At 41.0% G+C, this 72,089-nt stretch overlaps 3 protein-coding genes and 1 long non-coding RNA gene across 4 annotated transcripts; all 4 read right to left on the bottom strand.

Moving 5' to 3' along the window:
• Positions 1 to 1,495: 1,495 nt before the first annotated feature.
• LOC135472468 (prostaglandin F2-alpha receptor-like) lies at positions 1,496 to 10,322 on the bottom strand. The gene is made up of 5 exons (XM_064751984.1): positions 10,259 to 10,322; positions 9,041 to 9,276; positions 7,932 to 8,055; positions 3,174 to 3,346; positions 1,496 to 1,774 (listed from the first exon to the last, which is right to left on the bottom strand). The coding sequence occupies exons 1-5, from the start codon at positions 10,320 to 10,322 to the stop codon at positions 1,496 to 1,498; spliced, it is 876 nt and encodes a 291-aa protein (XP_064608054.1).
• Positions 10,323 to 20,069: 9,747 nt separating this feature from the next.
• On the bottom strand, positions 20,070 to 24,561 carry LOC135473903 (uncharacterized). The gene is made up of 3 exons (XM_064753837.1): positions 23,154 to 24,561; positions 21,605 to 21,766; positions 20,070 to 21,219 (listed from the first exon to the last, which is right to left on the bottom strand). Exons 1-3 carry the CDS (start codon positions 24,541 to 24,543, stop codon positions 21,152 to 21,154), a joined length of 1,620 nt encoding a protein of 539 aa, XP_064609907.1. The 5' UTR covers positions 24,544 to 24,561; the 3' UTR covers positions 20,070 to 21,151.
• A 13,421-nt stretch (positions 24,562 to 37,982) lies between these two features.
• Positions 37,983 to 49,906, bottom strand: LOC135473911 (uncharacterized). Its single transcript, XR_010444604.1, has 4 exons — positions 49,705 to 49,906; positions 42,506 to 42,574; positions 40,181 to 40,275; positions 37,983 to 38,264 (listed from the first exon to the last, which is right to left on the bottom strand). It is a non-coding gene; the product is annotated as an uncharacterized LOC135473911 (long non-coding RNA).
• Positions 49,907 to 61,300: 11,394 nt separating this feature from the next.
• LOC135472467 (major facilitator superfamily domain-containing protein 6-like) lies at positions 61,301 to 66,991 on the bottom strand. The gene is made up of 4 exons (XM_064751983.1): positions 66,922 to 66,991; positions 64,886 to 66,355; positions 63,474 to 63,640; positions 61,301 to 62,910 (listed from the first exon to the last, which is right to left on the bottom strand). Exons 1-4 carry the CDS (start codon positions 66,989 to 66,991, stop codon positions 62,896 to 62,898), a joined length of 1,722 nt encoding a protein of 573 aa, XP_064608053.1. The 3' UTR covers positions 61,301 to 62,895.
• Positions 66,992 to 72,089: the final 5,098 nt, after the last annotated feature.

Here is a 72,089-nt window from a genome sequence, read left to right as displayed (position 1 = left end):
TGTAAAGCCATCAGTGTTTCAGACGACCCCACATGTCCATTGCCTGGAAAATATGCAGATGTTAAATGCTGTTGATGGGCTTATTTGGAATGTATCTGGAGTACAATGGACAGCGAATGTGCGCGTAGGTATAACACATGGCCCCATAGTCGTAACGAGGCACATGCTGAGCAATGAAAGGTTAGCCAGTCGTGTGGAGATTGGGTTTCCAATGCTGAATAGCTGGAACTTTCATGAAGACAATATATGGAAGTACGTGTATGGAATTACGAGATTTGAAAGATTTATTTCCAAGACAACCACAAAATAAAGTATGCATCCAGAAAGCACTCTTTGCCGGTACTGACCCGTCAGAACAAGGTATTTGACATACTGGCACAAAGTCCAGATATCTTAATCATAATTTTACTTGGGGCCCGATCTAAACTGATAGCTTCGGAGTGCGTGCTTTTCTACTAGACTTCTAATCGGCATGAATAGTACCAATTTATTTAGATGGAATAAAAGTTTTGAATTTGGTGTCGCCTTACATGCATCATTACTGTACATATCTGACCAAAACAAACTACCTGAAAATCGAGATTATTTCTCATGCAAATGCATGTCTTAATAACTGTCTGTCGAAACTGGACAATGCGTAAAATAAAGCACTCGCGGTCGAACTCTAGTGTCATTATGTAAGTAGCTTATCGCAGTTCGCTTGAGGTGTTTGATTCACCTGGTTTATTCACCTGTTAAGCGGTAATATAACGTTGGGATAAAGTCCTCGGTCTATTATGTAACCGCTTACGAGGTGTATAACCGCAATTAAACACCTCAACCTCAGGCGAAAGACATAATTAAGCGTAGATGACACCAACCTTGGCATGACAGTGATCCTAAAGTAGCCATGTCAGAGTACACTGCGACATGACATGATGGTTTAAAGCATATCATTATACGCACAAAAGAAGCACCATATGGCCACCATTGCGATGAAAGCCAAACGATATGTCTAGGCCACAGATGGTATGATTATTCCTCGTGCGGACACAACTCACTTTGGAACCGGTACCCAATCCCAACTAATAATATGGTCTCATTACCTTTTACACGACTTGATACCAAACAAAACACCACATATCGTTGACGGATATATGAAAAGGTAATATAAAACCAAGAATATGGTTTTAAGGAAAAGGAAGAGAGATATGGTAAAAATATTGCAATTTTTTTTTAATTTTTTGAGGCAGATTTTACATTTCCCAATTTGGGCTCTACCGCAACCAAGTTGTAAGGCATTGACGCCTCCAAAGCAGGCTAATTCATTTTCCCTTTTTTTCAATGTTTTTTGTCACTGCCGGCTTGACACTTTCCAATCCTTGCAAATTTATAAGCGCACATTTCCCTTTCATTTTTACGTAACCTCTACAAGACACTGTAATTGCCGGCCAGATTCGTTTTAATCATTTGAGACTTGTTAGTGGACATTTTGCTTTCGCGGCTCGCGTAACGTCTAGAAGACGCTGTCGTTGCGGACTTGTGGTATGGCCGTCGTTGCAGATTTCTCGACACCAACTTCGCTTTCCACGACCGGCGTAACGATAGCAGAACCGCGTCGTATCAGGGAGCGTAGTGCAGCCATCGCTCTTGTCAAAAGATTTTTACCCACTACTATCCTAAGAACCCAATACAAATGAGAATTGATAGCCGAGTTAGTGATGAAGAACCGCATAGCCAGGAAATCCCACTCTGCAGACAATCCAAAACCCATCTGAACAGAAAGCATGCGAATCTGAAAAACATTAAAAGAAAAGTACCAAGATCAATGTTGTTATGTTTATTTGATTTTTTGGATTGGTGTTTTACGCCGCACTCAAGAACTCACTTATACGAAGGCGACCAGCATTATGGTTGGATAAAACCGGACAGAGCCATCCGCAGGTTGCTGCAGACGTTACCACATACAACCGCTGTTATGCTTATGCTTGGGGTTGTACATCTTAGTTATTAGTTTTTCAGTCCTATTCCGACCAATGCCCCTGTTATGTGATTCACTAGTAACCACAGAAGTTAATTTATTTATTTATTTATTTATTTGATTGGTGTTTTACGCCGTACTCAGGAATATTTCACTTATACGACGGCGGCCAACATTATGGTGGGAGGAAACCGGGCAGAGCCCGGGGGAAACCCACGACCATCCGCAGGTTGCTGGCAGACCTTCCCACTTACGGCCGGAGAGGAAGCCAGCATGAGCTGGACTTGAACTTGGTGAGAGGCTTCTGGGTCATTACGCTGCGCTAGCTCGCTAACCGACTGAGCCACGGAGGCCCCCAGAAGTTAATGAGAGGAAGTGCTTTTAAAATAGTGTTCAATTTGGTACAGCCTGCTACAACTGCGAAAATAAAAAGGGCGCTTTCTTTGTAAATATACGTCGTCCGTGATTATAAAAGTTTCCTGTGTACAATATGTGATTGTCCATGTTCCAACCTTTAATATGATTTTTTACCGTTTAACTTCGACAGTACTTGAACCTGTACAAAGCCATTTTGACCTAATTTACCACCTGCACGGCATATGCCAATTTCACCCGGCCCGCTAACTTCAGTCTGAAAGCCAGCTATATGCGACCTTCCAATTTCATCCCTCTTGCCAACTTCACCTGAACTACAAACTTCATCCCAACTACTAACTGCATCCCAGCAGCTAACTTCACCCTATCTGCCATCCAGGTTTTTCATTCATATGGCAGCAGCCAGGGTTTTCATGCATATGGCAACATCTAGGTTTTTCATTCATATGGCAGCAGCCAGGTCTTTCATTCATATGACAACATCCAGGTTTTTCACTCATATGGCAGCAGCCAGGGTTTTCATGCATATGGCAACATCCAGGTTTTCATTCATATGGCAGCAGCCAGGTCTTTCATTCATATGACAACATAGAGGTTTTTCATTCATATGACAGCAGCCAGGTCTCTCCATCATATGACAGATGCCAGGTTTCAGAATGGAAGGAAGTAAAAATCCTCCTCACGTAAATTCACCCGAGTGACGAAGCGACCGAATCATTGGGTGCTTGGTATGAAACTGAAGTAGTCTTGATTAATAGCTGGTGTAGACTATCCGCATGAGCCTTTAAGCTCGGCCTGCCGGCGAGATAATATGTAAAAGAAGTTGTATTGTACCTACCATTAGGGGAGTAGTACAGATGATAAAGAGAACCGATATGCTAATCATCAGCGCTATGAATTCTGGCTTCACCAAGGAAGATCTTCCCATTCTTTCTCGAGCATAGCGCATGCGCAGAAGCTCTCTGATGACAGCAATATTGCAGACAACCATGACTGAGGTGAGGATGAAGCCTGATTTGAGGAATGAAAGAAAGTCAGAATTTTATGAAGAGGACCTTTGACAGTTCAAAAGAAAGAATGGTTAGAATCATAGACCTCCCTGTATCTGTAATACGTGGTTAATCCATCATACTCAGATTACAAATACCTGTTAATGGTTAAACACAGTAGCAATAAGTTTTCAAATTGCTTTGTGCGAATTATTTGCTTCACATAAGTAACCATAAACCATAGGGTATTACGGACAAAACATCACATCAATGATTTATTAGTTATGTACCATTACAGGAGGGGCATGTAGGCTTGCGCTTGTCCGTGTAGTCTTTCACTAATCATTCCTACATGTACGAACCTACTTTAACACGTGGTTCTTGTTGGTATATACCTTAAATATAATAAATTTAACGAAGAAGATCATCACAGAAGAGTTTTTGGGCCGTTTTGTGTATTTAGAATAAGTTGACCTCTTTCGAATATAAGTTGACCTCTTTTATCTTGTTTTCGAAGTTGATAGCTTTCCTGAATCTTTTCATTTTCATAAAGGTTAATGAAATGAAACCATATCGAGTTTTCCCGTTCCAACAAACGTTTTTCGTTCTGTTGTGAGTTTTGGCATACAATTACTCATACGAGTCCAGCCGGTAGAGGACGTGCTAAAGGAATACTTCCAGTATACCTGTTTTTATTCATTTTGTCTGGCGTTTAACTTCCGTTCTCAAGAAGTTTGTGTTGCTCCAAGGATGGAAGAAAGTATAGTGCCTGACCCCGGGATGACTAAACGATCTTCGACTTAAGTAAAAATTTCAATCATTAAACTTAGCATGATTGCTTCCGCCATTTAGTTGAAATTTGTCCTGTAGTGACTTACCAAGTTAACCAATATTTTGACCCTGTTACATGAGAAATATCAATTTTAAAGTGATTTGAAATTTTGAATTAAGTCTAAGATTGCTTCGTGACACTGACTGAAGATACTGATTTGAGATGAACGACGAGGCAGATGTCCGCGCTATTGTTTCAGATGCAACCTAGCATTCAGTTTCGACACAAAACATGCGTGGAATAAATAATAACGTAACTAAGGCACAACAAAGAGGAATATGAATACAGTGATATGCTCATCAGCAGATGGATACACACATCCTACATTTCAAACATATGTACATGAATTTAGTGTGAAGGCGATGTAGTTTATACCTCCAGTGAATGGGAAACCTCCCATGCCTGAAGTAATAAGGACGGGAGGTCTATTGTTGATTCCTGTCTTTGATGTGAACATTGGACAGAAATCTGGTAACTAAATACTCATGTATTACACGAGAACAATGCTCAACCCGGCTTGTAATGGAGTCGCCATTAAACGGAAAAAGGTATTCCATTAGTACATGTGGTAAGCTGCTAGAATGCTTCTCCTTTGTTCAGGCGTTTGTTCAAATCCAGCCTCCGAGTGGAATCGTAGACATTGTTCCCGGGGCTGTGATGTTGATTAGTGGTTAAGGCTTTTGGTTGGACCGTGGCAAAGTGTCGTTACTAGGCGTCGCGAAACAGAGATTCGTATACCAGCCGTCAACATTTAACCATGGTCCATGTCAATCATCAAATTTTGAAAACATTTTATGACACAAACCACAAAGATAAGGTAAATTTAGGGGTTACTTATATTCTTGGAAAGAGAAGCAATCAACACGATTCAGTAATGACCGAAAGGCCTAAGGATTTAAAAAAAAATAGGACTAAAGCCGATTGATGGAATATGCTTGACACACTATTTCTGCTTGCAGTAATAACTTGTTTCGTTGATTTATTTATTTATTTATTTATTTCATTGGTGTTTTTCACCGTAATCAAGAGTATTTCATTTATACGAGGGCGGCGAGCAATATAGTGGTAGGAAACCGGGAAAAGCCCGGCGAATGCTACGTTGAATGGCATTGTCACACTATACATAAGGCATAACAAATTTTACAAGGCGAAGTATGTACACGCCATGGTCAGGATCCTTCGGCATGTTGATATTCAAGTAAAGATAGTGCAGGATGTAAATATTAAACCCACTGTCGTTAAGTCAGCGTGACAATAAACCTATGTGGTCCAGTTAAGATCAGCTTTGTCGCTGGGTTCGTAAGTTACTTACCAAAATTTGATGGTTTACTCAGTGCACATCGGACGTGCTACTTATTGATGTATATGTTCTGGTGTTGATAGAAGCACTCAAAACATGAAATATTTGCCGGTTTTTAAAACTAGTTAAGCCTTTTATTTTTACAAGTTGTTGAAATTTGTAACACAGTCTGTATGGATTGAACATCTCGATCAAAATCTGTAATTCAACCATTCTCACAAATCAGGGTGTTGGTACTCTGATACACTGGTCACCGTTACATTAACGTCAGAAGCAATAAGGCTTTCTTTATTTCTACTCTTTAAGAAGGTTACCACTCATGGGATGTTACATTATTTATTGAATTACTTAAATTTCTCATTAATAACCTCTACGTGAAATTCGGAGATACCATTTACCAACAGTGCATGGGTATTCCAATGGATACCAATTGTGCGCCTCTTTTGGCAGACCTGTACCTGTTTTCATATGAATACGACTATATGCAGAAATTACTTTAAAGTAATATCGTTAAAGCTCGATCCTTTTCATTTACCAAGCGGTATATTGATGATCTACTAGCGTTAAATAATCCCATATTGCTGAAGCGTTGAAGGAAATCTATCCGCCTCTATTGGATTTAAAGGAGACAACAGATAGTCCTGATGGTACATCTTATTTGGATCTATATTTATACAAAGACGAACAAGGTCTCCTTTCATGCCGCCTTTACGACAAAAGGGACAATTTCAATTTTGATATTGTAAACTATCCTTATTTAGATAGCAATATACCAAAGGGTCCTGCATATGGCGTATAGGTGTCTTGCCTTGTAGCATTTGTCAGATCTTGCGTTAATTGTGATGACTTTAATCTGCGTCACAAGTTGCTAGTTCAAAAACTAGTTTGTCAAGGATACTACATCAAACGCCTTCACTCTAAGTTTCTCAAATTTTACAATGAGTACAACACTCTCGTTGGCAGGTATGGACAGAGCGTTCAGAATCTCTGGCGATGTGCATTGTGATCAACCACATAGACGGCGCTGTTATCCCTATGTACATATCTATCACGTACATGGTATTTAACAATATAGATGGAGCTGGTCGCCCAGTGTAACCGTCTATCTTGTATGTCATGTGTAATATCATAGATGGCGCCTCTTGTAGCATGAGATCTTTACATATTAACGGGAAAGACGTAATCGTCCGTTACTTTTGTATCACAATCCGATCGGTTAGGGTCTGTAACGCTCGTCATTTTCAAACTGTATCTAATACCGTTTAACCTGGGGCTAGGGGCCGGAATGGCAGCCATGCTCATTACATCAGCATTATGCCTTTATGAACAGTTGCAATCAAAGCGCGACTGAGATACTTGTTTAATTGTTATTTGACATGGAACTCATTCACGGACTACGAATTTGAACTTTGATATGGAATTCATGCCTGGAATATTCATTGTCTGCCCGGCATCATTGAAAACTGATGACCGCTTCTCTCTTGTGTGTTACCGGCTTTATTTCCTATTTGTATAATTTCTTTGTCTTTGGAAGCTAGTGCTAAACGTTGTTTTGGATTTGGAAATGGATCTTGCGATTATCGACTTGGAACGCCTTTTACGGACTACGAATGGTATATGAATGTTGGACTTGACGCTTATATTTTAGAATCCGGGTAATCAGAATGCAAGGATTGTAAAACATTATTAGTGATTTTGAACTCCAGTCACAAGCACCATTAAAAAGGCTACAGCGTAGAGAATAAAACCAGGACAGCGAAGACAGTGTGACATACAATACACGCGATAAATCGTCACACAGGTAACGATGATCCAGTCACATTATGATAATGTGATTCTTGTCACATTTTCACAGTTAACGTTGACTACTAACTGTTCATATAAGTGCTGCGATGGTAGCAATGTAGGCTATCTCTTACACCATGGTTTAATCAAAATTAGTGGGGGATGCGGTGATTTTAATACATGATTATTAGATGTCAAAGACCTAGAATTGCTCCTATTGCTGTATAATCGTGACATAAGAGAGACAGCTAGCCGAGAGAAGAACTATAAGGAGCGAGTGACATATGTCTAAGATAGAAGCGTTGATTTTAGGTATATATCAAAGATTACCTTTGAGCTTTCGTGTTTTGCTAAACATTAATAGCGATACCAAGGCCGAAATAATGAGCTCTAAGCAGAACAGTTTGCTTTTTCAACGACCTCGAAGAATCTAACTACAAAGATGGCCATGCTTTTATGAAGCATCTTTCGTAGAAAGATATGTATGTTCATTATTTTAGATCAGCAGATAAATGAAAGGAAACTAAAAAAATAAGCAGGCCATGCTGGGTAGACTTCTGAAAACAATATCCAAAACTACATGCGTCATTTTTGATTATATTTTATCATATTTTTGTTTTGTTTCGACTGAATGAAATCCTGACAAATGGTGGCCTTTAATGAGGATTGCAGAAGTTACTTTGCTGTTACCTTCTGTGACATAGTAGTAGACATATGCACGGCCCAGCGGTGAAGGATCGTCCCAGGTAAACCAGCAGAAAGATCTGTACCCGTACTTGTTGATTCCAAAAAAGGGCAAAGCCGCAATGATGTTCTGAAAAAAAATATCAAAAGCAGGGAAGTTGGTAGAGGCTCTGTATTGTATCCGATGAGGTCTATTTAATAGCCTTATCATATAGAATTGCGTACTTTAGCATATATTCTTGTACTACCGCCTAGCCGCTTACAGTTTTTCGTTGAAAAGTCTGATTCCACCACAACCATAAGCAAAAGCTCCCATACAAGAAGGCACGTGTCAGATATTTATGGTTTCAATTAAGGGCAGAAAGAAATTGTCAGAACTTCAAACACGAAACAACCCTCAGCATGCACCACGCCCCCTAGACAGCCCTTTCTCTCTTCAATTCTGCACTCTTTACCTTTTATTTCATAGCTGTTTTACGTAAAGCACAAAACTGTTTCAGATTACGTACGGCGCGCAGTTCCACAGAAGATGGAACTCTGTCCTAATACAAGAATACTTTTGCACCTCTTCAAGCATTTAATATACATGTGCATTCAGACAGAGGTGATATCCATTCATTCATTATTTGATTACTCAAGTATACTCAAGTATATAACAGTACTAAAGTATTTTTATCCTATATGATCGGTAAGTTTTATGAATGGCGGAAACTGGAGTAGGGGCAAGTAACATGCTCTTTAGCGCCTAGACTACGGCCCGTTCCCCAAGTACCACCCAGACGAAACACTACAGACATGACCACGTTTGCTCAGTGTCTTTGTCTTTAGTGCAGTGCATTAGATGTTTACTGCTACGAGAAAATCCTTGTGTTACCTTAAAATAATACTGGTGAATACCAAACTGTCATATGTATGTCATATTCTTTATGGCTGGTGGGGGGGGGGCCATATTTATGTGACGCTATTAGTCCAAAAATTCAAACACACCTGCGATTAAAATGTTTTGCTCTTGGAAGTTTAAAATGCGTACCCTGCATCTTTACTCCAGAAAAATGTACCAGCAACAATCAGACATAAATTGCTCGATAAATGCGGGTGCTGATCTTTAATCTTACCGAGTAAACGAAGACCACCGCCATTGCCACCAGTGTGGACATTGTTGTCCACATCCGAGGATGGCGAAAAGGGGAGACGATTGCCACAGCTCTTTCCAACGCCATGAGTACGACAATAGCATGAGATGACTTGAGGAAGAAGGTCTGCATATAGCCCAGATACAAACATGTAGCCAAGCCCCCCGCAGCGCAGTAGCCCGCCCAGTAATTTACCACTTGAGGTATGCAGTTCATGACTGTTGGAAACAGAAACAGTAGAAAGTTCTCATGGTGATGTAACCGGGAAATGAACAATTTGACCGCATTATTCCGAGGCTTCCTACGGAAAACGTGAAGACTGTAATGCCTTGTATATAACCCGACAAACACTTTGCAAACAATCACATTAAATGGATATAAACCTACAGAATATCTTTTATATAGTTTCATAATGCTAATATTAACAATATTCAGTGCTGTGCAGTACTATATTAAATATTGTCCCTATATACATGTAGAGAAACCTCCTTGACCCAAGTACGTAGCACGATAGCGTCATGCAATAACTCAGGAGCCTGTTCCTCATGCGGTCGCTGTGAGTTCAAGTCCAGCTCACGTTCAAGGTTCCTCTCCTGCCGTACGTGGAAATGTCTTGCAGCAGCCGGTTTCCCCTTACCATAGTGCCGGCCGCCGTCGAAAACGCGGAAATATTTTTGAGTACGGCGTAAAATACCAATCAAACTCCAGACTTTACGCCCCAGCCGAAACACCGAGAGCTGTATTGGAAGACGCAAGAAAGCAATCTTTGTTGCTAACGTCGAAAAACAAATATATCTATTAGGTGATACTAGGTGCACTAGACGATTTGCAACCCAGTTGGCATCCTTCACAATTCTAAACTCGCCCTTCACTTTATAATAAAAGCAATGTCATAACGTAAGTGTGCGTGATTATTACAGTCTTCTTTATGATCTTACCAGCGTATCAGCATACATCGTTGGGTATATCAAGAAATAATAGGAGATAGACAAATCTGAAGGCGAACATAACGTACATACACACGACAGGTTCAACGATCTGTCTAGAGTGAGTGAGTGCTTGGGGTTTTACGTCGTACTCAACAATTTTTCAGTCATATGACGACGAAGGAATCCTTAGGGTGTATGTAATGTACCTCTTTGTCGCAGGACGGATTTCCACCGCTCTTTTATCTAGTGCTGCATCACTGAGACGACTTACCGAAGGCAAGTAAGTTGCCCCCACACGAGCGATTATACTGATACGGGTCAACTAGTCGTTGCATTATCCCCTTCATGCTGAACGTCAAGCGAGGAAGTTACAACATCCTCTTTTCAAGTCTTAGGTATGATTCGACCAAGGGTTGATCCTGGATCTACCGCTCCCGAAGCTGACGGTCTACCAACTGTGCTATCCAGGTCGATTTGTCTGGAGCTACAAAGTAAACTTCAGTCGTGTACTTCTCTTTTGCTTCTATGCGACTTACGCAAACAGTATGGTCATATTATGCGGTCAACAGTTGTGAACCGTTTTCTTACTCAAAGTTGTTTAGACAGTGGCTTTTACAATGGGATTGCCATGATACTGGAGTGAAGTGGTAGATTAATGTCACCTTACATGCAGAACTTAGTACCGAAGGTAGCGTGGCAAGGTCGAAGGCCGAACCGACCAAGGAGAGGCCCATAGGTATAGTGTAATTTTAATTTATTTCCCCGTCATGTTCATGAGACACGGTAAATATTGCCGCCGAACCTCCGCTTTTATCATGGCCGACATGTGAAAAGCATGATTGGGAAAATGCCAAAAAGTGACAACCGCTTCTGATTCTAAAATTTGTCTGCGCTGAACGCAGTTGATTTCCACTGCCTGCTGACACATAATCACCAATAACAGTTTTGGGAGGTGTTGGAAGGTGAAGTTCAGCCTTGAGGTATCCTATCAATCTCGCGCAAATCAGCGATCGGCTGATGCTGCCAGGGAAACAGACTACTCATGTAGTCGGGTTCCCCCACAGGCACACGGCAACCTTAGTGCTGAGTACTTGTAGGCCCCAGCACTATATTCGCAATATACTATATAGTAGTACTCAGTGCATATCAGCCTCATGTTACAGTGTGCCTGTGAGTTCCCTGGTGTATTCTGCGCACTTTTTATGTGATGTCAGGTACATCACAAGCCTATCTGACCGACGATTGGTCATTTATATATAGTTCCCTATTTCTTCTAAAATTTGGGACACCTGGTCTGCTCATTTCAGCCAATATATGTGTAATGCTAGCAGGAATGCTGAGTTTCTTTTTTCTACCATGATTCGACCATCTAATGAACAACGTACTAATATCTTTATTTTTCCAAAGGTCTGGTAAAAAATATAATATTCTATTTTTAACACTGTTACGGTATTGAAAACAGCAACAGAAAACAGACTCAGTTACCCAATATTACAATGTAAACAATGCTTTATATATAGAATGAGACGTACAGTTTTACAGACAGTTAAACAACAACAACAACAACAACATACACATCAGTATTACCGGTCTTTACAAGTTTCCAGTTCACCTTTGCATCCCAAGGAATGTATTCCAGGAAATCCAACGTAAACACCATGGGATAAACACACAATTCACACAAGTCACAAATTGTCCTAGACAGGTACTTCGCCAGGTTAGAGAACACAAACACAGTACACAGGTTACACAGAACTGGAACAGTCAAGCCTTTGAATGACGTCACACCCGCAGAGCACAACACAGGGTAAATACAGGCATGGAGGTATAATCCACTTCAGATCAGTCACAGCTCCCGCAGAAGCTCACAAACGAGCCGTTCAGAGACGTAGAGTAATGTCACCTTGTGGCAGAACGAACGTCCTTTGCAAAACTGAAAACTTCAGTTTAGAGTCCTTGACGACCTTGTTGGTCAGGTGAGGTCAGCGTGTTAAACAAACTACACAGTCAACACTGTATAATCATAATAAAGATCCGAACACCAATAAACGTGACTTCCGCAGAAATTCACATAAACCAGACATCAGTGGTACACAAACGGTGCCGGCATAAAAATCTGTCCTCCCAAATGAAACTGGCATCACCAGCTCATATCACAATAATGGACTCGATAAGAGAGCGTCTCACACTCTCCTGGCTCCCAGTGGATGCAGCAAAAATACCTCCCCTCTGCACAGAAAACACGGCTTATATACGTGCCAGGTGGATTCAACTATTTTTAAACACAGAGTTTAACAGCCAATGAACAGCCAGTTAAATAAACAGAGCCTTGAACAAGGTGCTTTCGGCCAGGTCCGCGCTGTACATATATAACAGGGCCTGTTATGCTTTCACAAAGGTCCGCAGACTAACAGTACATGAAGACGTTAAATAGTCATACATAACAACACTACTAATATCTGTCTCAAATTTTAGAAGAATTAGAGTAACACGTTCCCAAAGGGTGAAGCCCATCAAGCTATGACAGGAATGTCGTGGTGTCCCAAAGTTAGGATTTGACGTCGCAATGTTCAACGCCACCGTGGTGTCACAAAGCTTTGAACACTTAGAACAGAAACAGGTACATAAATTTCCGTCGGAAACAATGACGCTATTTATTTATTTGATTGAAGTTTTAAGCCGTTCTTTTTTCTTTTATTTCACTTATATGACTGCGGCCAGCATTATGGTGGGAAGAAACCCACGAATGTGCGCAGGAAACAGTCACGCTAGGTAAGTGATGATATCTGGTGCGGTGAATTTGTAGTGTGCCTACCCCTACATTGACACAGAGCCCCATTAGGCCTTCCGTTTTCGATTGTAGTTCTGTGTATTTTAGGGTGTAAAGTCTTTTTTTGCTGCCAGCCTGCCGTTTTTGGTGTACAGGTGCATGCTTGGTATCAAAATGATGGAAATTGTCTACGCTATGTGCAGGTATGAGTTTTAATGATGAAAGTTGGAAATTCTGGGCGAGAGGACACAAGGAGACAGGTAATGATGGGGCTGCGAGTGACGTCCCCTTGCCGTTGCTAGGCACCCCTGCCAGCTGCCGGCATAGAAATGTCCAGATTTTGACGGTCAACCTATGTCAAGATTTTTATGGCTTCTTTCTCACAGGCTGGGCCAGGTACGCAACAAAGCTTATTGGCCACGGAATGTTTGAGACTGAGCTACAGCGCTAAACGCTAATCTAGTCGCTCATTTCCTAAACTAATGCGGGTCTGTGGCCACATGTGCAGCGATTAGCGCCACCTAACGTCAGGGGGAGGGAACTTCAACCACTGAAGTATATATGGAAGGAAGATACGTTTTTAGTATTCTGAAAAACAGCAGGAAACTGTGTGCACACACAGCGTGTATATATGCCATATTACAAATGTGGACGGTTAAAGCGCTAGCGCAGCGTAATGACCCAGGAGTCTCTCACCAATGCGGTCGCTGTGAGTTCAAGTCCAGTTCATGCTGGCGGCCGTACGTGAGAAGGTCTGCCAGCAACCTGCGGATGGTCGTGGGTTTCTCCCGGGCTCTGCCCGGTTTCCACCCACCATAATGCTGGCCGCCGTCGTATAAGTGAAATATTCTTGAGTACGGCGTAAAACACCAATCAAAAAAAAAAAAAATCAAATGTGGACGGCATTCCTGTTCGATGGCAGATGGACTTCCATTTCGATGCATCACACGATGGTACACTGCAATTACTGCTGCCTTTGCAAAAGTCTACGTAACCAGTGGTGTACATGTTATACAAACAAACATTAGCAGGAACCTAATGAACCAGATGCGTGTATTGACAACAGGTAAACCTCCTTAATTAATCCTCCTAATCCGAGGGGACTACGCATGCGCACCAATGTCGATAAGCAGTACTTTTGAGAAATATATAAATGTAGCCTTCACAAAAATCAAGCTTCGTAAGAAACCGCTCAAGGGTTCCTAAATTGCCACATGTACACATTCAGTTAAGTATTTCCTGGATCTTACTTTTATTAGCAGTTAGTTGTGCGGAAATGTGATTTTATGGAACTCAGACATGACCACTTTTGGATATTTTTGAAAAGGGTCCATATATTTCAAATGGGCAATTTTCTCAATTTTCAATTATCGTTTTAAAAAAGGGCTCTGGAGCCCTTAAATCGTTAGCACCAGGAATATCGCACAAACTAATGTTAACTGGAAAACATAATTCTTTCATTCATGTAGGCTTACTAAGCCCGCCGGGAAGAAGCGAGAAATTAGAAATATTCCCAATAGCTGAATAAATATCACTGTCCTGTACAAACTATATCTTCTGATGCAATCGTGGAATAGATGTAAATAAAATGATGACTTAGGCGCAAAAATATGATTTAACTATATCTGCACCGTGAGGCGCGGTACCATACATTGATAGTCAAAGGCTGCGTGGGCACGGGAGATATCATTCAGACAAGGAGGGCATAGCGGGTATGTCCGGCCGGCTGGCTAGGCTTGCTGGGCGAGTTTTTCCTCCTTTCATATACACCTGTATGATCAGGCAAAATAATGTATTCAATTAACACGCCTTTCACATCTACACTTACGACAACTTTAAGGCCCTGTCACACCTACACTTGCCACAAGTTTAAGGCCCTGTCACATCTACACTTGTGACAAGTTTAAGGCTCTATCACACATACACTTACGACAAGTTTAAGGCTAGTCACACCTACACTTACGACAAGTTTAAGGTCAGTCACATCAACACTTGTGACAAGTTTAAGGCCTTGTCATATCTACATTCGCCGCTCGTTTTACGACCTTATTTAATAATCTGTTAAGGGCTAAGTCGAACCTACATTTACAACTAAGTTAAGTCCTAATCGTGCTTACACTTGCGACTGGTTTAAGTCCTAGTGTCTCCTGCTCTTACAATAAGCTTAAGGTCTATTCACATCTACACGACTGGTTTAAGGCCCAAATATTATACGTCAAACAAATCTTCATTTCTGGTAGCAGCTTCTGAATGCCAGACAAGTACTTAAGAAATAATGGCTGTGGCCTGGTCCAAAAACAATATACACTTCCTTTTTACTGCAGGCATGTGGTAACGTTGCAGCAAATCTCTGGTTCAAAATAATTACAGGTATGGCGTTTTGTACTCTAAATCAGCTTATCATGCGAATTGACTCGTACCTCGCTAAATCGTAGTTTGGATTTATAAGCGCATAGATACATCGCATATTGGATGTCGAAATGTGGCATACGTATAGATCGAGTTTGGAAATTGTAACCAAATTATCATCAGAAAGTGTTATGAAATCTGATGTGATTTCCGACATGTAGTCATGGAAAAATAGGAACACAATACTACATACCTCCAAATCCCAGGTCTGTAGAGCACAGGCCTGTCATTAAAATTCTAGGGATGGAATTTTGTTTTGATACCCAGGTGGTACGGCAAATGACACCAATGATGATTGCATTGGGCACAATGATGGATACGGCGTATAAGGTCCCAGTTACTGCCTTTCCTGGGATAACTATATGGGCAGAGCTTCCGTTTGTTGAGCAGTTGTCCATGGTCATGAATGGTTGATGGCCCAGGTTAGTGGCTGACTAGCATTATATACAAGCCCTAGATAATTGCTCACCTCATTAGCTGTTAACATTCATGGGTGGTCAATGGAGTGAGAAATCCTTACCTAACATATCCGTACTCTCCCTGCCTAGGGCGATTGGTATCACTCGTTTCCTGCCTAAACACAGGGCAGATATTACCCTTCCTCCTCTGTGTGCAGTGAGCAAGATCTAAGCATATGCTCACAGGAGATATACTGTCGATATATGTACCTATGTATGTATACAAAAACATATGTGAACATGAGATACATTATCTCTTAAAGAAGTAGCCACATTCTTTCGGCATGTTGCGTTGTTCTGGTGTGCAGTCACCAAAATGGTAAATATTATATTACCAAGCTGAAAAGCTCCCTGCTTTGACTTATACAAAACTGTAAACGACTACTAGCGTGGCGTTGATTTCGTGATACTCTATGTAGATGGTATGCAGGGGGTTTATATTTCATTTGTTTAACTGCTTATTTAGTGACATGCTATGTAAATAAAATCCCAAATCACTGCGACATTTAAGAACCAAAATGTTCGAGGTATTTTGACTAAGTGTATGAGAACTCACCATTGTATTACTTATCATCCTATAACATCTTAATTTAAAATAGAATCCTGTGGCATTCTGGGGCGCCAGGGCAAATTGATTATAATTGCTCGTGACAAGTTAACCGACTACATATATATTACAATGGTTGACGTCCGAGCTCAAAGTGACTTCTGGTTCAAAGATTACTGCGTGCACCGGAGATGACCATGTTGTAATGTACACCTGTCTTTAATTAAATGAATAGTAAACTCATTATGTAGCTGGGGCCCCACTATCAAGATTTTATAAATACCATCCAGTAGCACATGCCCATCAGTGAAGAAAACAAGAACAGTTTTTTTTGAGTGGGGGGGGGGGGCGTGTAAGAAGAGCATTCGGCGTTTTCTTTCTCTGTTCAGCACTCACTTGGAATTATCTCGTTCAAACGTGAAAGGCGTTAAAATAATGAACGTTTTCAAACATATGTTGGTACCTTCAATTTGAAATGGTTGCAGTTTTCTGCTCAAACACTCCCTGCACTCCCTGCGATTTATACACTAATAATATTGTAATCTATATCACTAAAATAACTTGATTTAACATTAGAATAGCCTGTATGTCCATTTCCAAGGTTAAATCTGTCATAATCATTAGCGATCGAAGTTTTCCATTTGCGATTTTTATTTATAGATTATTTCAGAATGCAGCCGTCGAAACAGACACTCGTTCAATAGTAGCACGTCCAAATGGAATATTTATTTATTTGATTGGTGTTATGTGCACGACTGCCGTCAGCTTCTAAATTTAGCTTTCCACTGTTTACATATGCTGAGTTCAGGGCCTGCTGTCTGCCTCTGCCTTAGAATGTTCCAGAATACCCGTTAGTTCGGGGCCCGTTTGTTTACAACAAGTGTTCAAGAATTTTCTTGTTCTAGAAAATTTATGCCTGTATGGTTTTCCGCATTGTGGAATATATGTGTCCGTTTGGACATAAGTTGTCCACCGTTGTACATAAGTAAGTAAGTACTTAAGTATTTGTATAGATACTGCTATCCTTTCTTTTTAAACTTTAGTACTTTAGTATTTGTAAAAGTCTGTTATCTGTTCTTGTTAAACCTAATAAATTGTTGTAAAATAAAATCTGCTGGTTTTGGTTACATTTTTGTGCGGCTAAACTGTCGTGTATTTCGAACAAGCCATCTCTTTATAATACAGACAGTTTGGGTCGTAACATTGGTGTTTTACGTCGTACTTGTGAATATTTCCCTTATATGACTTCGGTACACATTAAAAGTGTAGGTACATAAAAGTGATGTATTCCAGGTGACCATTACTGTTCCTATTCAAATTTCCTACAAATAATGTGCACCTGTGTTACAAATCTTGTGTACATTTTGTACACAATTGCTTTTAGAAAGTGGTTCATAAGATGTGGCTAATTAAAATATCCATCTTAACTGCGTTTTGATTGCAACTGTTGCAAAATGTATATCCAACGTGTCAACGTCGTTCAACACCATGAATACATTTCCCACGCCTCTGAACAGAATTCTGGCAGGAATGGCCCTTTTTTGGTAACTCATTGCTCAGTCCTAAAAAACTTAGAAGCATGATGTCCAGAGTAGGGCTCCTCTCAGTCACCTCCTTTGTTACACGACAGCAGGTATGAAGTAACACGTATGAATTTCATTTTGAAGTGTAAAACTACAAGAAGTGGGGCATCGCTCATTTAGGAACTCACTATGTAGGTTATGTCACGTTGCTGATAACTATTTGTAGGCAAACCATTGACATGACATCAGAGATTATGGGTGGCCAAAATGTACGTCAATTCATCTCTAATCGAGGTTCTGAGCTTGGGTTGACGGATTTAACCATTCTCAGAGGACCCTTCTAACCATAGCATCCTCTTAAAAACGCACCATTAAAGTGGGAGAGTGACCCCAAGGAGGCTATTCGGTAGGGCCTTATAAGTAGACAATAGACCGAATTTACATTGCCATGTGCTAGATAATGCTAGACTTCCCAGTGTATGTTTTGGCAGTGAAAAGTCGCAAGTTGCAATCTTCCTTGAAACGTTACAGTCAACAATCAGACTGTGACAACACATGCGTGTGTAAATATCTCATACCCTTACAACCTATCCAAGCCTCTGTGTTAGATGTCACCGTAAACTATGACATTCTGCCAAGGTCAAAACCTTAATCTGTTTATTTTCAAAGAATCAAATGGTGTTTTGGTTAAATGCTTGTGGGAAGATAACATTAAACTAAAGGAAAGAATTATTTCTGAAAGTATATATTTTACTGAAAGGCAGTAAATTGCGCTTTTCTTGGTTAAAACCCAAAATTTGTTTTGATTATCGTGTATGGATTTTTGGATGAAAATATCTGGTATATTCTCATTAAATACCCTAATGCCGAATAGGATGTAAATGTGTTAGATGCTCGTAGTGAACGTCGTCTCTGTACTGACCCACCCCAGTAGAGGCTTACATTATATCACCCTGGTTTATTATATCCTTCGACAAGGTGTGGCCTTTCGTCTTGCGTTTTTCACGTACTTAATCTCCATTGCTGTGAACTATGTTTCGCCGATTCGTTGTGTGTATACAGGATTAATGAAAGATGTGATAAAAATCATTGACATCCTCTTTATCTAAAGCCCTCAGTGATGTGCGGGTTTTGGTGGCAATAGGTGGTTTACAGTACTCCATGCTTGTTTCCGATCCATCTCAGTTTTCGGTGTTAAAACACCATTTTTTGTTAACAGTTATTTATGGCATGGGTTTCAATACACTTTGGAATCAACTTATGCTTGTAGAGATATATTTATTTGAGGAGTGCACGGTTTGCATCTTGGTGAGAACAAGGTGAACTGAACTGAACTGTTAGACCATCTTCAATCACTGAATGACCAAGTGTCAGCTCACACATTGGGTTATAACCAAATGAAAAAAGTTTTATTTGATGGGTACCATTAGATTTAGGTTCATGGTAGTGAAAGTATGTAAGTAGCCATCGCAAATACATTTGCTGGACAGCTGATCCTACTGTACTGCTCTGCGCTCCACTCTTTCACAGACATAGTTGTAAAAGTAAATTTAATAAAGCGGGCCTATTTGGATCGGTTTTCTCCGACAGTTCTTATGCAAACAGCTTTGTACATCGCGGAGAAATGTTATCCACAGATAGGAGGTATTTGAGGTAACCGGATAGTTTAGAATGAAGAGTGTATTCGGGATACGTTTATTTGAGGAGTGATTGTACCTTGAGCAGTAAGGGTCTCGTACCTTACATGAGCAGATCCAGGTTCAAGTTTAGGTCAGCTCGGAACTAGTAACAAAACAAAACCAGCCGGTACTGGCAGCACAACAAAACATGTCGGCAATGGTAACACAACAAAACCAGTCGGTACTAGTAACGCAAAATCAGTCAAAAGAATGTCAACCTGTGTGTACTCTTAATCCGGCTCTATGCCGTAACAGTAAGCGTGTACAGTGGTAAATAGCTTGACAATTTTTAGAACGTTCCTAAGATGATAAAAAAGATCATATATTTGTAAAAAATAGTCATTTGCACCGTCAATTTGTTAACCCAAATCACCGAAATAATAACTCAATTAACTTCTTTAACAGAGTTTTATCCCTGAAGATAAAAACATCAGTACTGGTTGATATACTCCTAACTGTATTGATGACAACATTATGATTAATTCTAGACTAGTGACGTATAATAAATTGAAATTAACATCAGAGAATTTCTTTTTACATAATTCTACTTAAGCCATTGCGCGAAGGATTTTTTTTATTGTTGTTTTACGCCGCACTCAAGAATATTTCACTTATACGACGGCGGCCAGCGTCTTAATTATATTACAGATTATTTTAAATAGCTGACCACCACCAAAAATATCACTGGTTAGTTAGTTACTATCCCAGGTTATTGTATAGAGAATTAAAACCCACCAAAGTTCATAATTGTGAACTATGTTCTGTGCTTGGATTTCTCATCTTTATGTAAAATAACCATTAAATTTCATGTTATCTGATTAGATGTAAGCTACAACGACATTGAAACATTTATCTGAACAGGTATTAGCAGTGCACCAGCCTGTGATGCAGCCAGTAATCTGTATATAAATATCAGATGAATATCAGCACGGGCTATTCAGCATTTGGAGAACTACTTTTCGCATCCGATATTATAAAAAGTAAACACTGAATTATATGTCCCTTTGTCGTAAACTATATCTTTTTTGCGTTCTTGTGAACATACAAACTTTAGAAACTTTATTCCATTTTAAATATATCACGTCATTATCATGTTAATATCAAACATCTGTTGCTGTTTGAGCCTTTTTGACTGGAATGTGAAGAGTCTGATAACCAGATGTTAACCGGTTCCTTTTTCTGTAGATGTATTCAAATGCCATGAATGTACTTCATTCAAGGGGTTGAGAACACCTCTGTGTTAACACTGTCTGTTTACTGTGTCATAATAAGAAGTGTTCTTTACGATATCTTTCTATGTTATGTAGGGCAAAATGTGAACAGTCTTAATAGAAACCTAGGAATGAGGGAACCGTTTATATGAGGTGATCTCTCAAGCCAGCCCTCTAGTATGATAACGAATGTTAACCAATTTTAATGCGTCAGAACCGTTTATATGAGGTGCATTACACGCATTAATGAAATTCGGATTTGAGACCTGTAGCTGCGAAATTGTCAACCCGTCCTGTGTATTCATTCATTCAATGCATATTAAATCGCCAGCCCGTCTTATTAATTAAATGGCTATTTGTGGTAATGATAGTTTTGTATTCGCTGTTCTCGTGTTACTCGCGATGATGCAACCTTTTATATTATGGATCTTAATTGTTGCAAATAATTGTTCTGCTAATCTCCACCCGCTCGTATGCTATTATCACCCACAGATAATTGGCACGGCATCAAAAGGCAAGGCGTCCAATCAAGCTGAATCAACTCCAACTAATCACAATTCATTACATTTAACCATTCACGTTTTCTTTCTTGTCCTTCAGTGGCACAGCAGAATCCATTTCTTCCACATGGACCTCTGCAAAAGAAACAAAAGATCTAAAATCAATACACAATGGACAAGACTAATAGCAAATGCAGTTGATTCAGAAAATGGTCGTCGCTGGCTCATAAGGTAACAATCTACTACTGAGGTAAAACAGACAAGAATAAGAAGCATAGGTACAATAACATTTATTTTCTTAATGATTCGTTTTACTTAATAATGTTACGAAGAGGTGTAAATATTCCAACGTCATTATTTGTACATTTATAGTATACTACAGTTCAGTAAAAATCCTTGGTAGTTAGCATGATGTGTTTTCTCATGATGCTTATGGAGGCATAGCTGTGATTAAATAATTCAAGCTACTAAAGAGGAACAAAAATGGAAATCTATGAAAAATTCATTTCCCATCTCTCACCTTCGTTTATTGTACTTATTGGCCGGCGGTTGAATACCCAGGTTTGTAATGAGCAATAGGAGATCAGCACAACCGCAGAAGCGATACTGTAATATCGGAATGTCCACACTGGACCGACGTTGTCAAACAGGCAACCCGTGAGCAACACTCCAGAACCACCGCCTAGATGAAAAACAGAAGGTTACATTTTACTTTAGTGATATCAAATTTGTATCGAATGAAAAGGGGTAAAGACAAACGTACAAGTTAAATTTTAGTGGTGAAATGCAAATTTCAGTTTAAAATATATTCTTCAAAAATGTATGAGCAGTTAAGCCTGATGTTGACCTTGTCATGGACTAAAATCTTATTGATTATGTAACAGAACAAGGCTGGTATTAAGATTTAAGCCTGGCATAATGTTTAGTACACTTTTGAGCAACTGGCTGCAGGGTCGACTGTAAGAGTTTTAAATTGCGACGACGTCGCGTGTTGGGGCCTCCATGGCCGAGTGGATTATCATGTCAACGCAGCGTAAAGACCTAGATGGCTCTCACCAATGCGGTCGCTGTGAGCCCAGCTCATTCTGGCTTCCTCTGGGGATCTGCCGGTAACCGGATGACCGTGGGTTTCCACCGGAGACTGCCCGGTTTACTCCCACCATAATGGTGACCGCCGTGAAATAATCTTGTGTACGGCGTAAAGCACCAATCAAAGAAGGAAAGAATTCTTAGGTCACGTGTTCGAATGCAGGTATTGTTTTTTAGTCAGGTGGATTGCCAGGTATCTGTTGCAGGGCGTTAGTTTAGTCTGATGACTCTAATTTCATCTACCCAGTGTGTCCGCCGTCATATAAGGGGAAATTTTAGGCAAACAATCAATGAAATATACAACCAATACAATATGTATGTTTTATACATGCCTTGTGATACTGATCCTATGCTTGGGGATCAAGAGGTAAGTTATATCTAGCCTTGCATATAATCTTGATCTGTTGCAAATTTGGTTCAATCCAGTTTTTATAATATGATACATGATGGTGTTATTTGTACTTTCTTCCTTATATCTAGTGCAATTGCCTGATCCTGCCCAGTTTCCTCCCACCATTATGTCCGATATCGTATATACGCGAAGTATTCTTGAGTACGGCGTAAAACACCAACAAAATAAAAAGAGTCATAAATAAATCATGCCTAATGTTACGAGCTTCCCCCCTTATAGATATATGCGCGATATAGTCCTCCGTGTTACCCTCAACAAGAAAGAATATGTTGCCTCCATTGTTTATCAGCCTGTTTGCCATGGTTATTCCTGTTTTATTAATTGTTTGTTTCATTGTTTGTTTGTGCCCAAACTGTTTGCTACCGCGCTTTGGCGAACAGCTAATTTTTACGAAACTTTGAGGAAACTTGAGTTAGTAACAAGGAAAGGAGAAATTATTAAAAGAGGCGTTCATTTCCGGTTAAAAATAAAGAAAGGCAGTTAAACGGCTTCACTAACTTAATACTTTTTGTAGATTAGTTTCCGGTTTACTTTTATTAAGCGTCATACAAAGTATCTGATACCTTACCTATACTGATCATTATACCGCTGAGCACGCTCTGGAATGTAAAGAGTATGGACGCTGGCGCTATAACAGAGGCGTGGTGTGACATGGCGGCCCACATCAAACAGAACGTCAGTCCGTGTAGCGGCTCGATGGGAAGAACGTACCACGGATTGTTCAGGAAAGAGTAGGCTCCCATACGTACGACATTCGCCAAAATGCTCAGGTATATCGCCTTTATCTCTCCGATTTTCTTAATGATGAATCCACTGAGCACAAGACAAACCAACTCCCCTGCTGTTCGTGACACAACAGCCAGGCCCATAGTAAGCTGGGAGCTGCCTAACTCCTTCAGATACCAGAAGAGAAACATCTCCACACTGAGATGAAGAGCTCCCAAAAAGGCGCATATGAAGAAAAACACCAGAACATCTGCAGATTTGATGACTTTGCACAATATTTTGTGTACTTGTTGTGTCCTGTTTTTGCTTGGAATTTTCAAAGTACCAAAAACAATCGTCGTGATAAGCAAGATGCCACTTCCGATGTAAACGGGAATACTGAAGTCGATCTCGCTTTCAGCTCCACTGCTAACATCCAACAGAAAAGCTGCGGGCAAAGCAGCGACAGAGTAACCAATACTTCCACATACTCGCTGGAGCCCATACGAGGATTTTGTTTTCAATAACAGTCCGTAAGCTACGGCGTCCAAAGCGCTTATTATCACAAACTCCGATAGACTGGATACAAAAAACAGCAGAAAACAAAGCCAAAATGTGACACTAAATGTATGTTCGTGATAAGTGCTCTCAGCGATAATTCCAGCATTGCTGCATATCATGGATGTGAAATTTGAACATACGTCCATCCCCGGATCATTCAAATGGGTTTTGTTCACGCGGTAGACAAATCCGTTTGCCATATATTCATCGCAACTAATGCTTTCATTACTGCCTGGAAGAGTGCTAATATTTCGCAGAAGGGAAATGTCTAATGAATGAAGAAATGATTGAGATTCAAAAACAAGTAGGTCATTGTCCGTTTGTTGAGAAATGACTGGACATAAATCAGTTGTACTACCGTAATCCCCAGACAAGTGTTGTTTTTTTAGTCCCTTACATAAAAGCTGATCAAGTGATGGAACTGTACTGTCTTGACCGTTAGTGCTACGTGACGCGCACACCTTCGTACACTCTATGACGTGGATGCCATCGACGGGACAAGGAGCTGACAGAAATTGTACAGTAGAACTGTTAATGCTCACCAAGGTGGCGGTAGCCGAGGGGTTCGCGGGAACTTGCAGAAAACATATTCGAGAACCAAGAAATAGTAGGAAAGCAGCGATGAAGACAGCTTTTCTAATGTTGAAACGCTCTGACACGGCCACGAGCAGTGGACGCAGTGGAAAAACCATAAATGGAAGGAACCCTCCGATGATGCCAGCTTCTGTTGCGTGAAGCCCCAGGTTTTTCAGAAAGATGGATAAAAATGGCGTGATGACACCAGATCCTAAGGAAAGAAAATTATTTTATTATTTAAAATAAATACCAGTGTTAATCGTTTATGTTTTCTATCCAAAGTCACATACATTCAGTTGTTAAGATGACAAGGCTAGACAGAACTACAACGACCGTCTTGTTTAGCATAAACAAGTTCAGTCGGATAAGGTAACATTTCTTAAAGTTATGGCAGATGGTCTCAGTCAATGGTTTATATTCAATTCTGAAAGCATTGTAATCGTCCTCATCGCTAACATCGTGAGCGAAATTCAACTTGTCGCAGAGGCGGACTTAGAAACGCATTGTTACGTCCGTTATACAAACTGATTTCATATGAATTTCTCCAGTGTGGATAATCTTGGAATTGAGACTTGAATATGAAGTCAGCAAAGAGGTTGGTCACGGTTCATTAACATATTTGTGATAGAGAGAATATTGTTACTGAGCTGTATATACATAAACAATGTGAATATATTGTATAGATTTTTTTTTTTTTTTGATTGGTGTTTTACGCCGTACTCAAGAATATTTCACTTATACGACGGCGGCCAGCATTATGGTGGGTGGAAACCGGGCAGAGCCCGGGGGAAACCCACGACCATCCGCAGGTTGCTGGCAGACCTTCCCACGTACGGCCGGAGAGGAAAGCAGCATGAGCTGGTCTTGAACTCACAGCGACCGCATTGGTGAGAGGCTTCTGGGTCATTACGCTGCGCTAGCGCGCTAACCGACTGAGCCACGGAGGCCCCTATTGTATAGAGATGAGTGTTTTGATTTCATATATTTATATTAGGCCCCTACATATTAGGTTTCCAGTTTATCAGGAGGAAGGGATACTCTATATTGTCTTTGTACCACATACACATACTTGAGATTACACTAGAAGGATATATTCTATAATATGTTTGTGTCTATAAAACCACTGTATTGTATCGTATGTATGCCCAAATCGACGGCTATCAAGTGATCAACAAAGACATTTAAAATAATTCAGTCGGAACACATGGCGCCGTCAGAGTTTCACACAGTCACAGGTGTTGTAAGTTATCGTTAGAATTAAAATTGTTTGTCTTTGATAATGATACGAAATCCTACATGTTTTTTAATAACTGTGTTACGGCAATATAAGTAAAACGTACAGCATAGAGAAAAAAAACCAGAGCAACGACAACAGCGTGACAGCTGGCAGATTGTTCAGACAGGTGTATACAATGGTACTTCTGTATATTTTTTTTACGTTTTCTCAATGCTTTACACACGTAATCGGTCACATATTAAATGACCGTATAACACCAGGTACTTACCGAAGAAGAAAAGGAAGAAAGTAATCTTGAGTTTAAGCAGGCTTCGGTCTACAGTCATGCACCCCATCTTCTTGAGTGGATGGTCCGGGGGTCCCGCTCTGGCAAGTATCAACCAGGTAAGGTACGTATTGTTTATTTCAGATACAGTGCCCCTGCCGTTGAGAGCACCGACTCTCACGCTGTGACAGTGAATTTCCCCCGGTAAGACTGTGTCACAGCTGCTCGACCTCAATCTGTCTTTACCCACGTGGATGACCTCAAGGTGAAGGCTTTCCCATTACTGGAACACCCAGTTGTATTTACTTTACCGGCATTGCCCTTTTATCGCACAGCGAAAAGAGCGTATTTGTGTAGTCTATGTTTGCGGTATGTACAGTACATATCTCAAGCATCCGAGCAACCTTTCTGCAGTGACAACCATCGAATCTTGAGCAGTGATTGGAATTGATACAGCTGAAATGTGTAAAAAAAAAACACAAAAAAAAACGTTACACCAACGTATGTGCGCGCTATCGGAGCATTGGTGGCAACAGTCGTATAACTGAAGAATTCTTGGTTATGACATTACAGGGTGCATCTTTCATCCTTCTTAATATGCAATTGAGGATGTGTAATATCATATCACAGTACTAGTCAAAAGCTCAACTTCTTCTTGGGAGATTGAGGTGGGCTGAAAAAGGCTCTAAATTACAGAGTTTCTTTTCATGCCTTGGGGTTCCGTCTGTAGAGTAGCTTGCAATGATGACGTCAACTATGATAGCTGTAAACACATTTCTATCGGGAAACAGACCTTACAGGTGTTTTAGCGTCTCCGCAAAGTTTTCTTCTGTTTGGGTATGTAAACCCGACTGGACCATCGTTATTGTGCAGCATAATACTTCGTTCATAAAATATTGGTTAAATTATGTTGCTTTACACTAAAAATTTAGTGTTGTCTGTTCGCACTCTTTAGCTGCATGATACGAAATGATCACATTTCCAGTAATTCGGACAGGCAAATTAAAAAAACTGTTTGCTGCAGATAACGATAGGGCTCGTGGCGAGTGAAAAAGCTGACGGGCTGGTGAAATTCGAACGCTACTAGTCTTCTTTAGCTGGGAAAAAAATGGGTCGGGGTACATGTCGTTATAAACGAGTGTATCTGTTCTGGTAAATTTTTAAGGTTGTTGCTATTTTGTTCAACTTGTATTTATTCTGAGAAGATTAACGGCGTTTCGTTTAACGGCGTTCGATGCTACAGTACGTACACCAGTGTTCACCAGCAGGTGTCCCTCGCCCTGCCGGAGACTGGCCTCGTACCTTGTCAAGCAACTATATGTGTAGTGATCGTTAAGCTACTGAAAAGGTACGAGACTGTCTAGTTATCAATTTGCGGCGTGCTGCTGCTGAAACTGTGCTGTGCCACACTGGTGACCATACTTTGGTCGTCAAAACAGCGCGATTTGCAAAGTTTAAATTAGATTACTTGTGGCGTTTTATTTATTTATAAGAGGATGAAGGGGTAGGTATATAGGAGCACAGGTGTCAGTATGACAGTGTGACAGGAAAGATTGCACACGATCATTTCTAAAAGGAGTGGAAGGAAGACCGTCGTTGTGTACAAGTATGACGCTGAGAAACATGTTATGCAGTGTCGGTGTTTGGCATTCCTCGAGTTTCACCTAGAAAGCTGAATATGAACTACCACAAAAACATTAATATTGTCAAAATCGTCATTTGTTGCTAATTTCAATAACATTCAATTAGAATTATATACCTTAGTCTTAAGCCAGGTCACGTAGGTCACTAACTAATAGAGCTTTCCACGGTAAGTCACTTAATACGCCACGCAGGAGCTACCTCCTTTGCCATTTCGACTTCACTCACCTCCGTTTACTTTCTTTTAACGTGGGGATTGTTATATTCTGTGCGGCCAAAGGCTGTCATTACAGCTCAAACCTATTAAAAAGGAAAGAGAAATATTGTACAAAATAAAAAGTGTAAATGCCACCCTCTTATATTGTGTTTCTTATTCGTGTCGATAAAACAACAACAACTGGACGTCATCATTATTTTCGTGCAGAAATCTTTTTCAAATCAGACAAAATATAGTTAATTTTTTGTTAGTGTTTGGAAAACCTTGCTGCTCTTGTTTTGCACCGGTACGTGTTTTATTAATCCATGTCGTGCTTCTGTTAATATGTTACAGCACATCCATCAGTCCAACATGGCCATGTCTGTCTGTCTGTCCTTCCATGAACTTTTTGGCCAAATCATGACATGCATGGCATATCTACATGTACAGAATCGCTGCACTTCGAGCTAAAAAGTTCTTTAATTTTGACTTTTTATACGCCTGACTTGAGGTGGGTCGTACAAATAGTATCGTGATTTTGTCTGTCCATAACAGGCAACAAATCGACTTGTGCACGTGGAGTTTTAAGTCTTGGTAGATACATGGATATAGAGGTGATGATGATTGCATTACATTTGTTCATTTTTACCAGAATGTCATGTTAACCAGAATGCCATTTTCCATATGTCAGCACAGACAGGTGTTATTCTTGAGTACGGCGTAAAACACCATTCAAATAAATAAATAAATAAAGCTACCACTTCATTTGTTTTGTGTGTGCAGTTTTAATTGTTGGTGGCTATAACATGGATGTAAAGATATCAGTGAAGCTGCACAAGATAAAAGAGTAGTGGAAATCCGTTCTGCAACACAGAGGCACATTACGTACACTTTGAGGACTCTTTCGTTGTTATATGACTAAAAACTTGTTAAGTACGATGTTAAACCATAAGCACTCACCAAGTCACATTGCTTTAAAATTTACAGTTACGCTCCTACTTGTGATATATTGGTTTTTATGTTAATACTGTAGCATAAGAACTGCTTCAGTGAGTATGAATTTAGGGTGTTTCTATGTATTTTGATCATCTATATCAAGCTTCATGACATTATTTGTTATTTGTTCTGCTATGTCAAGGGTATCTTGAGATTCCAAAATCTTTGTTTTCACAGCGATTCATAAAGATTGAATTGGGACATGTGGCTTCACCATGATAACCAATTCTGGACAAACCCAAACTGAGTGAGCAAGGGCCAAGACTCGAACATCTGACCTTACTGGTTAGGGGCTAGTGATTCTAAGTAGGATTGCATAAGCTAAATACTACGAGCAAGATAAACAGTACGGCTTGTGGTATGATTTAGGTGATGATATATTTTCATTATCAGTACTGAGGTGTCTCTGACTGGTACTGTAATACAAGGAACTGCCCTCCTGACTAACTTTAACACAACCAAAATGCATACTACACACAGAATAGAGACGTCGACTGCATATATCGTACCGTATATGCAGTGAATTATTTCACGCGACCCAACAGTTGTCGAAGAGTACCGTCATAGCCTTCAGCAGGGTTATTCCAACCACAGGGAGGATAGGTTGATACCGCATTCAGCTTAAACCTATGGAAACAAACTATATGACGTCATGAACATGAAGTCGTGCTATTTATATGTAGGTCAACATGTTTAACTTGAGGGCGGATTACTTACACTCGCTGACAGGTGTATGTACACTTAGCATGTAGGAAGTATAAACAACGAAAAGCAACACCAAAATTCTACGTACGCATGTTAATTTATTTATATTAATTTCCATCGAAATTTTGACGATCATGCCCCGTTAAAAACGTCCAATCGTCATCTTATGTGGCAAATAAAACGCCATTTCCAGCGCCCACATGAAAACCCGACCTCTTTTCCGAAGTTTGTATGGCACACTGGGCGCGCAAATGTCTGATGTCAGCGTCAAGAGAAGTGTCGGAAAATATCAACCCTGCAGGCCTTCACCCTGATCTTCATCATGTCAGTGACGGCACAAAGTAGTTGAGCTAAGCGAGAATCCGTAGCTGGTAACATCCCCCGAACGGCACCGGCGTACGTCTTGACAATTTACTGAGTGCATTGAGTACTGCTCACTGACGCAGCTTCTTGCGTAGCGCTTGTTAGCTAAATATCCCGTTCATGGCTGCCGTCTGTCGATGTTTTCTTGGTTTTATTTTCACATCTCAACACTCCCGACCGAAATCTTCTCGCGAAGATTTACTTTAGGAATGTCTGGAACTCATGCAACAATCAGCGTGGGTATAGTACGGTATACTTAATAAATTAAACGAGCCTTACCTGGAAGTTGAAGCTTGATTGGAATTCTACCGAATGGAAGTCAGGAACGGAGAGATCATGTGAGAGCGCATACTAGGTCAAATAGTCAGACTTCAAAGGTGAATGGCCACGACTGTATAAGTAAGGGCGGGTAATGAAAATAAAAAAATCCAGGGTGGGCACATGAATTTATTAATTCTACCTCACGGAAGTGACGTCACTACGAGACCACGTGAGACTTTAAAGCGGCGTGGTCATGGACACCAAGAAACATAAACACAAAACAATGTTTGAAATCTGTTCTCAAAATTTAATGAAATAACCTTGAATTTGCAAACTCCAAATAAATAAAAGTGAGCATTTAGTACATGGATGTTGTCTCCTAATATTTCTCTTATGTTGCATCATTTTGAATAATAGGAAACATTAAGCGTGGAATTTGTCATCCCTAGAGACCCACAACGTGGGAATTAGAATAATTGTTTCTCTTGTAAAATATCATGTAAGTACTCTTATTTATCCACCCGCCACATTTCATGATTTGGTCAATGGGTGTGACTCTACAAGCAGCGATCGAGGTAGAGACAGACCTGATACTGTGACTGGAATATCGACTAGCATCAATGTCAGCTAAGGACAACACAGTTTTAAGATACCTGGAAATAGTGTCTCTGCTAAGGGGCTTATGAGGTTTTTGAAAAGAAATAGACTGTATGTCATCCTCTTTTCTGATTGATTCTGTCTTTGATATGTAGTGATTAAGACAAAGCTACTGGTTCAGAATATTTCTCGAGCATGATGGGCAACTGGTGTTTCCCGGGTCTGGTTGTTTTAAGTTTCTCGGAAAACATAACAGCACAAGTGGTTAGCGTGAAATGTAAAAATGAAAGCCTTGACGTTTGCAGAGATTGCATCCTTTGTCCTGCAGGTAATGCTATTAACATCACTGTCTTTAGAGTAAGTTCTTTCAATGGTAAGCCTCCACTGGAGAGAAGCTTTAGATATTTCAGAACAATATCTGTATCCCATGTATCTGTATAGCGAGGTAAACTTGGGCGGCGTTCAAATAGTCCTTTCATAAAACGCTTAACCAAAGGACGTAAAGAGTGGCTGCCTTCAACAGAAACAGTCGCCGAAAGCGCTGAACGAATAGCATTCATAGCACTATTATCCAAGACCCGATGCGTGACACTCTGCCATCCTACAGTCGGATTATAGAAACTTACATCCCATTTTTCACAAAAAAGCACCTCACCTCCGCAGATACACATCATACTGTTCAAGCGAACCAGGTCTCCATGAATCCATCAGAATATCACAAATCACCCTGGACAGTCCTTGCTAAGAGAATGCCTGCCGGATATAACTCCTGCCATAAGTCTTAGTCTGTGCTGAAGAGACTCTCTGGGTGACCAGGTAGCAGAAGAGTTGTCTTCCCCTTCGAGAGCTGCAGTGGTGGTCGGATCAACATTCGCTTCAAAACAGGATCCGAAACACGAGTGGGCCAATTCGGGGTAGATGATGACGGCAAGGCGTTGGTCTTTGTTCATTTTCTGTAGCACTGCTGGGATAACGCTGAAAGAAGGAAACATGTACAGCACACTAAACTCTGACCATTTTAGTGAGAAGGCATTCACAGAACGAGCCTCTGGGTCTGGTCTATAGGATACATATGGCCTCATTTGATAGTTTAACCTGGAGGCAAACAAATCTATTTCAGGGGTAATTTTAAAGTAGCTCTGGATATCACCAAAAAACTGTGGGTTAAGTTGCCACTCAGCATCATTTCCGAAATTTCTGGGCTGATTATCAGCATCATTATTCAAAATAAAATAAAAGCCCATAAAGCATTGCACGAAATGTTGAAACAACTAAATCAATGACTTTGGCAATATCCCTAATGCTTGGGAAATTACATGATAATAGATCTTGACATGCTTCTTTAACCTTAAGTGCCTTAGCTGAACTTAGGGACACAGTAATATCTTTGGAATTCAAAATGAAACCTAAATATGGTATTGACTGAGATGGTGCAAAAAACGATTTGTCGGGGTGAATAACGAAACCCAACCGATCAAGCATAGAAACCGTGTCAATGACATTTGCTTCACATTCCGTGAAAGAATGCCCTATCAGTAAACTGTAATCAATATAGTATGAAGAGATATGACCTTTCTTTCTCAACTCTGCATACACAGTTTTCTCTGCCATGGACAAGATTTACCTTCATTCATTTATTCATTTAATTGGTGTTTTACGCCGTACACAAGAATATTGCACTTATACGACGGCGGCCAGCATTATGGTGAGAGGAAACCGGGCAGAACCCGGGGGAAACCCACGACCATTTGCAGGTTGCTGTCAGACCTTCCCATATACGGCTGGACTCCGTGGACAAGAGCTCAATCCATTGACAAAACATGTAAATTGATAAATAGTACCTCTCCAGTGGAATTTCAAATATATTTGGTCAGTGGGTGCGATTGGAACCGAGTAATAGGCATCTTTTAAATCCACACTGGACATGTAACAATTTTTCACCATTAGTTTGAGAGCTACATTAAGAGAATCCATTTTGAACTTATAATACTCAACTGACTTGTTTAATGATTTGAGATTCAAAATAGTTCTGTGGGTGCCATCTTTTTTTCTCTCGAACGAAAATATATTCCCCTGGCTCATGACAGGCAGGTCTGATAACCCCTTTGTTCAGAAGTTTACTTATTTCTTCATCAATAATCTAACATTCCCATTGTTCAAATGCAATCTCTTTTGGAACTGATACTGACATGGTTGCTGCTCAAAATCAATTTTTGCACCATCAATATGCGACAAAATATCCTTATCAGAGGTTATTTTAGTCCATTCATTGAACGAGGTTTTAAGGCATCCTGCTTTGAAATGAGCCATGTAATATTCAAAATAGACAGTTAAATCTTTTAGTGTACGATCGTTTAACCGTTTTATGTGGCCAATACTCTGTATGACACAACTATCACTTACCTGTGTATATGACTGGTGCATGACTGTCGGGCGTATGTGGTCGCCCCTCCCCCTCTTTGGACAGGTGGCATTTCATCGGCCGTTTTCTGAGAAGTTGTCTCGTGACGCTTATTTGCCCATCAGAGAGGATTGCTTTAACTTTTTTATGTTTTCGGGAGATCAATTCCAAAAAGGTACTTAGTGACCGGAATCGATGCAAGGCAAAGCGGTTCATGTTCTTTTTTGAGTACAATTCTCATGGGATCCCTCCGCCGCATGTTCATTTCAAAATTGGCATGTCCAAGGAGAGCTATAGCGTCAATGCCAAGCCGTCTGATTGCAACATCATCACTTCGCTTAGATTTTGCCTAGCGCTGTAGGATGTTTACCACTGCCTCCGAAGCTTTAGCAATGGCCCTCTGAACATTGGCAAAACGCTGGTCTCTGCCATTCTGCCCCCCGTCTTAATTTTCTGAAAATCTCAGGATTGTTCATGGGCACAGTCATTTTTTCACAGTTGACTGGCTTATCTTGTTTTTCTTTAACCTTTTCAAGCGGCAGAGCTGTGGAAAACCGACCATTCACAAACGTTCGTATCACAAACAAGTTTAGGGTCTATGTCCGGGCCACATGGCTCATTCTCAGCCAGCTCTCTGTCGAGTAGAAACAACTGCCGGAGTCCGATTCGTTTTCTGGGGTATCCTTGTGATGGCCATTGTGAGTGAAGATATTGTCCGAATCAACGTAAGAATCGTTATCAGACTCACTCAGATCATGCGTATCCACGTGATTCGCCATTTTGGCGCGTTTGGGTTGTTTGGTCGGCCTGAGCGGCGACTGGTAGTCCATTGTTCCCCGATTACATCGGCCTTTAAATCGGTCTCCCGAGTTGGTAACCGTGTGGTTGTGACGTTTGTTTTGATGAACTTCGTCACGAAGTCATTCCTGCCAGAGTTTATAACATCCAACAAAGGGTCGTTAATCCCAGCATACATGAAAGACAGAGAGGCCGCGCCTGGTGTCCAGGCGAGAAGCAGTCGTCTGCTACTCACTCTCACCGACGTCTGCCAGCAAAGCTTCGTCGTCTTTCGAGTCCATGATCATTGGAGACAACTTCGTGCAAAGCAGCGAAGCGTGCTTAAAACTGTATTTTCTACAGAGCCTGCAGGAAAATTCACACACACGCAAATGTACTAGCTGAGTCAACCAGTAACACGCCCATAAGATTCGAAAAGCAAGCTTGAACTGACGATTTGACCTAGCATGCGCTCTCACATGGTCTCGTAGTTACGTCACTTCCGTGAGGTAGAATCATTGGTTTTCTACATGTGGGCTCTATAGCTCTGAAAAGTGGACTCTTCCATGGAGCGATCGACGCAAGAGAAGTGTAATAAAAATGAATGGTTGAATAGGTATCAGTTTGACAAACGAAAGGGAGTGACATGGATTGAGACTGTGACAACTGCAATAAAAGAGGAAGAGTCCATTGTTTTTGCAGTTATCACAGCGTATACGCAGTGAATGAATGCATTATTTCTTAAATATTTATTTTGATTGGTGTTTTACGCCGCACTCAAGAATATTTCAATTATACGACGACGGCCAGCATTATGGTGGTAGGAAACCGAAGGAAACACACGACCATCTGCAGTTTGCTGCAGACCTTCCAACGTACGGCCGGGGAAGAAGCCAGCATTAGCTGGACTTAAATAGGCAAATATAGTGTACGACTACTGCTACAACTATAAGGACATTAATTACTGATCTATTATCTAGATTTAGACCGTATATACATTACCTGAAATGGTAAACAAATAATTTGTAAAATACTGTATATATTTGCGTTTTTATCTGTAGTGCTGCATTTCCCCATCCTTTGTATGTAGGCCTATTTTAAGTTCTGTCTGTACAACCAGGGAAGATTCTTATGCCTTTAATTGCCTGTTCCATCAATCCAGCACACTATGAAACGGTGATTATTTACTTGGGAACAGACATGGATTAAAGTACTGTAAGAATAAAGTAAGAGTCATCATGATATATGGTACGAATGAAATAAATCTAATGAACACATAGGTTCTATACTTTGAAATCAGCATTTGTTGCAGTCAATGGATTCATACCAGTCACACCCATATTAACTTACCGCTTCCTCTAGATGGCCTTACGTATGGAACTTGTGTAACTGATTCTGATTTATATGTTTAAAATCAACAGTGGTTACATTGTCCTTGTCTGTAGCTTTCAGGAAAGTATGATATCCTTTGCACGGAAATATTCATTTTAGGACACGGAGAGAATACGTGTACAATGAACAAAATTGATTTATTTATTTATTTGTTTTGTGTTTTACGCCGCACTCAAAATATTTCCTCAGTTGGTTAGTACGCTAGCACAGCGTAATGACCCAGGGGCTTCTCACCAATACGGTCGGTGTGAGTTCAAATCCAGCTCATGCTGACTTCCTCTCCAGCAGTACGTGAGAAGGTCTGCCTGCAAGCTGCGGATGGTCGTGGGTTTCCCTCGGGCTCTGCCTGGTTTCCTCCCACCATAATGATGGCCGCCCTCGTATAAGTGCAATATCCTTGAGTACGGCGAAAAACACCAAATAAATAAATAAATAAATAAATGAATAAATCAAAATATTTCACTCATATGACGGCGGCTAACATTATGGTTTTAGGGAACCGGGCAGAGCGCGGGGGAAACCCACGACCATCCGCAGGTTGTGGGAAGACCTTCTCACGTACGGCTGGAGAGGAAGTTAGCATGAGCTGGATTTCTTCACAAGGACTACATTGGGTGAGGCTCCTGTGTCATTGCACCGCGCTGGAACGTTAACCACCTCGGCCACAACTTGCTGCAAAACCATTAAGACTTATAGGCATTATAGGCGATAGTTGTGAGAGAATTAGCTTCCGGCTATACCTACAGTGAATCATGGCTGGCTGACACCTTTTAAAGTAATCTACTTCAGCCAAACTATTATTCTAATTGTACGTGACAATACATAAAGAAACCGTGTTTGTTGTGCAAGGGTTTAACCCATGACGACATCTAGAACATGTCGTTTTGTGATACATTGTGCAGGCAGATGTTTCTACACATGTGAAATGGCCGATAACTGTTTTAAGGACAGTAGCTCTCATAACTGCTGTAAACCACGTAATTATTTACCTTGGCACTTTTGCAAATTTTGGTTATTGCTCACAAACACAATGAGGCTAAAACTTTCAGATGCTCCATATTACTGAGATAAAAATTTGCCTATTGTCTTAGGTGTCAAATGACTTCTGAACTTTTCTTTACAGGAAATTCAAAAGTTTAATACACAAATAAAAACATAACATTTAATGGCGATTAATTACCAGATATACACTGAGGGAAATGATTTGGTGTCCGTAATCATTTGGTGCATCGGAAGCAAGCGAGAGTCATTTGAGTTCCGGATACCTTCCACTTTGTTTACGCAACACAAACCTTGGATAATTACATGCCACAGTTTCCATTACATTTCTGGAAGCTTGTTTGAAACAAAATAAACCTCGCTAAATTTTCGTAATATTTTCGAAACGGTTTTTCTGAATATGTAAGTTTGCATGCCTTATTGGGAACATTTTGTAAACCGTGGACAGGTGCATTCAACAGCCTCCAATTTCGTTACTGCAATACACAATCTGAAAGCACACACACACACACACACACACAAGCACGACGCACACACACATGCAGTCGAGTGAATCAAGGGAGATAAGTCCTCCAGCACAAGTGACAATGGACCTAAACTAAGTCCCAAAAAGGGTTTTAATGCCTTGACTGCTCATAATTCGTGAAGGTGAGATTGAAGATCTCGTCGGACAAACGAGAGATCAAAACTGTTTAGGGTTGTGAGGAGCGTCACAGGCACATTTATATTTATAAAAATGAGAGATAAACCCTAATATGGGGCGAATGCAGCTGACTTCCGTTCTCTCGCCTGAGATTATTCGAGTTGTTGTGGAATAAGGCTGAACTCACATGCACGATATATCATCACACGTTTTGCACATGAGAGACCCGACGGTTTGCGATTTTAGAGTACCTTCTGAATCAACTGTGGTGGAGGTTAGTAATTTCAGAGCGCCTTCTGAATCAACCGTGGTGGAGGTGTGCAATATCGGAGTGCCTTCTGATTGATTTGTTTCATTGTTTTTAACGCCATACGCAAAAATATTTCATTTATACTGATAATAAATTTGAAGTGCCCGGAGTGAGCCACTGATTTTTGCAAAGTTACGTTAGGTAAACAGATATGCACGTCATACTGATGGATGACAGTGCAAATCGTGACACGAACGCCGTCGACCTCTTCCTGTCACCCATGTTCCGTGAACGATGAGAGCAAGATAATCTACAAATTCCCTGTACAAGGCTGGATTGAACCCACACATGGCGTGCCTCGTAGCTGAGGTCTCACACGCGAGCAATGTCTGATTGCATGGATTTTCCCGTTAGACAAATGATGTTAATAATACGGAGCCGTAAAAGGGACATAGCGGTTTTCTAAAAGGTATAACTAAAAAGGTATATAAAGTAGGAAAATAGGACTGAATCAGGCAAAGTGAAGCAGTCAACAGTTTCAGTATGTTCTAGGCGACTAAGTGAAATCAGTTTTCAAATCGTGTACCATGCTAGAATATAAATTGTCGATAATAAAATATGTATCTTTGTTGCATCTTACATTTCATTGCATCTGTTATCCATATATACCCATTGTGCCGATCTAATTTAATACGATGAATACACGCTGCCCCTAGCCCCAGGTTAAGCGGAAATAGACACAATTATGAAACATTGCCAGATATTCTGGGCGCTCTGTTCATATTTACTTACAAGAGAATTATACTGATTGTAAAACTTAAGAAACTAAGAGTGAAGGCTTCTGATGGATTAATTTAATTTATTTGTTTATTTCATAGCTGTTTTAACTCCATAATCTTTATTTTTTAGGGTGGTGGGCAGATTTAAGGGTGAGAAAACTAGGGATAAACCACCGACCTTAGGCAAGTTACCACAAGATATTAGTTTGAAGTTAGTTCATAGTTAGTTCACGGTTTACGATTTTCACACAGGCCGCCAGTATAGCCATCAAGGCAGGTGCATTTGTTTGGAGAATTGCAGGTTCCTCCGTTGAAACAATTCGGTCTGCAAATGGCTGGAAAATAAAACGAGTCTGCAACTTTAAGAGTATAATGACGGATAAGACTTGAGTAAAATTCCACATTTACATTAGAGACAGTTAAAATGTTTGAATCTTGTTCTAGATGCGTAGTCCCCATCCCACATCCTCCGCTGTGAAGTAAAGCTCTGTACGGGCTTAGATCAACATCGACGAGATTAGCATCGTCATCAACATTAACATCGACATCAACATTAACGTCGACAAGATTAGCATAGAGAAGATTACCACAGACACCAAGATTAACATGGGTAAGATTAACTACAACAAAATTAACATCGATAAGAATAAACGCCAACATCAGATTGACATCGGCACGATTAACGTCGACAAGATTAACGTCGACATCATGATTAACATCGAAAAGATTAACGTGGACAATATTAACATAGACAAGATTAATGTAGAGAACATTTACGTTGATATCAAGATAATCATTGACAGGATTAATGTCGACAAGATTTACGGGGTGTCTGAGCAATTTCTCTCGCATTTCTATTCTGGATAAAAAGGCTATGAAGTCTGTTTATTTCTTGTGCACGTGGCAAAGTTAAATTGATCACAGCAATGGAAAGAAAAGACGTTGTCGACAATTCAAAAATGCGTTATTAGTAAAGGAAAGAGGTGTCATTTGTACCTCTGAAAATGGGTGAGACAAGTTATCAGTAAATTAAGGGTTGCCTATTAAAACATTTTTCACCATTCACATGACAGAGTAGGACTGTGTTTACCTTTGATGACAAAAGAGTATGACAAAAGAGTTCCAACTGGAAACTGCCCTATTCGAGCTCCTTTATAAATTGTATAATGCGAGAAATGGGAAATGGTCACACTTAAACGGTGAGGCCCCAGTCATCGTCATCGGCAATGGCACGTTTTTTAACGCTGAAGCAATTGTTGCGTCAAGTGCATTTATTATTCATTTATTATTACGCGTCTTCTCTCTATGTTACCATGGATCTTACGCCAGGTGCATGACGCGACTGCTTCGTAAAACGGGCATGCGATGCCATCACGTGAGGAGCGATGGCCGTAAGGTCAGAGCGCCCTTCATATCACAGGGAGGGCAAGATTATAATCCCGATTGCTGCCATGTCAAAGACTTAAACAAACTGAAAACCATTGTACATGTACGGCCCAAGCTTACCTCTCAGCATATATGTATACTGGTCGGATTGGTGTTGTTTGTGTAGGACGTGATGTTCTCAACATGACGTTCGATTCAGTCTACACCATAAAGGTTTTTTTACGCCGTACTGACGAGTATTTCACTTCTACGATGGCGGCGAGCATTATGGTGGGAGGAATACAGAACAGAACCATCCGCAGGTTCCTGCAGGCCATCTCACGAACGACCGGAGCTAAAGCCAGGTTGAGCGGGACTTGAACTCAGAGCGATCGCATTGGTGAGAGGCTCCTGGGTCACAACGCTGCGCTAGCAGGCTATAAAAAGGTTGGCATGTAAGGCCACACCGTGCTGATCTCACCAGAGATGTTAAAAACTGTGTCTACTTAACAGACGGCGTATTCACTTCATGCACCACCATGAAATTGCATGCATTCTAGAAACAGTTCTCGTATATTTTACTATGTGGATCCTCGAAATTACCCCACATAAATGAATAAATATTTAGCTTGTTGCCTTTGTTAAACTGACTGATTTATTTGATCGTATTTATATTTGTAGTATAGAATTCAACTAGCGATGCCATTGGTACAGGATTCCTCATAGAAGACGCATGTAATTGTTAGTAAAGAGATCAAAATCAACAGCAAGTAAATACCACTATAATGTAAATAAGAAGAAATAAGAGATACCTGTTGAATAACAGCGACAAGCAGCTAACAACATCATTCTAAATAATTATTATTATTATTTTTGTTTTACTTACGCGTATCGCAGTGATTGCCTCTTTGACTCCATCCAAAACAGCATTCTTGTTGAACGTAGTACTGACTCACGCTTATCGTTCGATACCACATGCACCTTTAAAAAAAAAATCATCAATTCTATAGCAAAGAACACAAATTTAACAAATCTTTGCTGTAATTCCAATATGCAGTTTGAATTCCTTGTATTTGCTAGAATTTGTAATAAAACAATAAATCCAATAAAGTCCTGTCCACCCTTCCCCATAGGCCTACTACCCTTCTGTCAACCCTTCCCCATACTCTCCTGTCCACCCTCTTGTCCTAGCTTTCCTATACTGTCCTCCTGTCTACCCTTCCCCTTACTGTCCTCCTGTCCAACCTTCCCCATTCTGAACTCCTGGTCACCGTTTTCCAAACTGCCCTCCAATGCCCATACTGCCCTCCTGTCCATTTTTCCCCATACTGCTCTCCTGTCCACCCTTCTCCATACTGTCCTTCTGTCCACCATTGCCCATACTGCCCTCCTGTCAACTTTTCCCATACTCTCCTGTCCACCCTCTTGTCCTAGCTTTCCTATACTGTCCTCCTGACTACCCTTCCCTTACTGTCCTCATGTCCAACCTTCCCCATTCTGAACTCCTGGTCACCGTTTTCCAAACTGCCCTCCAATGCCCATACTGCCCTCCTGTTCACCTTTCCCCATACTGCTCTCCTGTTCCCCCTTCCCCATTCTGCCCTCCTGTCCATCCTTCCCATACTGCTCTTTTGTCCACCCTTCTCCATACTGTCCTTCTGTCCACCATTGCCCATACTGTCCTGCTCTCCACCAATGCCCATACTGCCCTCCTGTCAACTTTTCCCATACTGCCCTATTGTCCACCTTTCCCCATACTGCCCTCCTGTTCACCCTTCCCCATACTGCCCTCCTGTCCACCCTTTCCCATACTGCCCTCTTGTCCGCCCTTCCCCATACCGCCCTCTTGTCCACCCTTACCCATACTGCCCTCCTGTCCACCTTTCCCCATACTGCCCTCCTGTCCACCCTTCCCCATACTGCCCTCCTGTCCACCCTTCCCCATACTGCCCTCCTGTCCACCCTTTCCCATACTGCCCTCTTGTCCGCCCTTCCCCATACCGCCCTCTTGTCCACCCTTACCCATACTGCCCTCCTGTCCACCTTTCCCCATACTGCCCTCCTGTCCACCCTTCCCATACTGCCCTCCTGTCCACCCTTCTCCATACTGTCCTTCTGTCCACCATTGCGAATACGCCCCTCCTCTCCACCATTGCCCATACTGCCCTCTTGTCCACCCTTCCCCATACTGCCCTCCTGTCCACTCTTACCCATAATGCCCTTATGTCCATCATTGTCCATACTGCCCTCATGTCCACCCATCCCCATACTGTCCTTTAGTCCTAGATTTCCCATGCTGTCCTCCTGTCTACCCTTCCCCATACTGTCCTCGTGTCCACCCTCCCAAAACTGCCCTCCTGGTCACCTTTTCCCATGCTGTCCGCTTACCCTAGCTTCCCCATACTGTCCTCTTGACCTCGCTTCCCCATACTGTCCTCTTCTCCACCCATCCCCATACTACCCTCCTGTCCACCCTTCCCCACACTGCCCTCCTGGCCACCGTCCCCCATACTGTCCTCCTCTTTACCCTTGCCTATACTGCCCTCCTGTTCACCCATCCCCACACTACCTCCTGTCCACCCTTCCCCATACCGTCCTCCTGTCCAGCCTCTTCCATATTGTCCTCCTCTCCACCCATTCCCACACTACCCTCCTCTCCACCCTTTCCCATGCTGTCCTCCTGTTAACCCATCCCCATACTGCCCTCCTGGCCACCCATTCCCACACTACCCTCCTCTCCACCCTTTCCCATACTGTCCTCCTGTCCACCCTTTCCCATACTTCCCTCCTGTCCACCTATCCCCATACTGTCCTTCAGTCCACCCTTCCTCATACTGTCCTCCTGTTAACCTTCCCCCATACTGTCCTCCCGTCCACCCATCCCCATACTGCCCTCCTGGGCACCCTCCCCCATACTACCCTCATGTCTACCCTTCCCCATACTGTTCACTTGTCCTAGCTTTCCCAAACTGTCCTTCAATGCACCCTTCCATCTCATCCGCATACTGCCTTCCTGTCCACTCTTTCCAATACTGCCCTTCTCTCCACCCTTCCTCATACTGCCCTGTAGTCATCTCTATCCCATACTGCCCTTCCTTCGACCTCCCCAAGCTGGCACTGTTCATCTTTCGGCCTTATTTTCTGTTTTGACTGCACACGGCATACAGAATCACGTTGGCTTTGTACATGTATTTTGCTGGGACTGCCTCACCTAGACCACCATCGGTACATACAGATCCGCCTCTGTACGCGTCTATCTGCTACCCGTGTACAAACGTTCCTGTAACCATAGAAAACCACACATACTTAACTCGGTGATAGGATAGCTTGACAGATGGACTGACAAATTAACTTATTTAGGGATTCGTGGACTGACTGATTGATTGGCTTACAGACTGACTAAATGCTTCTCTTTTAATTGGACAACATAGGACACGTCTATACATCGAGCTTTTGCAGGAAAAATTCGTTGCATGGTTACTCACTGACTGGACACGGAAATACATGGAGTGAGCTTGGGTTTTAAGTCGTACTTTTTCTCTTTTTAATGTCTCATGTGTGACCCGACTCAGGATCGGAAATATATGGTTCTAGTGACGTCTCACCAATTATAAGAGTTATTGACACGATATGCTTCAGGATCCTATCACCGAGTAAGAATGTAACTTGTAGTGATTAGTTACTGAAGATTGATTGACTGATTGATTGGTTTTTTAGACTGAATTGTTAATTAATAATTGATCGATTGAGCTGTCAGTATATGAATATTAAATAATTTCCCAGCTGGGTGATTTATTGATTTATACTTAGTATTTAGGACCGTTAATCTTACTCAGTTTCTTAGGTGATAGGTTTAATGCTGATAACAATATTGAGTAACACTTTCCAGTAAGACGACAGAATGTATGAACTTCGAATAGCAAGACATGAGCGAAGCGTTCGGATTTCCTGGAGACTATAACAATATCGCCTCGTGGCCTGATGCAGAGATGAGAATATACTATAATAAAACCAACATATAACTTTGGAAGACCTATGCTTCACTCGCTTTCTCATATGGCGTGGTTTAATAACCCACAGCTCGAGAACTCGAGAACGCCACAATAGCTGAAACGCGTGAGATTATAATGTTTTCTTGTTTTCTCTTGTCTCTTATTCTCAAAATGTACCTTGCATTGACACTACTTTGGGGGCCTTAAAATCCAGATATTTCTTCAGACTACTTTGCTTAGCGTATAGTGTCTGGCAGTGCACAAGCCGTCATAACGCTCACAAACTATTACGCGCACACGGATTTCCTTCTAAATATAGCATATTTCAAAATAGTTGACCACCGCAGAAGACAGGAACATTGGGCAAAAAAAAATAAATAAATAAATAAATAAATAAATAAATGAAAGAAAATAAGCAAAGAAAATAAAATAAAACAAAGACTCGAAAAACGGTGAAAATATTATTTATACAACATCAAGTAAGTATAGCTGGGTTTTCAAAGCACAGATGCTATCTGAATGCAAGAACTGTAACCTTTATATAAACATCATCTCAGAGCTGACAAGTGGCATTTTGAAATTGAGTATAGCAGCTGTAAAGTGCGCTAAAAAAATCAGGTCAACCACCAGTTTCAGAAGTGAAGAAGTGATTTAATTACATGTGGATGACTTCTTTAAATTCTTTAAAGCCTCTGTGAGTTCTTGAAAGAATTTGTCAACAAAGTTAATGGGAAGATGATCCGTGGCAGAAACTGAGGTGGAAATTGTGTGTGAAATTCTGTAAAACAAACAGATCATTCTGCACTGTAGAAGATGATGGGACAGCTGCGTTAATTTCTGTGTATGTACTGGGTTGGGGAGGAAGAGTTACGCTCGGAGCGGAAAGCTGGTGCATTTGAAATGATGTGGCTCATCTTTTCCTGCATACCATGAGAAGTAACAGCGTAATTATTTATACTTGCAGCATTTTTGTGGCCAATGAGTTGCATAATAGTCGTGGGAGCTACGCCAGCATGAAGGAGACGGGTACATGCTGTTTTGCGCGCACTGTGGTTTGTCAAACGGCCATGTAAGTCCGATCGTTTTACCATGGTTTTCTTAATTGATTTTAGGGTGTGCTCTCCCATTGGTTAGCATTTGTACCATACATTACAGCAAGCTTTTCTTTTGTTATTGATGCCGAGGTAAAATGGACTGTTGGCTGTGCACATTTTTGGTGGCTTGTGGTCCTTGTAGACTTTGTACGCATCTACCCGGTAGTCATATAGGTGGACATCGACAGCTATCAGCATTTTGACGCCAAAAATCACGAAGCAGACGACACAAAAAATGACGAATGTATTTGCATATAACCTTTTAGCCCATAATGTTGCTTGTAGACAGTGTAGAAAAAATTTTATTAGTTTTTCTGGGTCTTAATTTTAGGGAGAATAAATCGCATGTTCGTGTAAGTAGGTCAGCACTGCAAGGAAATCCCCGTCAAGGACCGCAGGGCTTTCCCAGGGAAAGGTCACTCAGTGCGAAAGTAGTTCCGCGCGTGCAAAATGTTCAGAGGATGGTGATACGAAAAAATATCAGGGGGCTCTGTATCAGGCGGGCAGTAGCATAGGTTTATGACAAAGGCATTAAGCAACCTACTCACGTGTCTGCGGGATGATTTGATTTGATCGCTGTTTTAAAAGAAATGAAAAAAAAACAAAAACAGTTTACCTTTAGTTATTTAGGACAAGAGATATAGGCCTAAACTGGTTAAAGCCGCCTTAACCAACTTTTTACTAAGGCGCTTTACTGATAACAGGAAATTTTAAGGGCAGCGTATGGGATACACCTTGACCTCGGTAAAGTTGGTGCAAGATTCCAACACAACATTCAACACCATATTCGCCAGAATGCAGCTGGTGCAGCTGCAAATATGGAGCTGAATTTTGTGATGCAATATTGTGTCAATTTTACTTTGCCAAAGAACATTTAGCTGGTCACAGACACATCTCGTGCACGAATGTGCTACTTAGTTAACAGTCCGTCCAAAGTGACACAAATTTCAATCTTACTGAAAACATAAGATATATTTTCACATTTCGAACGAGTTTAATGCCCAAAATACCTTTTTGAAATGTTGTGTTCTTTTACATATAACCGGCCTTGGGGGTACATTTCTATGGTCAGTTAACTGGCAGTCAAAATCCTAAAGGCTCTGAAGTAAATATGGATCAAATCAGCAACTGGCGACAGTGTCAAAGGGCATTTCGTTTACAACATAACTCAGACATCACATGCATATAAAGGTCCAGAGTTGTGGTCAGGAAATCAGGAGTCACAACAGATGCAACGCAAGTCGGAGAGGACAGCATCCTTGTTTACTCTTACTCTTAGACTGCCGCCAACATGCCTAGGTATCGAAAATGTCCTCAAAAACTCATTTTACGAGGAAGATACCTGACTGAAAGGTATAATTTTATAGACAGAAAACATACAATACAAGTCACCGACGCTCTGGAAAGGCGATAAAACGACAGTATGTTGATCAATGGTAATGTTCAACGCAATCTCAAACCGTCTCGAGCTTGTTATGGTGTCAAAAATGTCTTCATTAAAGTGCAATAGACTTATTTTATAACTAACCATATAGTACAATTTTAAGGTTAGAAAACATACAGTGTAAGGCGCAGACGCCCTAAAAAGGGGATTAAAAGACAGTATGCTGTTCATTCATAAAATCGTAAAAAACGATGAACTATGTGGTAAATGCATGGTTCGTGCCCTTTGCAAATCATCCGATTTATAAAAATACGTACGTGATTGCATGAACCAACACGATACTACTACTAAGTTTCGAACTTTTCGAAATTTTTAAATTATATTTATTTATTATGATGGGATTTCCCTGAAGAAAAGGCCTTCCAGTTTGCTTTTGACACTACTTTTGTGGTCCTAAAAAGCAAAAACCATAAATCACATCAGTCAGTTTTATCACAGGCACGTAATATAGCAATTGTGCTTTAGACTCAAATACAGCACGTGTCGGGTCACACCTAATACCCTGAAAGAGAAAGTTGTAGCTTCCTCCCTTGGCGTTCAGCATCACAGGGATATTGCAACGGCTGGTTGACCTGTGTGAGTATAATGGCTCGTGTGGAGCGGCTTACTTGGCTTCTGTAAGTCGTCTCAGTGAAACAGCACCACATAAAAGAGCGGTGGAAAATTGTCCTGCAACAAGGAGGCACATTACACGTTCATGCACTCTACGGACATCTTCATCGTCTATGACTGAAAAATGCTGAAGTACGACGTTAAACCTTAAGCACTCACTCAGTAGTTTTGGATGTTGGGCTGAACGGGGACTTCCGCCTGAGTGAAACGCAGACAGAGAAAAAGGGCAAACATTTATAATGTTTCTAATTTAAAGCTTTGCAGCTTCATAGAAGTCTGTAGAGGAAGTCGTATTTACGTGTACAACACAGTCAGACTGAAGAAGTTATTTTTGTCAAAATTCCAGTATTCGCTAATCAAATCAAATTTCCCTATTTAGTGCAAGAATGGATCAAACTTCAGTAAATGTCAGACTATTTACAGAGCGAAATTCATTCTAAGTTTGAAGAAGTTATCAAGTTATGCGGCGTCTAGTTTTATTTCATTAAGTTAAGGAACTTTGGTTCAGGTAGAGATTTTGAATGGTAAGAAAAGATTGAATTTAAACATCCAGGCGCATGACATGGACAAACCGTCGAGTTACCTGGAAACTATAACAATGGGACGACATAAAATTATAGAAATATAAAAGTATGGTATTATGAGATATATACAGAGCAAATACGTATCGCGAGTTTAATGCTTTTTATTGCCACATAAACTATTCATATATTAATATAGAATAATGTATAGTTCATTTATTCTGTTGTTGTGTCCTTCAATATATGGAATACCACACAGTGTTTCCGTTAATCGAACGTTTTCGTTTCAATGATGTAAGGCGTTACAGTTACGTGCACTGGTATACATGACTTTGGGATATACCTTTTTTACCTGCTGTCAATTACATTATCATATACGTGTAGCTAATAACATGCCATGGTAATATGTATACACGTGTTGCTAATAACAGGCCGTTGCAATGTTCATACACGGGTAGCTAATAACATGCCGTTACAGTGTTCACACACGTGTAGCTAATAACCTGCCGTTACAATATGTCTTTTTGTGTAGTGAATTTTCTGCCGTTTTAATGTATGTATGCGGATGCAGTTAATTACATTCCGTTGCTATACCTGTTGGTAATTTCATGTCGTTACAATATGTCTTTACGTGCAGTCGATTACAATATCACATACCTGTGGCTGGTAGTATGTCGTTGAAATATGCATGTACGTGTAGCTACTTGAAGTAATTATTTACACCTATATAAGCATGTTGCATGTACGTGTGGCATATTGCATGCCGTTGCTTAAAAGCTGTTTTTATTCACCGTTACACAAGTTAGTGGGGGTACGTAATATTCAACCTTCTGCTGGAGAGGAAAAACTGAAAATTAAAATTATACAAAAAGTCTGGGAAGTAAGACCATGGATGACTCTTTGTTGATCGCCTAGACTTAAGATTGACACGATGTTATTGCTGTATTATACAGGGAAGTGGACATATTACTCAGGTGTGTCTGGTCAAATCATGTGAGCATGCGTGTAAGTTACATATACCTATACAGAGACTATCTCTGCGATCTACAGATGTATGTATACCGAAGTTCGTGGATTGTATTTCGATTTGCGCATGCGCGTCACCGACGTGCTTTGATTTTCCAGGACTTGTCCCACTGAAAAGGCTTTTTGTGCATTGTGCTCTGCTTTTTTGGTATGTTTGCACGGCGTATGACCTTATACATGCGATGTTTAAACCTACATATCAACACGGCTTATATTACAAAATAGAAATTCTGTGATGCATACAGTCTGTGGTGAGAGTGAAAACCCTAGTCTACGATTGATATGTACAGATCTCTGTCCCTCAACGGGGATACTTATTTCTTTAAATTTTGTGAAGAGTGTCGAAGGGTATTCAAATATTTAAATTCTATGGTGGGCATTATGGACCATTCCGACAGTATCGAGGAACTCTGACGTCATATCAGCTCTATGGTGGGGTTTATGAGCCATACTGACAGTATCTAGGATCTCTGACGTCACATCAGCTCTATGGTGGTGTTTATGAGCCATACTGACAGTATCTAGGAACTCTGATGTCATATCACATCTATGGTGGGGTTTATGAGCCATAGTGACAGTATCTAGGACCTCTGACGTCTCATCACCTTTTTTTGTCCTTATGTTGACCAGAAGGACAGAATTTTTGAAAACATTATTTCAGTAGTCTTTCACTCTTGGGTAGAAAGACTTATTCCGATATTCATTGTCGGGATTAGAGTTAGAAAATCTTCCTCTGACTTCAGAGTTCCTATACATAAAGCCCACCTTAGAATTCAAACGGTTGAACTCTTTTACCTCTCTTCAACAATATATAAAAAATAAATGAAAGTATATTTATGCTTAGTTTCAAGTGGTCTATCAAGTGATGCCTACTTCGATTTTACAGGTCTTTTCCTTTAACGCCATACTGAAGAATTGTTAATTTATATACGATATAGGTCACCTTAATGAGTGGAGGAAACCAAAGTTGCTAGAGTAAACTACCGCCTTTCGGCAAGTTACTGATGAATTTTCTCACATGTGACAAATACAGATTTATACAAGTTCTTAGTCTATATCAAAGAAAGTAAAGCGCGACACACACTGGATCCAACCTAACTCAACTCAACTCGACCCTCGACAGTCGAGTTGAGTCAAATTGAGCTGGGCCTTAAGTTCTCGTGTATGCTGAAGCCTTGTTTTCTGACAGTCATGGATACTTTATCAAAATGGCGGCGGCAGAATGTCCATGGCCTCTATAAGGTACCCATACATATATACCTACCGCTTACTCAAAACCTGAACATTATATTTTAGTAAAATTTTAACTCGATCAAAACTGTTTGTAATAAGCGCTAATTTTAACGAGTAACAAAGAAGGTAAACAAAACGGTTGGGGGTTTATGCAAAAAATAAAAAATACGTGCAGAAATATATACCTTACAATTTCCCTCCCCTTTCTCCCCCGGTCCCCTCTATAGACTACACACTCAACCCGATCGCTGCGTCGGGTCTTAAGCGCTCATATATGCGAAATATTGACGCGACTCAACTGGAGTTGTAGTCCAGTCAGTGTATGCTGGTTTAAACCAAAGTCGTATTGGCATCAGTGATTGGCACCAACTGCGAACGACCAGTTCAGTTGATTTTAACTTGATCAAACACATTTGGGATAACTTGGAGTTATTTCAGCGTAGAAAAAATATAACGGAAAATTAGACAATCACAAACTGCATACTTACGGCCCACTCAAAGCTAGAACATCGCCAAGATTGTAACTGACGAACAGCACTGCAGCTAGCGTAGGTAGAATTGTTAAGCTCATTTTTACGACAGATATCAAAATCTGTATTCGTAAATTTTAGCGCACAAAACTTCGGTAAGATGTCTAAACTATCGTCCACTTCTTATACTGTGGTCTACGAGGAACGATGCATAATAGATATGAATTTAAGTCCCAAGCAGTTTCGTGTAGCGTGCACACCCCCGAGATGTGTCGTACGGGGCTAACTTTATGCAGCGAATGTGAACAAGTCAAAGCTGATTCAGAACTTATGTACTTTAAAAATGCAAATAATACCAACCATTATACAGTGGGGTTTTTTTTTTTGTTTGTTTGTTTGTTTTTTGCTTGTTTCGATTTACCTAATATTGTTTCCGTATAACTACGGCAGTATGATCCAAGGGGGTGTTCTCGTCTCTTGTAACAGCGAATTCTCCAACACGGAAGTTGCACCTTTAACCATGTCAATTATTCTCTTTTGTGTGCTACGTAAATATATAAGCTAACGTTTTCCACGAGCTAAATGGGTCATCTTTTGTGGCAATATCGCCTGTATAACAACCGAAGAAAGCACTCTACCAAGGTAAAGCGTCTGCGCATGCCAAAATCTCTCCTCTTTGTCGTGATTTTTTTTGTCGTGGCATGAGCCCCACACGCTAAAAAGTTAACGTGTACCTACTGAGGAAATTTCCCCAGTTTCCATACTGTCACGGTGATGTATCATAGTTTGGGGGAATGATTGAGCTGTAACATGACTGTTTAATCTCTATACATCTGATGCTATGTGGGAAGCTACAAATCTGTTTTAATAGAGTTCAGCACCGTACTCAGCGAAGTACACATGAATTTGTCAGTTAAGCGATGGTGGTCAGGTTTAACAGTGGAAGAAAGCGATAAACCACCACTCTTCACCGAAACTGCTTACAAATCCTCTGACTTCAGGCTGCAGCACGGGCCCCTGTGGCTGAGGTGGGTAGCAAACCAGCGCGGCGCAAAAATCAAGGACCCTGGCTTCCTGTCCACCCGCATGTGGGAAGGTCTTCCAGCAACCTGAGGATGTCCGTGTGTTTCTTCCTCTCACCATAATGCTGGCCGCCGTCGAATAAGTGAAGCATTCTCGAAGCACGGCGTAAAACACCAATCAAATAAATAAATATGAAATTAAAGCTGGATATTTAGAGCTGATTAGAGCTGGACAACTTCATTGGTCATGGGGGGCCTCCGTGGCTCAGTCGGTTAAAGCGCTAGCGCAGCGTAATGACCCAGGAGTCTCTCACCAATGCGGTCGCTGTGAGTTCAAGTCCAGCCCATGCTGGCTTCCTCTCCGGCCGTACGTGGGAAGGTTTGTCAGCAACCTGCGGATGGTCGTGGGTTTCCCCCGGGCTCTGCCCGGTTTCCACACACCATAATGCTGGCCGCCGTCGTATAAGTGAAATATTCTTGAGTACGGCGTAAAACAACAATCAAAAAAAACAAAAATCATTGGTCATGATCGATTGGATGCCCCGATTACAACGCTCTAAACTAAGTGAGCCAACAAGGGTCGCTATGTGGACTACATGAAGATGGAAACAAAAGACACGATTGGCCTGCAAGCAATGTCATACACTGAGAACGCTTTGTGTTCTTGGGCAGCGGAGCAACTATACAGAAGTATTCCAAGAACTTCAACTTAAACAAAAAAGGAAGGTTAGTGTATGGTAAGCGTTATGATGGAACACCGGACTGACTTTATCTGTCGTGAGGCTGCTGCTCCAGTTGGCTGAATTATTAAAGTTATAAGATAGAAAGTATGGGGTTAACACCACGGCTGAATGTAATGTAAATGTAAATGTAAGTAACTCTACTTTACCCCTATAAATAAAGATTGCTCAAAAATAAAAGTCATGGGAAGTTTCAGTAAAATTCTTATGTGACGTTGAATCAGACGGATATGATCAAATGATAGAATGTCGTCACGATTCGTGACTACACGCCAGCGAGAGATCACACCATGCATGTGTTCTTGGATCATGTAACTCCTGGCGTAAGTGGAAAGTGGAAATGGCAGAAAACTTTTGTTTCCATATCATGCGGTTTTATCATAAGACTGAATATTTTTCGTTTTTGTTTTTTTTTTTTGTCCCTTTCCGTTTTTGTTTTTAATGCCCCGGGCATTATTTGTACATCTTCTCCGATCACAGCCAGATATATATGGTGAAATAAATTCGATTTGTTAGGTATGGAAGTCATATCATTTTACATGTACAGAACATGCAGATCTGTATCCAGTTTCACAAAGATGTCGTACATGTACAATAATGGCACATATTGGACAGTAGTACGGTAATAGTACAAAATATCGTATGACATATGTACGATAAAAAATATGTTGCTCGCTGCATTGCAAAACTGGGCTGTGGACCATGTACACGCAGACGCCGCACTCCAATGAGGAGTGTTGAGACCGAAGTCTTTTGACGCTTACGGTACGAAAAGCCCTCCTCTCTTATGCGACTTCCCAAAATCGTTAAGCAACTGGTATAATTGGACTTTAGCGATAAGAGTTCGAATTCGAAACTCCCCAGTTGGAACTAGAATGAACTTTCTTACGGACGTCGTTCATGTTGCGCAATGATACTACCTCCGCCTATTAAGATATATATGTTTTTGCCGGCATTTCTTACTCTGTCTGTCTGTCTGTCTGCCTGTCTGAAGAAAAGTTTGTACACAGCTTGGCCAGACCACCCACTGCTCAGATAAATGTTTAGGGGTGTTCTGCATTCTGTGCAAGGTCTTTTTTGAAACAATTCTTCAGCATTTTTAAAAATACAGAAATTCAGAGTATTGTACCTTTGTATCTAGTGTTGCAGTAGCATTTTTAACTGTGGGGTAGATACACTCACAAAATACCTCCTGGTTTCTGAATATTGTCCACAAGGTCATAAACCGAGGCCATCATAATTTTGCAAATCGTTCTAAATAAATTTTCTTATATTTGCTGTTATAATCAATACAACGTCATTTCCTGTGACGACATGTATTTTTGAGATCCCCCCGCTCTCACTGCTTGTGAGGATTTGATTTGTTGCAATGACCGCCATCATATAAGTGACAAAAAAGATCTTCAGTGTTGCCTTAAACAACGATCAGATAAAAAAGAAAAATGTAGTTACAGTTTATTCGTGAAACAACTAACGTACTTGTACACATTATTCTATCAACTTATACTACGTGTTATTTCTCCTTTTAGGACCTTCGGTTACATGTTCGCTGAGGATGTGACCGGTGAGGTTCGAATCTGGCTCGTGCTGGGTCGGCCGCGGCTTTCAGTCAGGATGTTGCCATATATTTGACATTGTCTGATGAAAGGCAGTGTATTACTAAGTGAATTTCAGCTTCCTCGACCAATAAGCCCTACAGTTGTCGGTAAAAATGTTAGAAGGACATCGATCAAATGAATAAATAAAATGTGACTAAGTACACTGAGTAAACTTACGTGTCAGTAGTATATGACTTTCCAGTGAGCCCGAGCAGCAAATGTCGGGAATGCGATTCTCGAAATAACAATGAATGTGGACTCTAACTGGAAATTGAACAATTCGAGCGATTCCAAAATCGTCTACATTCCATTAATTATCACTAGTTTCTGTGCATGATTTCTATTAAATGTGATTACAACACAGCATTTTGAGTAATTTTGACCAATGGCGTCTAACAAAGGCTAACAACTCGTTTACTCTTCTTCCGGTGTTCGGCTAGTTTCACAGGAAAGTGAAAAGTCTAAAAATGCTCCTTCTCGCACGAAGCGTGAAGCAAAGCCTTAAATAAATTTGCATTATTCTCGTTTGGTAAAAGCATGATAAATAGCGACAGAATAAATTACACAGAACGCAAGGGAGTATATATTCAACAAAGGGGAGCGTATGGTGTTTGATCATCAGAGGGCTTATGCTTTTTCGCAGTTGAAGCAATGGCCTAGACGGTTGACATGCCGTACTCAAGAATATTTCACTTGTACGAAGGCGGCTAGTATTATGGTGGGGAAATACCGGGCGACATCTGGTATGAAAACACCCACGAAGAGCTGTATGCTTATCCAGAACATTGCACGATTCATTTGGTTTCTGGTCGTCTCTTGTCAATGACGGATATACACAGGGTAGTACGCTAAATATATCTCTGGTTTTTCACAAACAAATAAAAAAAACAGCGGGAGTTTTCTGGTATGTAAGCTTGTAGTCCCATCAACAGCGAGAGCGTGGAAATCTGTAAATTCTCTACCCGAGGCCGGAATTACATATGTAATATTCCTAGTCTAGAAACTTCCTCATCTCGATCTCAGGATACCCAAACATCCCAGCCTCTCTCGCCAAAACCTAATTTAACTCGGCCTCGAGATTCTTGAAATGTCGATTTGGCTTATATAAGTACCGTAAAATAATTGATTTATCTGACTGATATTTTATGCTGTACTCAAGAATATCTATTTATACATATATCCCAGCATTATGATTGGAAGAAATCGGATAGAACACATGGGAAACTGACGACCATCCGCAGGTTGCTAGAAGACCTTTCCACGTACGGCCTATATACATACAATATGACTTTGTGGGAGCCCGGTCTAGTGCCTTAAAGGGATGCAGGATCGATTCTGATTGGCTGGTATGAACGCCAACGCCACTGGACGTCTGCTTCAGCGGTCATATGTATGGGTGGAGAGAACCAGTATGGCCTCGCCAGTCAGATGTTTAAAGCCCTGGCACGCTGTAAGTATCAGGTCCTCGACCAATGAGGTCGTGTGTTCCATCTCTCTGTTTCAGCTGCGACCTAAGGTCAAATTTTTCATGTACCCAGGTCAGGTTGTTGAACTCCGAGAACTCTGGTTTCCGCATACTATAAATGGAACCTTTGTACACGTCTTATAAGTCAAAACATCCTGAGCGCGGCGTTAAACACCGACCAATCGTTCAATCGCTAGGTATTATAAGACATACGCAGATAGCACACGCGAAAATGACCATGCCTTTCACTTAACAAGTTCGAAGGAAAAGTAAGCACATAATGGCAACAACGGTAACCATCAGCTGACTTTGTCCATGGGCAGGAACTCCAGCAGCCCGCAATATTTAGCACAACTAGCTCTCAGGCATGGTGCATTTCTAAAACCTGACGTAACTGCTGCAGTGCAGTACTTCCCACCTGTGCTTTACTGTATTTATTTAAAGCGGTGTTTCACGCCATGCTCGAGACTTTTTCGCTAAAACGATGGCAGTCAGTGTTATGGGTAAGGGAAACTGGAGTTCCCAGAATAAATAACGACCTTTGGCAAGTCAGTGAGGTCGTCGTATATGTGAAATGTACTTGAGTGCGGCGTAAAACACTAGTCAGATAAATGAATACATAATTATTGCTGAAGCAAAGTAGTCTTACACCTGGAAAAACGGCCATTTCGAGCATCACTCAGGCCTCACGAACAGTGAGAAGGGGGTTGGCGACACGAACAGTGAAAAGGGGGTGAACGAACAGTGAGAAGGGGGTGGGCGACACGAACAGTAAGAAGGGGGTTGGCGACACGAACAGTAAGAAGGGGGTGGGCGACACGAACAGTGAGAAGGGGGTGAACGACACGAACAGTGAGAAGGGGGTTGGCGACACGAACAGTAAGAAGGGGGTGGGCGACACGAACAGTGAGAAGGGGGTGAACGACACGAACAGTGAAAAGGGGGTTGGGCGACACAAACAGTGAGGGGGGCGACACGAACAGTGAGTGGGGTGGGGGTGGGGATACGAACAGTAGGAAGGGGGTGGGCGACACAAACAGTAAGTAGGTCGTGGGCGATACGAACAGTGAGAAGAGGGCGGGCGATATAAATTTTATTATAAAGTCCAAGGCACACTCAGTGTGTTCAAACACCTTAATCATTCGACCTTTTTGTACAGAATTCTTAAAATTCGTGATGCGGCAGGAAATGATGTCGGACAACACAAAATCTATCTCAGCCTTTGTTTGTGATAATAAGTTATCTTTGATTATCTCTTTGAAGTATGCATAATATGATTCGTACCAATACTTGCTATGATTTTATTGAAAAAAAGCCGATTAAATAGTTCCGCGTGAGGACACCAAGCAGTGATGAGGCTAAGCCTAAACAAGCCCACGTTTTTCGGACAGACTCCAAGGATCAAGCTTGCCTAGTGGTGATAGCGGGAGTGGAGAGCGGCACATGCGCTGTAAGGAGTATGAGCTATAGTCAACCGCCTACTGTCTACAGAAAGATTTGGAATAGATGCTTGAACATCGTGGATTCCTTGATCTAAAAATCCATTTATTTTGCGATAAAGCATGGCAGAATAAAACACTTCAGGGTAATTTGTCCGTACTTACTGGTATAACACGTGTGTGTACGTGTGGGTGAGTGTGAGAGCGTAATGTTATCCTCAGTATAAGGGAGATAACCTAGTTCGAGTTCGGGCGTGCACTTCTGGATAAACTGGGCAGTGAAGAGGACCCACGTCACACAGACAAGGACAACATAAGGACAAAGATCAGAACAGTTGCTTGGCTGTTACAAAAACTGAAGGAAAATAGGGCTGAGTCGGGCAGAGCGCGGTAAAAACCTATGATCATCCGCACGTGCAAAAAAGCCACACATGTCCGATTCAGACAGGGATTTCAAATTTCAAGAGCATGTTTATTTCGCACTAGATTTTTGTTCTGGAATTGAAAACTATTTCATCCTGTTTGAATAGTTGCTCAGTAGCTTGTGGTCAAACCCCCCAAAAAACATAAAGAGAAACCATGTTTAAAGCTTTAAATGCTATCATAGCTTACTATTCATGTGTCCATGGAGTCTCATACAATAACAAATTAGAGTCCTCCGGGTAATGTCACTTTAAAATTATAAATGTCCAAGATGGATCTAGAGCTGTGAGGAAAGAGTACACGAGGGGTGAGGAAATTGTGCATTCTGTTTACATCTGACATGACTGAACGTTTCCATTACCTACTCAGCACAAGGACGGAAGCTGATATATTGCCTACAAATATTTCTATTTGCTAATGCTGAAAATCAAACACTGGATCGATGTAAAGCTTGCCCAGGCCTCAAACAACCAAAGGCAATAAGATCAACCAAGTTGTGATCTTACTTGGCCACCACTTAACAGGTATTTGAACTGATCGGTATCGCATTGGTCTAGCCTATATACCTCCTGTAGAATCTTGGATTTTGGTAGTAGGTATGTCATACTAAACAACAGTGTAAATATGCCCTAATTTGCCCATGTTGACTCACCGCGGGTATACGAATGTCTGTTTCGACGCATAATTTCAGTATATGATGACTTGGTGAGGTCATATCAGGTGTCTTCGGCAAGACTCTTCAGTGGAGGCAACGCCTTTACGGCATGGACTTGCCTGACCGCAAGAAGGGTGCTTCGGCAAGACACTTGAGTGGAAGCAATGCCTTTATGGCATGGACTTGCCTGACCACAAGAAGGGTGAGTGACTGAGTGCTTGGGGTTTAACGTCGTACTTAGCAATTTTCAATCATATGACGACGAAGGAGTTCTTAGAGTACATGTAATGTGCCTCCTTGTTATAGAATGGATTTCCACACTTTTTATCTAGTGCTGCTTCCCTGAGAAGACTTACCCAAGGCAAGTAAACCGCCCCGCCCGAGCCATAGTGCAGTTGTTGCACTATCCCCTGACTGCTGAACGCCAAGCGAGGAAGTTACAACTTCCTCTCTTAAGGTCGTAAGTGTCACCAGAACCTGGGCACTGACACTGGGCAGGGCGGCTTACAAGGCAAGCAAGGGGCCCCGCCCGAGCCATTATATTGACACGGGTTAACTAGTTGTTGAACTATCCCCTTACTGCTGAACGGCAAGCGAGGAAGTTACAACTTCCTCTTTTAAGGTCTTAAATGTGAGTGAGTGAGTGAGTGCTTGGGGTTTAAAGTCGTACTTAATTTTTTAGTCATATGGCGACGGAGGAGTTCTTAGAGTGTATGTAATGTGCCTCCTTGTTGCAGGACGGATTTCCGCCGTTCTTTTATCTAGTGCTGCTTCTCTGAGACGACTTACTCAAGGCAAGTAAGCCGCCCCACCCGAGCCATTCTACTGATACGGGTCAACCAGTCGTTACTCTACCCACTTTTAAGCATATGCATGAACAGGAGGAATAAATCCTAACTGCTTTATATTGACAAGAGGCCGGATTTCACCAGCAAAACGCGTGACCGTTTCCAAGCATCATATTGGTTGTACTCATTACGCTGTAGTCTTTACATCAGATAATATGTAAACCAAAGACTTCCATGTTTTGTTTACACAAAAGAAAATAAAGTCTATCAGATGAAGTTAGTTCGGTTTTAATTTAGCTAAATAATCTTTTCTACCCAAATCTGGAAAGGGGTCGATTCCTGCAAGTCGATTAAATTGGACCTGCTAAGGGTGAAGACACCGCTGCATGCTTGGGAATCGGCTGTACGTTTTACTATTTACAGAGGACTTTCTAAATGTAACTATAGCACAAGCCCTAAAACGTAATTTGGTTTGGGACTTTTCTCGTTCCATTTTATTGTCAAGACCCACCGATTTATAAATTTCACAAACCTAATAATTCGAAATTGCAGTACTATTAGAGTTCTTTTTATGCTTCTTGCGTGCGAAAATACTCTTGGTTTCTTTCACCAAGATTGTTAAGGATCTTTCACAGGCATAATTAATAAAGTGAAACAGATCGCCTATGACATAAACACATGTAACCTACGTAAATCAGTCTTTGTAACTGGTTTGAAAGAGATCTTAAACGCTGTACTTCGAAGCGTTACCAACATTACAGAAAGGTGTGTGCTATTCATATGCAATTTGTTCAAGTTACTTCGACATTTGTTTGCGTCATATGTATTAAAAGCACTTTTTACATTGAAACCCCAGTTTTAATTTTTTCTGTTTTTACTTCATAGCGCAGGGTGTTGTGACGACGCTGCCGCTTGGACCCTGAACAGTTTGGTCGCAGTTTGGAATCCAGGGCTTACAAGGTCAGCTGCAGTTTAACACATGTACCTGGCGGGGGGCGGTAGTTTACTGCGAGTACTCGAGTTTCCTTTAGCCGTAAACCGCTGTGGAAAATAACAACAAGTAAGAGCAGGTAGTTCCGATGTCTTTTCCGGAGATTCCTCCCTGGCTTCTTCCAGAGCCTAAATTAATATTTGCTTTACCTAAACATAGAAAATACGATGCCAACCTTCTTGTCATTCAGCAATGATATGCAATGACTCGCTTTCCCGTCTTTTGGCAACAGAGAATAATAAATTTAAAAACCCATTGATTCTTAAAATGTTAACCTTACACCGGAAACTTACTAAAAGAGGTAGGGACGATATTTTTGTTCGATACCAAGTCATATTGTTATCTACAGAAACACAGTAGTAGAAAGGCAAGGTAAAACTTCCCTTAAATATAAATATATATCGAAAATTAAGCTCCCATACACGGATTTTAAATATTCTTAAGTATATTCGTCGCCTTTGGCAAAGAGAATGGAATCTTCAGGTCCATAATAAACTCCATACTATTCACCCTGTCATTGGGTATAATGTACAATTCTTACACACATATTTCTTGCAGATACCAAGTAGTTTTAACAAGGTGCCGTGTTCGGCACAATTTTATTCTTGATGGGAGCAGTGCTCCCAAGTTTCTTGAATATGATGCTCGGTAGGGCATCAAGCATATCTTGGTTGACTGTAGACTGCTCATGCTTGGCAAAGGTACTACGCAGGCAACTCTATACTCGATATATTTGACAGTATAGTTATAAAATATGGTTTTCTAGTTTTAGTTTAAGTATGGCTATTTTTAACAGGTCTTAAACATATCTCTCTTTCATTTCATTTTGAATGTTCTCATCACATCGAAAAACCATTCTCTGATTCCTACTTCTAACATGTTCTCGCCACGAAATGGCTGAAATATTGCAGAGTTGGCGTTAAGCCATAATCATTCATTCAGTCATCCGTTCATTCTGCTCAGTATCCTGACATTGTTTTCATGTGGTTGTTAATTATGAAAGGTAATGACTACGAATGGTATATGAGTGTCGGAATTGACGCTTATATTTTGAGTAAACCTAGATTAGTGACGTCTAATATTACAGCATATATTTTTAAATGATACCATTGCGCTAGAGGGCTTATAAGTGACTAATGCGTACATATTTATACTAACAGTTTGAATTAAAACCAAGAAAAATTCGGTAGATTTCATTGGTCACGTGTACTGTAGTCGTCTTTGTTGAATGTCCGAATCAACCGGGATTTCGCTGGTGCACTAGTGTTGACTAGGTCTGGTCCTTATTATTATTTTAGCATTATTATCATTATATTATTATCATTATTTTAATGTGATCCTTCATCATGAACTGTTATGAAGACACAGCATATTGAGTGTATTAACACGTATTAAATTGCAATTAGCATCACTGCATTTATTATCAATGATTCTGGTTTAAAGAGAAGTGTGTTAGGAGGCGTGTGAGTTATTACTACTTAAACATTTAAATGCGGTTAAAATCAACAGGATATACCCTTATCGGAGTGAAACAAACAAGGGGCCATCTTTAACGGGTTACCTGTGAAAATTTGCCAGTTACCACACTGCCGTCCCTGCTTATGTCTTCATTCTGTGGTCATAGGCCTATACCTTTGTTTCGACGCGGAGATTCGTATTGTAGACCCATTATTTTATTAATACATTGTGGTCATATCAGACATTTATCAGATTAACGCGCTTTCTCTCACAAGGACACACGTTTGTAAAACCATGGTTTTCACAACCAGTCACAGTGCAATATCCATAACGGTTTAAGTGTACATCTGCAAGCTGACAACATTTCAGACAAACAGGCTGTTTGACATTCGGATATGGAAGAGGACATCCGCCAAAACTGTATGTGTGTAACTTTGAACGTTGCAAGTTCTACACTGCTATGTAAGTCTGAAGCTTCTGATATGTGTCTACCAACATTCGGCTTTGTGGCTACCGAAATATGGGTGTGGTATGTAATCTGAACATTGCAAATTGTGATGCCGCAGGTTTTTCTTTGTAAGGAGAAAGCTTGTAAGCGCCTTGAAATTTCAAGGGAGGAATTAGCGCCCCCTGGTGTCAAAACGGTGCATCACCACAAATGAGCGCTAGAGCTGCTCTCATCTGTGGAGATGCCCCGTTGTGACAACAGGGGGCGCTTCTGTCAATGGTAAATTGAAATAACAACCGCTCCCGAGTCAAGAATTACGACATTTCGTTTCAGGTGATTCCCCATGTTCGGACGTAGTTGTGTGCTCTTTTGTTTCTTACTTCATAAGAAATATTTTCTTTTTTTGAAAGGTAAATTTATTAAACTATGTTTTAAAATTTTATTGCCCCCAGACTATTTTTGGTTTGTATTTGTAACCCCTCCTTAAATTGCTGCTGACACACACGACAGGACCCCAGGGTCGTATCTGCAAAAAGGTTTATTTATAGATTAAACCCGGCGGGTGAAACAACATCGTCCGTCTCGGACACACGTATTTTGGTTAAAGTCAGAGCACTAACCCGCTCAAGCTGCATGATAGTGACTCAAAATACGAAAATCGGACTTTCGCCGGTAACATTTCCTTGAAAAATGAAAAAAGATAAATATATGCAGTATAGCAATGTTCAAGGAGAATAACATTACCCTGTCACATACATAGGAATATCAACAGTCTGTTGCATATTCTTGTGTTGGCTGTTGGCTAGTACTTTCATGACTCTTGGTACATGAACGGGCCGTAGAACTTTACTGGTACTAATGAAAGGGCTCGCATGAAGTTCAAATAAAATTTACCAGCAAACTGCTCCAAATACACCGTTGCTTTTTCTGATTAGATTTTCAATCATGTACATGTATAATCATAAAACTTGCTTTCATTTCTGTCTGACGTTGGGTTCAATATATATAGAAGTGCACAGTTGTTGCGGTTGTCCTTGAAAGCGAAAGTAATACTCAGTGAGCAAATGCGAAGAGTGAGTGAGAGCTTAACGTTTAACGTTGTACCTAACAATTTTTTCGTCATATGACGACGAAGGAATCCTTAGAGTGCATGTAATGTGCCTCCTTGTTGCAGGACGGATTTCCACCGCTTTTGTAGCTAGCGCTGCTTCACTGAGACGACTTAAAGAAGGCAAGTAAGCCACCCCGCCCAAGCGATTATACTGATACAGGTCAACCAGTCAATGCACTATCTCCTTCATGCTGGACGCCAAGCCAGGAAGTTACAACTTCCTCTTTTAAGGTCTTAGGTGTGACTCGACCCAGGATTGAACCGCCTCCCGAAGCGGACGCTATACATAATGTGCTGGTCAGATGTGAAGAATATCACCCAATACACGTATTATTTGTAACATTTCAAGTGAGTCCCCCATACAACATTCTTAGTATCCACTAGTATACAAAATGTTAATGTTTCAATGTCATAAGGACCAATGCGGTCGCTTTGAGTCCAGTTCATGCTGGCTTCCTCTCCGGCCGTAAGTGGGAAGGTCTAGCAGCAACCTGCGGGAGGTCGTGGGTTTCCTCCGGGTTCTGCCCGCTTTCTCCCACCATAATGCTGGCCGCCGTCGTATATCCAATAACAAGATGGTTGTTGACACCATATACATGTAGAAACGTGGGAAACCTAACACGTGGACAGAAAGCTGTCAACAGTGCTTTATCTTGCAGAAGACAAGCTGTTGAGGGAGCCTTCGGTATGCTTAAAACTCGTTTCCGACGACTGAAGGTTGGTGTTGACGCTCACCACAACCATCCAGTGTTAATGTTTATTGATTTATTTATTTGATTGATGTTTTACGCCATATTCAAGAATATTTCACTTATTCGACGGTCGAAGGAATCCGGGCAGAATCCGGGGGAAACCCACGACCATCTGCAGGTCTCTTGTTGAAGAGTATTCCTTGAATACATGTGTAAGTTATTATGAAATTACTTCCCGATGTAAATAAACTACAAATACTTCGTACTCAGCTTTCCTGTAGAGACATCCTGGTTTGAGGTTAGGTACTTCTTTGTTGTGAACTCTCTGTGCCTGGAACTGTCTGTGTTTCGGTTGGGGCGTTCAGCAAGCAATCAACTGTCATCTCCTGATCTTCTGAAAGATAAGCACATTTTGTATTTCGATTAATCAGAAATATGTAGAACATGCGACATGGAACAGATATTGAAGTATTCCTTCAAACATGCATTTACATCATGTAAAATTTGTTATGAGCGTTGTCTGTTTCGAATCTGCTTTCCTCAGTTATGGCTATTGGTAAATGGGAGAACCCATGTTTCCAGAACTCTGCAGATTACATACATACTGTCCCGATAAACCACCAGGATTTTATCTACACATTGAATACTAAGCAGACAGGCTAAAAATACCATATTATGAGTTTGCTTACAGCATTTAGTACGAAACAAAATCTACTTTGTAAGTTTACATTTTTGTTCGTTAATCACGACGAAAATATAGAAAAAGAATTAGTGGTCTACATTAGCTCATTCGACTAAAATCATAGGAGTTTAAATCACGAAGCAACTGTCACATTGTACCTGCTGTCGTTTCCTGTACGCCATGATACATGTATATCTGATACAGTTATCGCCAAATTTCCAGTACACAAAGTTTACATACATAAACTATTCCTCCTAACTGTGGTATCGCCTTACCACGCTTATCTCTCTCTCTCTCTGCACCTTTGGTTTGACATAACAGCCCTGAATCAAAGCAAACAACATAGACACGAGCACGGTTATGCTACCGTTGATCCGGAATGTCCAGGCGGGTCCGATAGCGTCGTACACCATTCCAGTGATCAGGTTGCCCGTACCATAACCTGACAAATACACATGAGACAAAAGCTTTCATGTGTACAAGCAAGTTCATATTCTCTCACTTCAGATAAGGTGAAGTTATGTGGGAAGGAGTACTGTCGTGATTGTCTTCTTTTAATCCCTTATTACTCTTTCTCTTTCTCGAGATCAAGCCTATTTCTAACGGGAAATAGGTGACTAATTTGAATAACTAGCTTACACAAACACGCTTAATATTTTTTTTTGAAAGAGAAGTAAATAATTTGACACCATACTATCCACTTTCAGAGATTTCTAGTTTACTCCAGTACACCAAATTCATCGGTATCATGCACATGTAAAGAAATCTGAATTGAAACTTAGAAACTGTTCTCTTAATGCAAATACTGTCGAAAAAATTCTTTCATATACATGCAGGTTTGTTATCTTATATTTGTAATATAATCCGTAACCAGTTCTTTCTTGGACCAGGCCCTCAATTTAAAGAAATCACACACAAGAAAGTGAGTCAGTTCAAATTATTGTGTATTCTTAAATGAAGAAGTCTTTGCGGCATTAGCCTATAGAAGGAAGAGTTTTTTTAATTATAATTAAAGACGTACAGCACAGAGGGTAAAACTAGAGAAGCGACGACAGTGTGATACCTGACAAATGGTCATACGTAACTGGTGAAATACAGCCTCTTTGTCAGTTTACCTCAATTCAGGACATATACACAGTGGTGGCAAGTATTCAACAGTAGTTTTAGCCAAAGGAATTCCCCACTGAAAACGCAGTTGGCCAATAACAATAGAGGAGTTAACAACAGGTTAAAGTAGACCGTGTCAGAACTGAGAAAAAAGACAAAAGCATCTAGTCTCGCAAGCATGGATGAAAGTGAGCTGTCATCCAAATTATACAGTACCATACTATCTCCATACGCTGCTGAAAAATGCTAATGAATGCAGTAGAGTTGAACTCTCTTAAAACACAAAATCCAGTCGAACTCATTTATTACCTATGTGTTATGTATAGTAGTGCGCACGTGGGAAGGTCTGTCAGCAAGCTGTGGATGATCATGCGTTTCCCAAGGGCTCTGCTCGGTTTTCTCTCACCATAATGCCGACTGACGCCGTATAAGTTAAATAATCTTGAGTACGGCGTAAATCAGCAGTTTATAAATAAATAAATAAATAAATGTATACATGTACCTGGATGACGGACAACTTTCACTCGTTTATCTAAGATATTACGTTGTCAACAGAGAGGTAAGATCAGGCAGGACCCACCTATTCCGTACACCAAGCTTCCCAGGATCGTCTGTGCTGTTACTGCCATTCCCCGCGGGGCGATTGAGTTGACGTAGGCTGACGCGGCCGCCCACATAAGACTGAATACAGGACCGTGAAGAAGCTGTATGAATATCCCAAACCACGGATTTGTCACGAATGACACAGATATGGTTCTCACAGCGGAGGCCAGCAGAGACATCTGTAAGGTGGGCACCTCTCCAAATCGGCGCAACACCGGGGAAGATAGGAAAAAGAAGAGAATCTCACTTCCAAGGCCAGTCCCCACACAAAGACCGAGAATTAGCTGCGTAGCTCCCAGCTGCTTAAGATACCAGAAGAAGAATCCCTCCACAACCCCCAATTGCGCCCCGGCGTAGGTCGTCACTAGAAGGACCAGCGCGATTTGTTGGTCCTTAAGTAATTTACAAAGAGCCGAGCACAAATTCGAAGCTTTTTGGCGGAATGAAATCGTCATGAAAGACACCTTTACGGCAGCTAGACAAGTAAACCCCATATATACGTAAAATGATATGGAGAAGTTCGTAGTGCCATCTGATTCAGCGTATAAGTACAGCAATATGGACAACGGGACAGATACCACAACGAAGCCTAATGACCCAAAAAGTCTCTGGACTCCAAATCGTGACTTGTCTTCGCCGAGATAGCTGTAGGCTACGGCATCAGTAAAGCTCATCACACTGTTATGTAACAACCTAGCAAAGTTAAGAATCACAAACGTAATCCAAAATGGAGCCTGGAACTCTCCTTTCGAATCTAGTCTATCTTCAGTTGACACAATATTTTTCTGATGCCAGCATTTGTACCTTGTACGACTCGGACACTCGACTGTCCCGGTGGATATTGGGAAAAAAGTTACATTCGAAAGATTAATGGTGCAATTTGTTATGAATTGGCCAACTTTGGCCACCTCTTTGATGTCGAATGCAACCATCGGTGGATATTGTGAGTCAGGATAAATATATAGTGCTTTGGATGACATGTTCCCAGATATGACCATTGAGAGATCATCACTAAGCTCTGCATCCGGTACACAGAATATCATAGACAACAACTGGACGGTGTTACTGACATTCGTGACAAAACTGCGATACCAAGGTAAAGTTTTCTTGTCAACACTGTCTTTCAGGCATCTGTCTAAATACGCGATCGGAAGATAACAGCCTCGATAATCAGTGCGCATGTCCACCAGACCCGTTCCATTGATTGGTTGACCAAATTCAACTTTTCTCGGCACCAACAATAGCGAGCAGTAAACGAGTCCTGCTAAGAGGCAAACTGCAATAAATACAGGCTTGTGAATCTTGTAACGGTCCACCGCTCCACCAATGAGGGGTCGTATAGCTGACGACACGAATGGCAGGAAACCAATGATAACGCCGGTTTCAGATGCTGTTAATCCAGTCTGTTTGAGGTATACTGGAATGAATGGGAGCAACGCGCCTACACCTGTGAACATACAAAGAATAATGACAAAGCATCGCCTATGATTCTGGAGTGAACGACATATATATAGCAAATCATTATAGGAGCTACCATAGGGAATGAATCAAGCCCCTTAAGAACAATCTAAACCGTTGGTACAAGCCGTGTATGGACTGTCAAGTGTCAGATGATGTCATATATCTAGCTAATCAAATTGGGTCAAGTTTTAATTTTTTGGGCGGCCCTTCCGGTTTTGAATATTTGGGTCTTATCCATTTGATTTACCTGGAGAATAAGTCCCCTTATTTGATTCACCTTAACCATTAGACGCCGCTTCTGGGATTCCAATGTTTGGGATTGTAAACATTGTCCTTCTTTTATGTAACAGTAATTTCAGTGTATAGTCACTTATATACATGTATACATGCTTGTTAAACTTGTTTTCTTATTTCCCACACATGCGCACACATATCGAATTTCTGCCAGTTGTTTTAGGTGAGTACCATGTCCATGCTGTATAATGCATTTTCTTCTGTTGTCGTAACATTTTAAACAAGCAAGTACAGCTTTTCAACCCGATCTGTACTCACCACCATAATACAGGAAATAAAGGACCTTCAGGCGCAGAAGTTTCAGGTTATCCTGTCCTGCGAGCGGCATGTCTGCATTTCATCGGCTCCTGTATCTGAGAACGTAAATAAATATCGTAAACACCGATAGAATTATGATAGACTATCATTGGCGACGATGGCACACGTGCAGTCGGCGTAAAATGAAAGTCATGTGCACAAAGTTACACGTATATAAGGAAAGAAAACTAACACCTAAACCTGAAACATAAACTTGACCATAGTTTCGCGTAGAAAACTGAGAATGAATGAATAAGTATAGATTAACGCCAGTTCGGCAGTAATGCAAATATATTGCGTAAATAACAAACTTAAACCAGATTCCAGTAAGTAATATACGATGTGACAATGAGAACAAATAAAATCTTTATGAGTGTTGATGATAGGAATATGGTTACCATGACAACCGCGCAAGTGGACGAAGATGTCCACCAAAAATTAAAACTTATGTGGAAAACAGTTCGAGTTGTATCCCGGACACAAAATCATTTCTATTTATGTAGTATATGTGAGGAAAATAGCTATTTGGTTACCATGACAATCACGGAAATGGGCAAACGTGAGTCATGACATATCTGTTATCTGTGTACCTATTGTTATGTATGACTATTTAACGTTTTCATGTACTGTTAGTCTGCGGACCTTTGTGAAAGCATAACAGGCCCTGTTATATATGTACAGCGCGGACCTGGTGGAAAGCACCTTGTTCAAGGCTTTGTTTATTTCACTGGATGTTCATTGGCTGTTAATTCTGTGTTTAAAAATAGTTAAATCCACCTGGAGCGCATATAAGCCGTGTTTTCTGTGCAGAGTGGAGGTATTTTTTTTGCTGCATCCACTGGGAGCCAGGAGAGTGTGCGACGCTCTCGTATCGAGTCCATTATTTTGATATGAGCTGGTGATGCCAGTTTCATTTGGGAGGACAGATTTTTATGCCGGCACCGTTGGTGTACCACAGTTGTACTGATGTCTGGTTTATGTGAATTTCTGCGGAAGTCACGTTTATTGGTGTTCGGATCTTTATTATGATTATACAGTGTTGACTGTGTAATTTGTTTAACACGCTGACCTCACCTGACCGACAAGGTCGTCAAGGACTCTAAACTGAAGTTTTCAGTTTTGCAAAGGACGTTCGTTCTGCCACAAGGTGACATTACTCTACGTCTCTGAACGGCTCGTTTGTGAGCTTCTGCGGGAGCTGTGACTGTTCTAAAGTGGATTATACCTCCATGCCTGTATTTACCCTGTGTTGTGCTCTGCGGGTGTGACGTCATTCAAAGGCTTGACTGTTCCTGTTCTGTGTAACCTGTGTACTGTGTTCGCGTTCGCTAACCTAGCGAAGAACCTGACTAGGACAATTTGTGACTTGTGTGAATTGTGTGTTTATCCCATGGTCTTTACGTTGGATCTCCTAGAATACGTTCCTTGGGATACAAAAGTGAACTGGAAACTTTTAAAGACTGGTAATACTGATGTGTATGTTTTTTATGTTGTTGTTGTTGAACTGTCTGTAAAACTGTACGTCTCATTTAATATATAAAGCATTGTTTACATTGTAATATTGAGTCACTGAGTCTGTTTTCTGTTGCTGTTTTCAATACCGTAACACTATGTATCCACCAAAAACTGAAACTGTGCGTGGAAAACAGATGGGATTACAATCCGGGCACGAAATCATATCTATTTATATAGTGCACATAGGGAAATGGCAATCTGGTAACCATGACAACCGCGACAAATGTGAGTCGCAACACATCATCATCTTTGTGTCTACATATATGTATCCACCAAACATTAAACTTATATATGGAAAACTTTTGGAGTTACAATCCGGGCACGAAATCATATGTATTTATATAGTTTACATAGAGAAATGGCAATCTCGTAACCATGACAACCGCCAAAATAGACAAATGTGAATCGCAACACATCATCATCTGCCTATCTACATATATGTATCCACCAAAGATTAAAATTCTATATGGAAAACTTTTGGAGTTACAGTCCAGACGGACAGACGGATTGACAAAATCACTGTAACATAATAGGCTTCGCCTAATGGCGAAGACGTATAAAAACAGACACTTTTCAGCGACGCAGTCATAATTTGAAAATCACGTTAAATATAGAACACCTACAACAACTTTTAAAATATATTTGCATTTAGTTCTTATCCAGTCACATTAAAAATACAGTTAACTACAGCATCGCCAGTGACGCTGTCACGTGGAACACATCTGGGGCCATAGCTCTCTATGCTAAACAGATAATTTTTAATGATCTTGACCTTTCCTTCCCCCGGACCAACACGGTGAGTTCAAAATTTGCAGCCTAGCCAGGTTGCCTAGAGGACTGCGTTCCTATTCTCTTCAGCTCCGAGACCTCACCGGCGTAAAACACACACACTCTAAACTTTTTATCTCAGATGACGACATCGGGCATGTTGGTGTTATGGCGTCAAACGAGAACGGGTTGTTGCACCCACAAAACCGATCTACAGGTTCGACCTAGTATGATTAGCTGGGGTTTATCCCTATCGCCCGCGAAGGTGAAAAGGATGAACAGATGCCTATATTTCTGTCAATGGTTCCTTTATTGATGGCTGGCTGTTGATCCTCACCGGGAATTCTCAATGTACATGCTAACCTCAGCCGGGGGTAGACGGCTTTCAGCTGTGTATGAAAACGTACTTCTTTCTCCTACGTGAACACATTCGCTTTCGTGTTCTAAGCCATGCGTCGTAGTCCAACCCTTCCTTCCAGGACTCCACAGCTTACATCTATCCCGTCTGCTATTGCAGGAATTTTAGAATGTTCGCGGTGCGGCCAATCTTACCTTCTAGCCACTAAAACAAATCACAGAATGTTTTGGATACACGTAATAGCAATCCATCCCCCCACAAAACCATCTACAAAAACACAGTTCAGCTCTTAACGTAAACTAATTCCGGATGTATACATCATTGTTTGACATTAGGACACGCAGCTCAAGAGCGGGTGTTATTTACAGAACTGACAACAAACAGCGCACAGAGCATTTGTACACTGACCAACATAGCGAGGCATGCACCTAACGTCATGCAGCAGTGACAGTCACCATACCCTTACATATAGAACATACAAGATTGAAGTGACACGTAATCCATATATTTTACAACGCTTAAATGTAGAACTGAGCTGAATCTTGGGCTGTGCCAAAGTCTGAAATGTTGTTTAGCATATATGGCCATGTGCTTTAGCTTTGTTTACCGTACTATATAATCTGCTCATACGTACTGAGGCGCACGCAAAACTGATACCAGATCCATTATTTATCAAACGTCTTAAGACTTGAGTCAAAAACTCCAACACAGCTTCAATTGAATTATTTAGCTTTAGGAAGTTTGTGCACTGATTCTTTATTGCCGAAGAATGTATCAACCATAACTTCAGAATTTCAGTTGCTGCCTATTCTGAGATTGGCTTTTCAAGCACTTGCATTTCGCATACTGGACAGATTAACACCTACTCCTTGTCCGTCTCCGAAAATTATATTGTAAAATGTGAAAAAAAAACTGGAGTGAAGGCGTTTGGTGGAATAACTTTGACACACTAGTTTTTAAAGTAATAACTTGTGACATTGATTGAAATCGTCACAGAACACACAGGATCTAACAAATGCCACAAGGCGAGATATGCATACGCCATATGTAAGATCCTTGGGTATATTGCCGTCCAAGTAAGGATAATATTACAATCTTACCTAAGTCTTGGGTGAATTCCTTCAAATGGAAGCAGTACCCTGAATGAAATGAGACACCATAGCTGTTATTAAGCTATTCCGTCAACGTTCCCCTATGGCATCGTATGTGTGTGTCTAACGCACCGTGAAGCGGCTGCCACAACACCGCCGCACGTGCGCTACAAAACTATCAGTTTATCAGGGCTGCAATGTAAATGACACAATTAATGACACGGACTTACCCAGGCTCTCGATGAATTATATGTCCTCGGTACGTCTGTAACACATACACAGAATAGAACACAAAGAGATTTGACCAGTGTTACTCACAAGCTTAGCTGCTTTCTGAGCTATTCGTTTTATCAGTAGATATATTGCCATTCATTGAGCTGTCATGCAACGTGACTGACACGTATATTTTTGGGGTCAAAAGTTTATAGCTGAGACTACGTTAAAATGTAAACAAACGTTTTTCAATACAGCAATGTGCATGATTGAAAACGGTCTAAGACGGATCACCCGTTTTAGTTCAAACATCGAGGACATCGGATCAGGGCAGGAAAACTGGTCATTCTCAAAGGTCACAACTTCGTCCGAATCCAGCTGACTTGGCTCTGGTTTTTAGTCAGGAAATTTCCTATGTTCCTGGTGAAAGACTTTGCTCACTTTACATTGCTGTCACCAATAGACGAGTGAGACCTGTGGAATTTGTGCGACACATGTAGGATGTTCAGGCTAATAACATAATTAAGGTGTAATAAAAACCAGGGCAGTAACGACAGTGCCATAGACGTAGAGCACAGAGTGAAAAACCAAGGCAGTGACGACAGTGCCATAGACGTAGAGCACAGAGAGAAAAGCCAGGACAGTGACAACAGTGTGATAGACATACAGCATAGAGAGAAAACCCAGAGCAGTGACGGCGACAGTGTGATAGGCGTACATTACGGAGAGAAAAAACCAGGGCCGTGTGGACAGTGTGATAGACGTACAGCACGGAGAGAAAAACCAGGGCAGTGACGACAGTGTGATAGACGTACAGCAGAGAGAGAAAATCCAGGCTAGCGACGACAGTGTGATAGATGTACAGCACGGAGAGAAAACGCAGGACAGTGACGACAGTGCAATAGCTTGCAAATGGTTATACGTACCGCAACGGCTTCTTATTACCTCAGTTGGAATTTTATTCTAACTGTTCATGTAAATGCATAGTTAGTACCAAATTACACGCCCCCTAGCAGAATTAGGTAAAAAAAAAATGCAGTGATGGTAATTGCAATTTGTTAGGCGTCACTTACGGTAATTGACTCGGAACATCCATTTAGGATAACTGCTGCTATACGAATGTCTGTTTCGACACATTTCCTCTTCACTAATGTCCTTTTCCGAAACTATACTCAGCACTCATT

This window comes from Liolophura sinensis, chromosome 8, assembly GCF_032854445.1.
Source record: "Liolophura sinensis isolate JHLJ2023 chromosome 8, CUHK_Ljap_v2, whole genome shotgun sequence".
Taxonomy (NCBI): domain Eukaryota; kingdom Metazoa; phylum Mollusca; class Polyplacophora; order Chitonida; family Chitonidae; genus Liolophura; species Liolophura sinensis.
The sequence above is the reverse complement of the archived record's forward strand: the minus strand, read 5'-3'. Positions and strand labels throughout refer to the sequence as shown.

Bases quoted from the DNA above. Each gene is read 5' to 3' on its own strand.
- LOC135473903 (XM_064753837.1), bottom strand. From the start codon at position 24,543: ATGGTTTTTCCACTGCGTCCACTGCTCGTGGCCGTGTCAGAGCGTTTC. The intron at 21,767-23,153 runs GTAAGGTATCAG...TTTTTCATCTAG, and splicing joins CGGTATAATGATCAGTATAG to GCGGTGGTTCTGGAGTGTTG. The intron at 21,220-21,604 runs GTGAGAGATGGG...TTTCTTTTGCAG, and splicing joins AATAAGTACAATAAACGAAG to AGGTCCATGTGGAAGAAATG.
- LOC135472467 (XM_064751983.1), bottom strand. From the start codon at position 66,991: ATGCCGCTCGCAGGACAGGATAACCTGAAACTTCTGCGCCTGAAGGTC. The intron at 66,356-66,921 runs GTGAGTACAGAT...GTATGTTCACAG, and splicing joins TTATTTCCTGTATTATGGTG to GTGTAGGCGCGTTGCTCCCA. The intron at 63,641-64,885 runs GTGGGTCCTGCC...TGTATTTGTCAG, and splicing joins AAGCTTGGTGTACGGAATAG to GTTATGGTACGGGCAACCTG.
- LOC135472468 (XM_064751984.1), bottom strand. From the start codon at position 10,322: ATGCAACGACTAGTTGACCCGTATCAGTATAATCGCTCGTGTGGGGGC. The intron at 8,056-9,040 runs GTAAGATTAAAG...ATTTTTTTTCAG, and splicing joins CGGTGGTCTTCGTTTACTCG to AACATCATTGCGGCTTTGCC. The intron at 1,775-3,173 runs GTAGGTACAATA...AATGTTTTTCAG, and splicing joins TCTGTACTACTCCCCTAATG to ATTCGCATGCTTTCTGTTCA.